We start from the raw sequence: 70544 nt of genomic DNA on the forward strand, positions 1-70544 counted from the left end.
TCCTTCTCGGCTCTCTGATGGGGTTGAAGGTTGTATAGTTATAGTCTTACACTTAAGCCCAAGCTGTTTAGTATCTAAGAAAATTATTTATGTCCAGGAAGATATTTCAGGTTGATAATTGCAAGTTAGAATAGAATACAATAGAAATAGAAATGAATTGCAAGTTAGGTACAGAACTTTGGACTCAGCAAGGTAGGCTACATAGCAGAGCACTTTCCTCAAGGCTGCCAACTACAGATGGACTAGACGTCGTGAATGTGATTATTACCTGATGGTTTTCATGTTTGTTCTTATTGCATAATATGTTTATTGTTATTAGAGACTTTTATTGGCTAAAGGGGGGAGATATAGGGATAATCTTTTGTGCTCTGTGTAAAAACTATCCTTATATTATTTAAATACTGATTTCTGTGCCAGCAGAGATCTCGTTACAGGCTGGACTTTTTTGTCATTATTGTCAATAATTGTCATTATTGTGAAGCATATCCCGCCTTAGTGTTTTGTGAACATTATTGGCCATCACCTTCTGATTGGTCAAATAAAGAGCTGACTGGGCTGGAGAGTTAAGGTGGAAGTTCCAGGCTGCAGAAGCAGGTCCCAGGACAAAACTAAGGTAGACAGGTAATAGGTTATGTGGTGGTACATAGGCCATGCCAGGATTGTCAGGTGAGAACAGCTTAGAATCTGCCTGGCTAAAGTGCTCAAAGCTCATATATATATATATTCTCCATATCCTTAAAGTCTCCATGCCCTTAATTGGGAGCTAGCTCAGGCATAGAAAGGCCAAGCTGCTACAGAGAATTGCTTGCTCACTCAGCCTAACCTGACAGTAAACCAGGAGCACCAAGGCCTGCCTTCATGTACACGTGTAGCATGAACTCATACAGCCTAGTCACACATGTACCTACTTGTGCATCTATGCATGTGCACCTGTACATGGATATGTGCTCAGATAGGGATGTTCTGTACATTTGACCATGCGTGAACCCACTCATGCTCATCATGTGCACATACAACTAGATAATACAAGAAAGTCATTTTTTTCATCCTCCTCTAACGTCTCTAATCTGACTTTAGGCACCATTAGCTTTGCTTGGGCTATTGGTCATGGTGGAGTGAATTCGGAGCACAGCCTGAGGGCAGGTCCCAGGTCTGTACTTGGTAGTGTGAAGGATGAACTAGCATGGTTGGGGCTGGAGGTGTGGGCTCAATGGAGCTTTGGCTTGTTAGTGGTTCCCGGGTCCCTTCTTTGTGCCAGAGAGTTCATTACACGTTCTCCTAACAAAGCTGAGGGATGGGCATTTCTTGTCCTTAATTCTTAGGTGAGATTAAGAGATTCATTAGGACGAGGCCTCTGGCACCTCTTCCATTGCAGCTGGTTCTGTGGCCTGATCTACCACGACTTTATCCACCCCTGCATGGTCCCTATCCCTCGCCTTCCGCTCTGTGGGTCTCCTCGCCTTCCGCTCTGTGGGTCTCCTCGCCTTCCGCTCTGTGGGTCTCCTCGCCTTCCGCTCTGTGGGTCTCCTCGCCTTCCGCTCTGTGGGTCCCCTCGCCTTCCGCTCTGTGGGTCCCCTCGCCTTCCGCTCTGTGGGTCCCCTCGCCTTCCGCTCTGTGGGTCCCCTCGCCTTCCGCTCTGTGGGTCCCCTCGCCTTCCGCTCTGTGGGTCCCCTCGCCTTCCGCTCTGTGGGTCCCCTCGCCTTCCGCTCTGTGGGTCCCCTCGCCTTCCGCTCTGTGGGTCCCCTCGCCTTCCGCTCTGTGGGTCCCCTCGCCTTCCGCTCTGTGGGTCCCCTCGCCTTCCGCTCTGTGGGTCTCCTCGCCTTCCGCTCTGTGGGTCCCCTCGCCTTCCGCTCTGTGGGTCTCCTTGCCACTCCTACATCCTTGTCCCACTCTTCTTCAAGCCTAACTCTGTCTCTTCACCTTAGCCTCTGTTTATGTCCTTGGACTCTGGCCTTTTCCCCGCCCCTTTGCTATAAGACATGATAAACATATATTTGGTCTTGTTCCCAGTACTTGGCACACAACAATCACCGTTCTTGAACTCTATGGTGACAAGTGTCTTTTGGATGCTAGTGAGAGGGTCATCTGGGCCTTGAGCTCTTGAAAGCTTGTCAGAAAAGACTGAGCCTTTTTTAGGTTAGTCTCAACTCGACCTTTGAGGACAGAGGAAAAGCTGGGAACTGAGTTGATCACTGAAGCCAGGTGGTTTACTTGTCCACTTCAGAAAGGCCTCAAACCACTCCTGAGTGAGGCTATTGGGTTCCTACCTCCCAATGCCTGTCTAAGTACCCTGTCAGATCCTAAAAGGCAGAAAGCCCTGGGTATGAAGCCAGGTTCACTTGCAGCACTTGAGTCTTGGTGATAGGGGCTATACCTCTGAGGGACTGGATGAGTAGTGTGCTGGGGCCTCTCTTGTGATAAATCACCTTTGGGCTGCACGAAACATGGCCACATGACTCCCACTGAAGACGTTTTTGTTTAGTGTGAGACATCCCTGCTGCTGTGGAAGAAGAGGGACATTTGGAGGTCAGAATTTCTAGGTTAGTAGTGACGACATTGAAGGCCTGGGCTGCAGAGGGACTATAAGAACTGAAGGCAGGGAAGCACCATGGCAGCCCTTATCAGGCCAAGGGCTCTTCTCTGTCTTGCTTGCCCCACCCATGCTGGTGGCCTGTGAGCGGTGGGCAGGAAGCCCATGGGAGTGGCCTTTGCTTACCAGGGAGCCCCTCCGCTACTGAGGACAGTGACAGATGTGGGCCATACTTCCTGGTTATGTCTGGTCCAGGGCTGTGGTGATAAGGATTTGTCCCAGCTCAGGTCACCAGCTGGGACAAACTTCACATGCCAGAAGGAGGTCCTTTGGGATCTCCAGGAGTCTCTGTGTTCCACATTAGGCACATGTGAACACATGTATGTGTTTGGTGCATGCATGTGTTCAGTTGAGTGTGTGTACATGTTCAGTAGGTGCCTGTATCCATGTCGTTGCATGTGCTGTGTGTACATGTGCCTTGATCCATTATATAAAATGTGTCTCCCTGGGTTTGTGGCCACAAAGGAACCCCATCTTTGCAAATTGTCATGACAGTTTCTCTATCTTCCCATTAAATTCTAGTTTCATTTCCATTTCTATCCACTGAGGTTTAAATACCATAGCAGGACTAGGCCCTCATCAAAGTGGCAAGTGGGTCTGTGAGGGGAGCTAGCGCCCTGAGGACTCAGCCTCTCTGTACTTCCTCCAGGAAGCTTTGGCTGCACAGCATGGAGGATGTTGCGGACAGACGGGCTGGTTGCTGAGATTCAGGTAAGCTGGGGACGTACCTGGAGTAGGGACTGTGGAGAGGAATGCACGTAGCCTCACCTGGATCTTTTTGATTCTCCTGTGCATCTGCAGACAGGCATATCACATATCACATGTGTACCAAATGCTCTTCTGACTCTGGACAGAAGGTATTTTATTTGCAGTTTCCTTTGTCACTGTAGCAGCGGTAGTGGTGGCTGATGTTTTTATTTGTAACTGTTATTTTAATGGAGAAAGAGATGTGCTTTTCTGTCAGAAAGACTCACTGCCCACTTAGTTCTTTGTAACCTGTGGTATTGTAGAGGATGGGGGGGACAAAATATACTTTAGCTTGGCTCTAAGTTGCTTAAGAAAATAATGACTTCGCCGGGCCTGGTGGCGCACGCCTTTAATCCCAGCACTTGGGAAGCAGAGGCAGGTGGAGCGCTGTGAGTTCTAAGCCAGCCTGGTCTACAAAGCAAGTCCAGGACAGCTAAGGCTACACAGAGAAACCTTGTCTGGGGGGCGGGGGAGAAAGAAAAAAGAAAATAGTGACTTTGTTGACGCGTTGCTGAACAGCTTCTCTTGGGGCTTTCATTATTTAAAATTTTTTTTATTGATTCTTTGTGAGTTTTACATCATGCACTTCAACCCCACCCATTTCCCTGTTCCTTTGTATCTACCCTCCATGCTTGCAAGCTCCCCCTGAAAACAAAAATAAAAAACAAAAAACAAAATGTAATACATATCTTGTCATGGAAGCTGTAGTGTGTCACAGTGTGTCCCACAGCACACCCTTTTGTCTACACATCTTTACTTGCAAATGTTCATTGCAATGAGTCGTTGGCATCTGCTAACACCATCAATGCTGGACCCACACTCCTCTCGGACATCCTACTGCTGCCCTTTGTCATGGAGATGCTGCTGCTTTGAACCTGCAGGACCAGCCCTTCCCCACACACCAGTAGTTCACAGATGAGGTAGATGTTGTGGTGGACCCACACAGCACCCTGGACCGACAGCCGGGTCGGTCAGCTCTCCAGCACCCATACCTCCAGGGCTAGCTCATCCAGCACTTCAGCCAGCAGGGACAGCTCCCCTACTCTATGACCTCAGGCTGGCTTGCACCCACACCACCAGAGCCAGCTTCGCTGTGCTGCCCAGTTGAGGTACAGGTTCTGCTCTTCCAAGTTCTACAGCCAGTGAAGGGCTCTGTTGTTTTGCCTGTGATTGTCTGATTGTCTCTCAGCTCTACCTTGACAGGCCACAGCTCCCAGCACATCTGTGCCAGGTTTGGATGTATTTGGGACATGTTTGTGTCCTATATGCATGGTTTTATAGATGAGCACAATATTTTGTTTGGTTTGGTTTTGGTTTTGGTTTTGGTTTTGTTTGTTTGTTTTTGAGACAGGATCTCTCTGTGTAGCCTTGGCTGTCCTGGACTCACTTTGTAGACCAGGCTGGCCTTGAACTCACAGCGATCTGCCTGCCTCTGCCTCCCAAGTGCTGGGATTAAAGGCGTGCGCCATCGCCACCCCCACCCCCCTGGCCAAGCACAATATTTTGTTTGTTCTTAAAAGAAAAATAAAAACAACAAAATGTACTAACTCTGCATGATTTGGGCCCCATGTGGCTTTGAACAGATGGAGGGTTATCTTCATTCCAGGCCAGGCTCAAAGAACAGGTACTGAAGTTTTCCTACTGGGAAGGCCTGATGGATGGGCAGTGAATGTCTCTGAAATGCAGAAGCTGAAAGTGCCTCATCATAACTGGGCCAGTTTTTCCTGCCTCTCTTGTTGTGCCAGCCAAGGGATGAAGTCAGAGACCCAACACGTAGGAGAGGAAGAACAGGCCGGGGGCAATATGTGGCAAGGAGGTCGTTAGCAGGGGTCTGGCAGAGGGAGGGAGGATGGGCAGAGGGACGTAGGAGGCTCGGGCCTGATCGTGACAGGGTCTGACTCCCTGAGACAGAACCATCATTCCTCCCTCGGGCGTGGGAAGCAGAGATCAGCTGAGAGGAGCAGACAGAAGAGCTATAGCTCTGGTGCTTGGAGCTGAACCCAGCCTAGTCTGCAGAGGGTTCCTCGTGGCCCTGGGTGCTGCACATCCCCACTCTTCTACCTCTGCACACTGGGGTGTTTGAAGATCATCTTCTTAGAAGGTCTGTCCAAACAACATGGACTCCTTTGCTGGTTCTAATCTTTCTCCACCTGGATGTCTAAGTAACCTCACATGTGTTACGTCCAAAGCGGAGCAAACCCCCCCCCCCCAAAGTAAACCCCTCAGTCTTCCTGGCTAATTTATGTCTTTCTCAACTGGGCTCTTCTTCTGAGCCTCACATCCATCCTTCATTTCCTAAGGCTCCAAATCTACAGTACATTCTAAGTCCCTGATTCGTCAGGCCCCCAGCCCTATACCATTCCCTGAGCATCTTACCTGGCTTAGACTCTTGTGAAGCCTCCCAGTGTCTTGCTGCCATTTTCCCTGCCCACCAAGTAGCCAAAGAATTAGTTTAAAAAGAAACTTGGGTCATGACAGTCTTCCTTTGTTTCATTTTTAAAGAAACCCATAGTCTTTATCACACCAGGAGGCCTTTAATGGGGGCCCCTGCTGACTCTTTGGCACCTTGTCCTTCAGCCTCACTCAGTAAGGAACCTCTCCTTCTAGGCCTGACCATTTTGTTCACTCACTAGAAAGCACTCCCTGTAGGGTTATGCAAGCCCAGCCTTCTCACAAAATGAAGGTGCCCAAGAAAATAAGATCACATTTTATCTTCTCACTTCTTGGCACACAATGAACAAACACCAAAGACTCAGTAAGAGTAGCTACCTGATCTACAAAGCAAAGAGTGGCTACCTGGTCCAGAAAGCGAGTCCAGGACAGCCAAGGCTAACACAGAGAGACCCTGTCTCAAAAACAAAAAAAGAAACAAAAGAGTGGCTGGGATGTCAGTAGGATATTGATGTACCCAGAATCAAAAGCCTGTGTTCCAACTGAGGGGTCTGTCCTGAGATCATAGTATCTTGACAGATCCCTCACCCAGGCTCATCTCTGTTCTGCTGCCTGCAGGAATCATATCTTCACATGCAGCCCCCCTCCAGACCCCTCACAGACTCCATTTTCTTCCCTTCCATCTCCTAGTAAATCCATCAATAAAGCCTGTCTCAGAGGATCTTGGGTTAGGTTTTCCAAACGGGTCTCATTTATCAGGCCTTGGCGAAGCAAGAGCCAAACTTTAGACTTAGTTCAGGAAGAATCTTCGTGTTGTACCCCTTTCTTGTGTGTTAGTGTTGGTAATATCACTATCTATAGCCATACATGCTGAAGGGAGACATGATCAGGCAGCACCAACTCTGCCATCGTGTACCTCCCTAGGAATATGTGTGTCTTTTCCTCTGGCTGCCCCACTTGTCTCCTTGTGACATACTCAGTCTGCAGGATCTTAGCGGGCAGGCAGGTCTGTATTCTTGTCTCTGCTCTGATCTAAAAGACCTGAAAATCCCAGTGTGACAGATCTTTGTTTAGCACAAATAGTGCCATTAGATCCCAGCACAGTCAGGTGTGTCACCATTTTGTAATGTGTGCTTTGGGATCTTCTATGTCATTGTGCCCAAGAGCTTGTTTTTCCTGCTATGTGCCTGGTACGGGTGAGGGGAAGAGTGTGTAGGCTTAAGGCTATTGTGTGATTCAAATGCTGATTTCTGTGCCCCTCCCTTATCTGGTTGCAATCCTGTTCTGAGAATTTCCTGACTCAAAGTTGTATAAACTCTGCTCCCCATTCCCTAATATGCTAATAAAGCATCTTACAATCACTGAGCAGGGGAGAGAATAGGGCGGGACTTCCTGCCAGCCAGGGGAGGAGGAGCCAGAGGAGGAAGGAGGGGATTCAGCCACAGGGAGGTGTCCTGGAGAGACCAGGAGAGGGAGCTCAGCAAGGGGAGTCACAAAGTGCGCACATCTTTGGGATTTACGCTGAGAGGAAGCCAGATTAATTTAGAGGATTAAGAATAGAATTAATACTGCTCAGGATTGTGTTGTGAAGCTTATTAAAATACTATCACAGAGTCTCAATTGTTTTGGTGATATCTGGGTAACAGAGAAACTAAGAGAAACAAACACAATTATATAAAAACAACCCTAACAGGAGCAGGTGTCCCAGGAATATGGTTCCTGACTCAACTGTTTACTTCCCAGGAGCTCTTGCTTCCCCGGGATTACAGTTCCAGGGGGCAAGCATCTTGAGGATATTTGGTAGGTTCTCAGAATCTCCCAGCCAGAAGTCTCTCTATAAACACTCTGTGTCTAGTTTCCTCTCTCAGAGCACCAAACATAGCTGCTCAGAAAGGTCAAATCTTTTCCCCCCAAAACAAAAACAAAAACAAAAAATTAAAAAAAAAACCACAGCTGGATAAACAATCCACACCTAACACAACAACCAAACAAAAGAAAAATTTAAGTTGCAGTTACACTGGTAGCTGTGAGTCGGAGCTCAGTCTTGCTCTTCATTCTGCTGGTACCAGTGATTGTGCAGAGGAACTGACACAAACTATAACTTCTTCAGCCACATAGCAGTAACCTTTTCAGAATTTGTTTAATGTGAAAAAAAAACTTTCCTTTCAAAAAAATAAACACACTTTTTGAAGGACCCTGAAGGTGCTCCAATGATCCTAGACAAAGAACCCCCTTTCTAGAATATTCAAAAATCATACCTTCACGTTGGAACTTCAAGTCAAAGTCTGGACAGTCCCAGAAGACTGAACACAGAAAGGAGAGATAATAAGCCGGGAGTACCCTTGTGTTGAGAGAAATTCATCTGTGGCCGGGCAGAACCAGATTACTGTAGGTGGGCTACTTCTAACACAAGTCTGCTTTCTGGAACTTTCTTTACCTCTTTCCTCGATGCCAGCCTGTCCACTCTGAATTCTCATTTTACTGTTTATATAGGGCAGATTCCGTTGTTTATAACTTGGCTATTTCTGAAATAGTAATGAATAAAGGCAATGAGGTACTAGGGTGTGGGCAGATCTGAGTGGAGCGTGGCACTGTCTCCTATGGGGTTCCTTACAGGATGTTTGCATTGTGATGTTTATTCTAAGTATCTCCTGTCTCAAGTTTGTGTAAACATGCCACCATTTGTTCTCTGTGTTGCCAATAAAAGCCAACTAGCCAATACTGAGCAATAGAGAATAGGGTGGGACAGCACCGGCCAGTGAGGGGAGGAGAAAGAGCAGGATGGACAGGATGGATGCACACGCAGAGGACCAGGTAGCACCAGGAGGAAAGAGCTGGACCTAGGAGATGAATGAAAAGCAAGTATAGTGTGGGAAGTCTGAGTGGGAGGGAGCTGTTCCAGCCTGGAGGGTTAGGATGGAGCAATTATTGTGCATCATTGGTCTCCAGGCTAATTCAATAGATCCTGGTCTCTCTGCATGGTTATGTGGGTATAAAGCTGGATAAAGAGTAACTGCTCATTTGTTAAAAAAATAATAATAAATCAGTATTAAATATTAATAATCATGCAACAAAGAACTGACCCCTGTCCCTACCAGATGGCCACAGATAGTGACAAGGTGGCACAAATGCAGCTATGACAGCACCCCAGGGACCTATAGGACAGAGGTAAGTTCAGTTCACATGCCACACTTGCCCTGACCTGCCTGATGCCTCAGATGCTGATACAGAGGAGAGTGACCACGAAGATGCAGTCACCCAACTACTGTCAAGGTTGAACACTGAGTCTGAGCCTCTGTGAGATTTAAGGGGAGGTAAACACACACTTTACAGAAAGTCTTGTTAAGGGCATGAGATTTGGAGGAATACATGAATGACTCTAGTTGTTTTCCTGTTTTAGCTACTCGATCCATGAAATGCAGATCAAAGGGTGGAGGAGGGAGCACCTGGTGTTGGAGAATAAGCTCCGTTTCTGATTATTATGTCCATGCAGCTAAGTCCAGTTAGGGGAGAAGTCTACTAGACCTATGTTTTATATATGCCTGTATGTTGCTAGGGAGAGGAGGCTCTGGTTAGCCAAACAGCTTGAAAATTGTTCAGGTAGCTTCAGTGATGCAGCTTTCATCCCAATTGTCATGGATGCTGAAGTGTACTTTCTGGTGATATAGCTACTCTAGAGTTGTCCATGCTCTTCCAAGTACCCCGCCCCTGACACACACACCAGTCATGCTCCTGTAAGTAATTCCTCGCTCATGCTCCTTTAAGTGGCCACATGGTGTCTTCTGTTCCTCAAGGCTCGTACTTTGCTTGTTCTACAATCTCTATTTCTTTTCTATGACACCGGGAATTAAACTGGAATCCCTCTTTAGCAAGTTCTGTCTTTCTAGTCTGGCTATAGCATATAAGTACATTTTTCCCTTTAAAAAAGAGATCTTTTAAAAATGAAACAAATGGGAAAAAAGTCTTAAAGCTTTCTTCTTAATTTCTGCCCTAAATGACGTAGATATTATCTAATGTTTGGACTGTTGTACTTACTGTGTTCATTTTCTCTTCTGTACTGATTGACTTTGGACATTACTGTTAGGTGTGTTTGCCTGAACATCACTTTCATTCTATCTCTGACCTGGCAGAACAGATCAACAGTTAGTCCATGTATTATTAGCATTTTTCCAGCTGAATTTTTTTTGTGTGGTGCTGAGGATTAAGTCCTGGATCTTGTACACATTAGGCAAACAATACAACACTGAGCCACAGCCCAATTCTTCAGGGTCAATATTTTTTTTTTTGAGACAAGGTCCTGCTACATTGTCCAGACTGGTCTTGAACTTACAATATCTATGTTCCAATCTCCTGAAGAGTTAGGGCTACTAGTGCAGACTGGTCCATGTGGCTTCAGCTGCAATTGTTGACCAACTGCTGACATGTGGCAAAATGGCTGTGGTAACCCACAGGACACCTCAGCCTGCAGTTACGGCAACAAAAGCAACAGAAATATGCAGCAGATAGCTTGGCCTGTAGGAACTGGGCTGTTAACAGAATCTCTCTGAGAGAAGTTCACAAGACCGTCCCCTGAATCTCCCCTGGTATTCCAACCCCCATTCTACCCTTTCCTCGTGTAAGGTAGGCAAGGGCTGACTTTATGACTGAAGGTGCAGCTGTCTGTGGGTGCCCCTGCTCCTGTAAGTAATCCTAATACTCATTGATCTGATAAAAGGGAGGGGGGGGCAGACTCATTTATCTGTTTAGGCCTTTCCTTTATGGGGCTTAATAAACATTGGAAATTCACACAGTTACATACCACAGTTCCAGGATGGGCACAGTAACTCAGCAAATGACCAAAGACTCTATCTTCTGCTGTGGTGAAAGCAATTGGTTCTGTTTCACAGAACCCTGCAAAGCACACAAAGATACAACAAATTTAGGGGAAACTTTGTTGAGTGATCTTAACCAACTTCCATTAAACGTTATCTTGTTGCAGGCTTTTTAACTTGGTTATAAACTGTCTTGGTAAAATTTTGTTTAGTTTGGGAACGGTGTAAACATTAGATAAGTTTATAATTAGTATAAGCAGACTTTCCTCTAAGAAACTCCTACTTTCCTTTGGTTGGCATTTAAGTTTGTTAACAAAACTAGATACAATTCTCACTCTGGCAGTCTAGTAGGGAAGAGAAGCTAACGCATGACAAGTAAGTGTGAAGTTGTCCCAGCCACTAAGCCACCAAACTGGAAGGGTTCCGCTTAGGCTCCTACTGAGGGCTTTGGTAAGTACAGGGATGGAGGGGTGGAGAATGGTACTAACCCCCACCCTGGAACACACCCGGACGGGCGGGCGGGAAGATCGCCTTGGACACGCGCTCCCAACCGTTGCCTCCAGCATCCGGGAACCTGAGCACCAACGGTCCCCGGGGTCCTGGACCGTTGAGGTGAAAGCAGCTCCGCAGTAGCTTTTGTGAACAGCCATAGGCGACATGATCTCCTCCAAGGTGGTGCCCAGAGAGGCGGTGCAGCGGGAGGCCATCTCGGAAGGCCGGCTGGAGGCGATGCCACCTGCCGAGGCGGGCCATCGCTGGACCACCGGGCCGCCTCTGGAGCGCTTGCCGCCGCTGGGTCAGGAGGCCCCTCCGCCACGTCGCTGCCACACCGACTGCTTGGAGGCGCCGCTGTCCCGCCACTTCCAGCGCCTCGGCGCCGCGGTGGGCACGCACCCCTGGCTGTTCCTGCTCGGGCCTGCGCTGCTGACGGCCGCGCTGGGCACCGGCCTCATCTTCCTACCCAAGGAAAAAGAGAACTTGGAGGAGCAGTACACACCAATTGGCAGCCCGGCCAAGGCCGAGCGTCGCTTCGTGCAGGGCCACTTCAGCACTAACGACACCTACCGCTTCTCCGCCTCCAGGACCAGCTCTGAAGCCAACTTCGCGTCCATCTTGGTGGTGTCCAACGCCGACTCACTGCTGGAGCAGGAAGTATTCGAGGAGGTGAGCAAGCTGGACCAAGCGGTGCAGGCGCTGAAGGTAGTCTTCGAAAACGGAACACAGATTCGGTACACAGAAGTGTGCGCGAAGTACAAGACGCTGTGCGTGCCACCGAACCCTCTGCTGTATACTTGGCAAATTAACTCGTCTTCGGTGGACCTGTCGAACATCACTTTTCCCATCCACAACTTGTCCAGCCACCTCATCTACTTGGCGGGCTTCTTTGGAGGAAACGTCTTGGGTCAAGCGATGGAAAGAAGTCAACAACTTTTGGAGTCCCGAGCAATGAGGCTGCTGTACTACCTCAAAACCGAGGACCCCGAGGACAGTGAGCGTAGCAAGGCATGGCTGACTCACTTTCTTGACCATTTTAACGACATGAAGAGCGATCTGGCTCTAAAAACGATAAAGGTACTCTGGAGGTTGGGGTTTGCAAGGGAGGCCAATAAAGGTGGGGGGTTTGGAGACGAAGTGGGCCTTGAACTATAAAGCAGGGTGTGCTCTACTGCGCTTAGAGTGAAAACCCATTGCAACTTGGACTGATGACGCTATAGGTCATAAAGCATGGGCACTATTCTGGTCTATACACAAATCCTGTATCAGTCCATTTACTACAGAGGCTGGTTTTCACAGTTGGTGGTGACTTGGTGTGGGGTTTGGTATTCTAATTAAGTCACTTAAAATTATTTCTTTTAGTGAGCCTTCTCTTGTTCCTAGGAGTCACCAAAGCCTGTTTGTGCCAAGTGGAATTAAAAATTTCAAGTTCTGTTATGCTATTTTAGAAGACAACTAGGTCAGCCTTTTTTAGGGCTGTTATAGATAAGGCTTAGTGTTGAAGTACATGTTGTCTGATAACTTTCTGAGCCAGCAATTCCACTATATAACCCTAGTGAAAGTGGATGCTTATTGGAAAGCCAAGTGTTTCATAAAGTGCTACTAATGCAATTAAAATATGAAAAGATAGCAATCTGTGACCAGAGAGGTGGCTCAGAGGTTAAGTGCGCTGGCTGCTCTTTCAGAGGTCCTGAGTTGAATTCCCAGCAACCGCATGGTGACTCACAAACATCTAAGATGTAATCTGGTGTCCTCTTCTGGCCTACAGATGTACATGCAGGCAGAGCACTGTATACATAATAAATAAATCTTTTTTTTTTAATTTTTTAAAAAAGATGGCAATCTAATAAGATCTGGAAAATACCACAATTTTCCACAGTTGTTAATGAGGATAAGGTTTCATAGTTGTACATAAAACTCAGTTTTGGTTTGTTTAGACTTACGGCTAGGTTTTTCACTTGATCTTAGCCAAAAAGGAAGAGAAATGATTAAACTTTACATTTTGAAGGAAACTTTGGAAAGTACATTGCAGATTTTATATGAAGAAGCCAATCTTTCACATTTTACAGTGTGCCCATCAACAAGCTGATGTGTCCAGTAGTGTTTGTTACTTTTGACAGACTCTGGACTGTGAATTTATTTTCTGGGCATGCTTTTTGTTTCAGGTGGTCTACTTTACATCCCTTTCCAGACAGTTGGAGTTTGAGGCAACCTCCAAGACTGTGATCCCTCTGTTCCACTTGGCCTATATTTTAATCATATTGTTTTCAGTTGTATCATGCTTCAGGTAAAACTTTCACTAATTCTTACTCTTTAATATATTATGATAAAACATACATAGTTTAAAATATTGCATTTTAAGTGTTAATTATACCGTACTAGTTATCCATTACAACTATCTGCTTCCCAAGTTTTTCCCATCATTGTTAGCAGATGCTCTATTTTCATTACTCTCTAGACACCCAAGCTTCCTACCCCTGAAGGACCCTATTCTTTCTGCTCTGTAGGTTGCTTGGTCTAAGGCATGTTGTTGTAGAAAGCAGAACAGACTAAGACATTTGTCAGCTTTGGTTTTCTTTCCTAGTTTTACAGATTTAAAATTACTGACTTTTTTTTTAAGATTTGTATCTATTGCCGTATAATTGTTTTGTCATTTCATTCCCTAAGTTACAGTGTTGTATTAGTTACTTTTATGTCACTGTGATAGAAACCCTGACTAGAAGAAACTTAAGAAAGAGTTCATGTTGGCTTCTGTTTCTTGAGGGATACAGTTCACTATGAAGCATGGAGCTGACTGATCACATTTCATCCACACATAGGAAACAAAGACAACAGGAAATGGGGTGTGGCTGTGTTCCCTCAAAGCTGGTTCTCAGTGATGTACTATCTTTACCATAGTTTCCTCAAACCGTACCAAGTGCTGAGGGACCCGAGAACCAAGTATTCAAATACATAAGCCCACGGGGGACATTTCTCATCCAAACTAACCCTTCCTGTCCCCATAGGTTCATGGCCATTTTATGATGCAAAATGTGTTTAGTCTAACATGAAAGTTCCCACAGTAGTGACCAAACAAATGGCTTAGCAGTTGAGTACATGTTGCTCTTGCAGAATACCTGAGTTCAGTTCCTAGCACCCCACATGGTGGCCAACAACTGCCTGTAGACCCAGTTCTAGTTGGCCTGACCCTTCTTTCTCACCACCACAAATTTACAAGACATCATATACACATAAAAGTATAAATCTTTTTAAAAGTCCCAATAGTTTTAACTTTTAGCACTGTTCAAAAGTCCAAAGCCTCTTCTGAGACTCAAGTCAATTTCTTAACTCTGATTGCCTGTTTAAAAAAACAAACAAACATGATTTCTCTTATAAAATTGACCTGAATACACATTCCTCCCCTTAGGAGAGGCGTGGGTGCATAGTGTGGAAATATTAGAGGGAAGCAAGGTGGGAGCCAACATGGCAAACACGAAATGTCTCAGCTGGGACAGTCAGGAAGCTGGGACTTCAGGCTCAATGGCTTAGATACCTCTGCCATTCCTGCAGAGTCAGAGTCAGTCTCTCTCTCTCTCTCTCTCTCTCTCTCTCTCTCTCTCTCTCTCTCTCTCTCTCTCTCTCTCTTCCTGTATGCAGTTGTCCCTGATACATGTCAGTTTTGACACCTCCAATGTCTTGAGGCATCAACCACAATCTAGTCTTCACCTTCACAGCTTCACACATTGGCCTTTCATGGACTCTGACTGTGGCGCACATTGCTTGGCCTCGGTGGCTCTTTGCTACTGTGGAGGAAGAATCAATGACTTTCTCAGTCTTGCATTTTTCTTGTCTTCAAACTAGTACTATGTGGGCAATAGTGCAAAGTTCAGTTGTCAGTATGGGTCCAAACATGTTTGCTTAGTTTCTTTTTTCTAGTTGCTGGTTTGCTTGTTATTCTATCTCAAAAACTTTAGTTTTAGGTTTTATGTTTTTTAATCTAATCTTTTCTTTTAAATAATATTTCTTGTATATGGGTGTTTTGCTGCATGTATACCAACGTGCTTTATACATTCCTTGTGCCCAATGAGGACAGATTATGGGGGTGGATCACCTATGTGGGTGCCTGAAACCAAACCCTGGACCCTTGGAAGAGCAGCCAGTGCTCTTAATTGCTGAGACATTTCTCCATCCCCCTTTTAAGGAGTTTTTTGAGCTCTGAAAAGCTACTGAGCCCTTCACTATGAGTTTTCTTGAAGATTATTTTATGGCATTTTCCATTTTCCTTCATATTTACCTACACATTCATTAGGTGACATGGTTCCAGGCCTGTTTAATCTCCTGGAGCCCTGTTGATTATGCATTTTATACTGCCCCAAACCACGTTATTAACTGAAACATTTGTGGCTGTTTTCTTGGGAAAACAACACACACACACACACACACACACACACACACACACACACAATCTATTCACCCCAGAAAAGGAGCTCACAACAGACCAAAGTAATGATTGCAACAGAGATCAATGTGCTGAATGGTGGGTGTTTAAAAATGGGGTTACTAAAAGGAGTGTGGGTAAAGGGCACTTGCAGGAGCAGCTGCAGCATCAGAAAGCACAACTTACTATGTGTGATGACTCACAGAAGCCGCATCCATCAAGCTCTCTGCACAGCTGGGGAGACTGGGGGTCTTTCTGTGGCGTGGCTACCAGTCTGCTCTCCTAGCAGGTCTATGAGAATCTTGCAAGGTTTTGCTTTCCCAGAGTCTCTGGAGCTGCCTCCTCCTTCCTGGAAGGAGGACAGTGGAGAGATCTTTACCTGTTTGAATGTAATCTTTCCTTCTGTCATTGTCCTCACATCTAGAGCCCTGTTTTCTTTCCCCTGTGGTGTATTTGTAAGTATGGGTATCAGTCATTGTTCTGAAGTGATTTCTAGTAAGTAAAGTCTAAAACCCGGAGTGTATTGCCAAGAGTTAATGATGTACTACTGGGGACAGAGAGATGGTTTGAGAAAGAACGCACTCAGGTCCCAGTACTCACTGGGTGGTGTGTAGTAAAACCCTCTGCTGACTTCTGTGGGGCTAGGCATAAATGTTATGCACATACATATATGCAGGCAAAATGAACACGCACACAGAAGAAAAGAAATGTTAAAATGTAATAAGTGTGCTGCGGCCGGTGGGGTGGTAACGTGCAGTATCACAGACATGTATTTATCTTGCGTCCTGTGTCCTGACAAGGGCAAGGGCTGGTCATTCAAAATGTGTTGTGTTCCGGTTGCTTTCTTTCTTTTTTTCAAATTATCAACCTCTGTATAAAGCCTACATCATTAAGTAGATAAGAATCATGAAAATTATTTAAAACAGTGTTTCTATACTTTTAGTCACAGCACTCAGACTATTTCATGCTGTGGTTATGCCTGGCTGAAGTCAGGGTTGGGTGGACAGAGAGCTGGGTATGTGCTCCATTTCAAACACGGTTGCCCCTGGCTGTGGTTTGAGTCCTGACTCCTGTGTTGGGAACTTTGTTTTCAGTTTTGTGGTTTTAGGAGATATCTTTAAGAAGAGGATCTATGCAAAGTGACAGGTCACGGGGCGCTGACCTCAGAAGGCACTGGCATGGTTCTCATGGGACCCCCTGTTGTTTCCTGTAACAGAAAGTCGTTATGGCAACAGCAAGCCTGGAACCTAACTCTGTTTGCCAACATTTTCTGTTGCTTTCTCTTTCTCGTATGCGTTCCACCGTAATGACATGTACCATGTTATAACACAGTGACAGGAGACCTTTTAAAGATGCTGCCTCATCCTATTGGGCCTTCAGAATTGTGAACTAAGTAAATGCTTTTTATTTTATAAAGTGACCAGCCTTAAGTATTTTGCCATAACAACATAAGATGAACCAGGCTACCACCTACTACACTCTGTGTTTCATCCATGCCCTTCTGAAAATGAGAGTAGAGTTAATCATTTTTAGTGCTTAGCAAATTTCTATTCTGTCAGCGGGCTCGTGCTCAAATACGTAAGAATCACTCAAGAATGTTTACGGATTCCCAACCTTGTTGTCCCCTCTATTTTTTTGTGAGTTGTTAGTGTAATGGTGTCTGTTAGTTTAAGGTCTCCAGAAGACAGATGTGGAAATTATTAGCCCAGAGGCTTCTGCGTAGGTATCTAAGTCAACTACCAGCTGGTAAGATTTCAATATGGAAGCCACCATCACAAGTTATTTTTCCCCCCTCTAAATTTACAGATTAGACTGTGTAAGAAACAAAATGTGGGTTGCAGTCTGTGGAGTGTTTTCTGTTGCCATGTCCGTGGTGAGTGGCTTTGGCCTGATGCTGCACATCGGGGTCCCATTTGTGATCATAGTTGCAAATTCACCATTTCTTATTCTTGGTGAGTAAAACAAATTAGAGACTGAAGATATGTTGAGCGCATTAGGGAATGCATTTTGTTTATGTGGTTCAAACAACAGAAAGAACAAATTATCATCAGTTTAAAAACTATATGGGCACTAGTTCACATAGAAATCAAAATTGGAGTCCTTGAAAATACAAAAAAATTCTATCAAGTTATACACATTAATCAGAAGGAAAAAATGTTTTTTCCCTAGATTAACCAGTACTAGTGAGATCATTTTGGAATGTTGTGTGTAAATATTGTGTGAGCACTCCAAGATTCTGCTTTAGGAAAAGTATAAATGGTTTGCATTCCCCAAGCTTGTAGCAACTTTAAAAGGGAGAACTATAGACAAACAATTTCACTTTTATTATATTTATCTGGTAAATGTAATTGATAAGTAGAATAAATTGTTTATTTTGGTGTGTTTTAGAATAAGAAATTACAGAAAGCAACCTTATCCCATGTCAATATGGCATTTGTGAAATCAAATATATTAAAATATCAAAGCCATATTTAGCCTTTTAAAATCAACAAGTAAGATAAATTAAATGAAAAATGTTCATTACAAAATAAGATAATCCCCCCTGGCAATGGGGAAAGAGACACCTTGTTGTTGGTGTTGCTCTTTTATCAGTCAGGGTAGAGCAGATGGCAGTCCTTGTTTGTCCTAGCTTGATGCCTGGCCTGGTGTGCAAAGCTGACTTATGCCTAGAACACACAAAAATCAAATCAAAACCAAAAAACGAAAAAGAAAAAAAATCAACCCTGGTAGCAGGGGTGTGGATGAGCTGGCCCCAGGAGTGTGAGTGTGGAAGAACTGATCCTACCACAAGTCTGCTGTAGGGTGAGGTGATTCCCTCCTCAACCTCACCCCTACCCCTGGCAACCTGTGGCACTTGGGAAAGCTACTCACAGGGTCATAAGCATGGGATAGTTACCTCTGTCCCTTACCAGCTGCAGCACTTGGGAGAGCAGACCCTGAATATCACCTGAGCAGCACAATAGAGCTGGCCCTAGTGCCAAGGACACAGCTGAGCTAGTCCTGAGGGCAATAGCACAGGAGAGGTGGCCCTGCTGCTCATCTGCTGTGAGGTGGCACTAGCAGGGGTGGCAAAGAGGGAGGGATTGCTTTCCCGCTGGCCACCTGTGGTAGTTTGGAGAGCTGGCCTAGCATGAGTGGAAGAGCTAGCCCTGCTCCCTGCTCCTTGCCCCTTGCTCCCTTACTGGCTGTAGCACTTGGGAGAGTGGGCCCTGCACCTCACCAGGGCAACACAGTGGAGCACGCCCTGATAGCAAAGGCACGGATAAGCCAGCCCTGAGGGTGTGAGAGCAGGAGAGCGGACCCATGCCCTGGCAGGCTGCAGCATTTGGGGGAATAGGTCCTGTGCCTTAACAGAGCAGCACAGTGGAACAAGGGGATGAGAGCAGGAGAGCTGACCCTGCCTCTGCTGATGGCTGCATTGGGTGACCTTTCTGGAGCAGTGCTGGAGAACTCACCTCGGTGGTGCAGTAAGGAGGTCCAGCACCTGCCCAGCTCAGCTGCCACCCAGACCCAGATCCATCTGCAAATAGTTGGGACATGTGAAGGGGCCAGTCCTACTGATCCAAAGCTGCAGGCTCTCCATGACGCAGGGCAACAACAGGATAGCTGGGAGGAGGCCCTAAATGGATCCAGTATTGATGGTGTCACAGAAGCCAGAGAACTTGAACCAGATGACTCATTGCCATGAACGTTCACAAGTGAAGGTGTATGGACAAAACACCTCTCTCATCTCAGGACCAATGAAACACTGTGGCCGCCACGTGCTAAATGACAAATAGAGATGAGCAGGGACATTAGATTTGTGTGTGTGCCTGGGTGTGTTTGTATAGAGCAGGCACTATAGTACAGGCACTGGGTGGCCTTATACCTGTAAACACACTTGCCAATTTGCATTTCAAGTCACAGAATGTTTGCTAGATGTGTTTGTAGATTAGTTGAAATGACTCATGGGATCAAAGATAGATTGCTGACACTGCTTCCACTGGTGTGCAACTAGTGTGCAACTGGTGCCCTCATTTTATCATGAAGATGCCCTGGGTCAGCAGGAGAGAGCATGCAGTGCACAAGCACCATAGTCTGTACAGAGCTAAGATTTACTACAGAGGAAGAGTGACAGATTCTGTTACAAACTCAGAGACAGCCTAAGAAAACAGTGTTTAAGCAGAGATTCACAAGACAAGCAATAGAAAATGCTTGGTTATTTTAATGTTTAATAGGCATGACCAATATATTTGAATATGTGTTCTTTTGTTGCAGGTGTTGGGGTTGATGACATGTTTATCATGATTTCTGCCTGGCAGAAGACCAGCCTCAGGGACAGAACAAAACAACGGCTCTCCAGCTCATACTCAAAGGTGGCAGTGTCCATAACAATCACCACCATCACCAATGTCCTTGCTTTCTATACAGGAATCACCAGCTCTTTTAGATCTGTGCAGTATTTTTGCATCTATACAGGAACAACCCTGCTCTTTTGCTATTTTTATAGTATCACCTGTTTTGGAGCAATTATGGCTCTGGATGGTAAGAGAGAAATTGCATGCTTCCGCTGGCTGAAGAAGCCAGACCGAAAGTACTCCTCATTCAAAAAGTCCTGCTGCTTCCCGTTTGGTTCCTTCCCAGACGAGCATGGAGAAGACAAACACCCTATGAATCTGTTCTTTAGAGACTGCTTCGGCCCTTTCCTCACATCCAGCAAGGCCAAGCGCGTCGTGGTGCTGATATACATCCTGTACATCTCAAGCAGTGTGTACGGCTGCTTCCAAGTGCAGGAGGGCTTAGACCTTCGGAACCTGGCCAGTGACGACTCCTACATCAGACCCTATTTTAATGTTGAGGAAGATCATTTTTCGGATTATGGTCCGAGGGTTATGGTCATTGTTACGGAAAGTGTTAACTACTGGGATGATGACATAAGACAGAAACTGGACAAATGTATGATAAAATTTGAAGAAAATACGTTTGTAGATAGAAATCTCACAGAGTTTTGGTTGGCAGCATATATTCAATACATGAATAACATTGGAAAGGATATTAATGACAAAAATACGTTTATAGACAATATTGCAGGCTTTTTAAGATTTTCCCCCATTTTTACATATGATCTTAATGTTTCCTTATCAAATGAAATCACTTCTTCCCGAGGCTTTATCCAGGTTGTAGATGTTTCATCCTCAAGCAATAAGAAGAAAATGTTACTAGAGTTACGAGGCATAGCTGAAAATTGTGAAGTCCCCCTGATGGTGTATAACCAGGCATTCATATATTTTGATCAGTATGCTGCAATAATAGAAAACACTGTTCGAAACGTCATGATCGCATCATCAGCTATGCTCATCGTCTCCTTGTTGTTGATCCCTCACCCAGTGTGCTCCCTGTGGGTGACGTTTGCTATTGCATCTGTGATTGTGGGGGTGACAGGCTTCATGGCATTCTGGAATGTTAACCTTGACTCCATCTCCATGATTAATCTTGTTATTTGTATAGGGTTTTCTTTTGATTTTTCTGCACACATCTCTTATGCATTTGTTTCCAGTTCTGAGCCCTCAGTAAACAAAAAGTTAATTGAGGCGTTATATTTGCTAGGCTATCCAGTGCTGCAAAGTGCAATTTCAACAATCATAGGAGTGTGTGTTTTATCTGCAGCTAAAGCTTACATCTTCAGGACATTTTTTAAAATTATGTTTCTTGTTATGTTTTTTGGGGCTGCTCATGGCCTAGTTTTTATTCCAGTATTCTTAACTTTTTTCTGAAAGTGTATTTGAATGCACAGTAATAATCCTAACTAGTTATATAATTCCTGATGGCCTGAATCCAGTCTGATTACAAAATGCACTAATTAAGATTTAGTCAATAGAAAAAGAGATGGAATTAGAAAATAAAAAGATAAATTAGAAGATTATAAGATAAAAAGAACCAGGCATAGGGGTGAGTGGGAAGGGAGGGTAAAGTGGGACATAAAGTACATTGTATACATGTATGAAAATGTCTCATTGAAACCCATTAGTTTGTCCAATTAGTATACACTAATAAAATAGAAATTATTAATATGAAACTGAAACAGATATAAAGTGTTAAAAATAGTGAATCTACTTTAAAGACAGTTCCTGATTTGGAAGTCCCATATTACATTGTTCTTTACTGTATTCTGAGAAAAATTAAAATTTCTTTACCAAATTAAGGAAAGTGTTATCCTCATAGTATTGTTTATAATAAGTCTTAGTTTTTTTTTTTTTAAGTGCTACAATAAAGACCATGGTCAACATCAACTTTGGAAGGAAAGAGTTTATTTCAGTTTATAGCTTACAGTATAGCACGAATGGAAGTCATGTGGCATGATTTATTTTGTGTGCCTGTCTCTTTAAAAGACCCGATGCTCTTCAGGGTCTGTTGCCTTTTGGAATTCTTGGAACAGAAGAGGATATTTTAAAAATCGAGCAGAGGCTGATAGAAGGGTAGGAGGTTCCAGGAGACAGAAGCGTCAGGGCAGAGAAGACAACTGGGGACAAGAAGCCGAGCTGAGCCAGGGATGGTATTGTTAGGAGGCAGTTAGGATAAGAACCCATGAAGAGCCCACAGAAAGTAGCTAAGAGGAAAAATAAAGCTGCAGTTGGTGCCCAATGTGGGGCAGGCTGTTTGTAGGGGGAAAACATTACAAATGCCACCAGTGTGACTAGGCAGAGTGGGAGGCATGGTTTCAAATACAATAGAGCAAAAGTCAGGAGAAGGATGGGTAATACTTTGTTTCAGAAAGCTGACATGGAATTTGCTGAGGCTGTTGTTAGGACATGCTTCCCATGGTTTGCAGTGGCACTTTTGTTTGTTCTCTTTTTTCTCATTTTGGGATATTTTGTTTATGGAGCACTGGGTGAGCAACTGGGGAAAGTGCTGATAGAATTAGAGAAGCTTGGGAATCGAAAAATGGAAGAAAAACATCAAGAAATAGGAGAATAAATGGGTTCGTTCCAATGACTAAGCCAGAGAGGGGGTTTCCTCCAGGCTGAAAGAGGAGCAGGAATGGTGTCAAGTCAAAGAAATGGAAAAGCGGGAGCATGGTCAGACAAGACAGCCCTTTTCAGGAGACAGGGCTAAATCCACAGCACTGCATGAGGACAGGCAGACCTGGGTCACAAAACCAACAGCATTCCCAGCAAGTTATACAGCATGTGCCTGCTAATGCGGATAATCCACAAGGTTATGATGAAATAGGATGGCATCCTATAGAAATTACAGACCTAAGGCATTTTAAGAGGCAGTGATGTCTTATGGTATACACTCATCACCCTATGTGAAATAAACTCTAAATAATTGGGCTACTCAAAATAGGCTTATTCCTCAAGACTAGGGGATGGTCTTCAAATGCAATGGTGGTCATGGTAGTGGGAAGAAGCCAGGGATTTAGAACAGTGCAATAGTGTGAGGGGAATTAATATAGTGAGGGACTAGTTGATAGGCAAAGTCACTAAGCTGATATACAGGATCAGGTTCTGACCAGTCCAGCTGGTCGAGTTATTGGGGGGCCGAGGGGGGGTCGCAACCTGTGGATAAAGAAATGGGCGAGAGAGACGCAGGGCTCAGGGAAACCGTAGCTTGTCAAGAGCCGTTTATTGGAGGTAAGGGCAGGCTTTTTAAAACCTGCTTTAGGGAGGGCGGAGGTAAGCGAGGAGGGTAAATGGAAAAGTACAGAATCTTCTGGGGTTGAGCCCCGGGAACATCTGCAGGGGGAGGGGTTTTCCTGGTTGAGGCAAAGCAGGATGTCTCTGTGGTTATCTCAGGATCGGACTGCTCTCTTCTCAGGGCTAAGCCGGATGCCTTGCATGCCTAATGAGTGGCCCAGCAGGATGTTTGCTGCAGATGCTGAATGGGTGGGGGTCGGCCACGGGCCGTTTGGTCCCTGGCAAGGTTCAACTTGAAGACACCATTTAGGCTCAGTTTCCTTAACATTTACACTTTATTATGAACTTACTAAGTGAATGTACCCCCTTACAACCCGACTACCCTAAACAGGAGGGAAAGGAGATTAAGGAAGACAAGAGTGCAACCTTCTGGGCATCAGTTCCTGGGAACGATTCTCCTGGTGTAGTGAGCAGGATTTCAGCAGACCAGCAATTCCACCAAAGTTGCTGCTGGAACCTGGAGCAACTGGAACCCAGAGCCTTGAAGCCTTCCCTGGAGCTGTTCTCTCTAGGAGCACCTTGAAGTGGAGCGGTGAACAGCCAAACAATACCAAGACCCAAAAAAGCCCAGCCTCCTATTTTGGGCTCCTATATATGTCTCATCTCAGAGAGTCTGTAGGAGGATGTTTTTCAGCTGGCAAAAACAAAGCCCCCCTCCCCCCCCCCTGCCGCCCACGAGGTGGTTAGACTTCTAAGTGGATAAACATCTCCTGCTCTCTCACAAGTCTGTTCCCTAGCCCACAATTGGGATCTAAACAGAAGCATGTTTCCATCCAATACCCATCCCATGCTCGGGATCTAAGCAAAAACATGTTTATCTCCACCGCACACCTGAAAGGTGAAACTAGCACCTATGGAAGAGTAAATCAGGGAGGCAGACAAGCGACCGATAGTGATTGTAGCATGTATAATGCCACAGTAACTGGGAAAGCTATAGCTAGCTAAAGGTTTTCGACCTCAAACTGTGGAAAATATCATTTGCCAAGAGATAGTTACCAAGACACTAAAGGTTTCAGATATCAAAGGCACAGTGCCTTGTGGGAAATATGGACATTTGAAGCAAAATTGTGAACAAGATCTCTCTAACAAAACTGTTTTTCTAAATACAAGCCAAAAGGGTCTACGCTTCCAGGGGTGTACAGGCGATGTGGCAAGGTCTGCCGTCGGACCAGCGGGTGTAAGGTTCAAGAGAGAGAGATCCAAGGCAATGTCTTGCCTTTGGGAAATGAAACATTGGGGGGTGGGTAGCTCAAGGCACTGCAGCAAAAGTATGAGCCGTTTGCCTCCCGTCAGGCAGAAAATAAGAAGCAAACAGAAAAAAACTCAATTAAGTATCGCAGATCTAAAGCATTGTACTCTAAGCAGAGCTGCCCTCGACTATAGATAAACATCTTACACTATCCCTAAAAATTTAATGCTATAAAGTATCTACTAGAGTTTAGGGTCCTTTGCCTTCAGGGACAGTAGGAACGGTCTTGGGAAAGAGCAGTTTAATTTCCAAAGGATTCATTGTGCATCCAGAAATTACAGATGAATATTTCAAAAGAGAAATTAAAATAATAGCTTATGTAAAAAGAGAGATGTGATTTAACACAGGTGATAAGACTGCTCAGTTGTTACTGTTTCCTTACATCAAGGCAAAGTCCTTCTCAGTAGGAAGAACAAGAGGGTTTGGAAGTACAGAAAAATGTGTTCTGGTCAACAGTTGTGAATGATCAGAGGCCAAAATTAAAGTTTCAAGTAAATCACACTGAAATAGAAGGTTTAGTGGATACAGGAGCTAATGTAATATTTCATAAAAATCTTGGAATTCAGAATGGCCACTTGAAAATGGTTTATACCCATTTTCTGGGAATTAGAAAGTTATCTTAGATAAAACAAACTGTGTGATGGCTTCCATGTGTGAGACCAGAAGGTCAATCAGGAAAGTTAACGTCTATGTGGCTGACATAGGCATAAATGTATGGGGATGAGATCTACTTCAGCAGTGAATTGTGCCAATTAACATTCCTTCAGTCCACAAAACAATCCCTAAAGTAAGGGGCTAAGTGAAAGATGCTTCGGGGAAGCTTTTGAAAAATGTCATCCAGAACAAGCACAGACAGTGCAGGTGGTATAAAAACAGGACACCACAGGGCTTGAGTTTTCAAATTTATCGGGGGAGGGGCACTGCTGAAATGATACAAATGGCCCTACCCTTAAAATGGTTGACTAACAAGCCTGTGTGTGTGGAACAATAGCCCGCGCCAAAAGAAAAATTACAGGCCCTTGAGCAGCAGCTGGAGGAGCAGCATGGAGAAGAGTCGACCAGACCATGGATTTTCCTGTATTTGTTATAAAGAAAGGCATCAGGGAAATGGAGGACCATGAACTGAGTAATCCAACCAATGAACCGTTACAGCCTCTAATTCCTTTACCTTTATTACCTACAGCATTGCTTAAAGACTGCTTTTTTTTACAGGTATACCACACAATCTTACAGGACAAGCTGTCGTCCTGTAAAGATCTAATTGCACCTTAAAAGAAATGCTTATAAAACAAAAAGGAAGAATAAAGACCCAAGGGACAGACTAAATAGTGCTCTGTTAACTTTAAATTTTCTGACCTTTAATGAGAAAGGAGCCACAACAGCTGAGAGAATCTGAGTTATAGAAAAAACAACAAAACAAAACCCTGGATTAAATCAGCCTATACACTATAAGGTATGTTAAAACCAGAATGGAAGACCGTGAATGTTTTGTGTTGGAGACCTTGATTTGTTTGTATTTCCACAGGAAATGAAAAGCTGTAACATCAAAAATAATAAAGCTCAGAGTTGAGCAGGAGAGGTCTTTTGAAAACCCGTTAGTGTCCAGGGCTGGAAAAACTGAGTCAGGTGAATATAGGGTTAATGATTGGGGCTAGTCTGTCAACTAAGGTTTCTCTTTATACATAAACAATATGTTTAGGGTCAGAACAAGGAATTCTACTTGGGTTTTAACCCCAGACCTCTAGACTTAAGGCTCAGTGTCTTACTAACTAAACCACCTGAGTTCTCTAGTCTTCCTGCTGCCAAAGCAGGGCCTGAGGAGTGTCTTTTGTTGCTTAACAACAGGTGGTCTTAATTACAAAGCTAGTTCAGGACAGCCAAGGCTACATAGAGAACCCCTATCTTGGAAAAAAAAACGCAACAACAAAACAAACAAAGAGGGCTAGAGAAATAGCAGCTGAGAACAGTGGGTGTGGTCACTGAGGACCCAGGTTCCATCCCCAGAAGCAGCACGGAAGCTAACCGTTTGCCGGAACTCCAGGCCCGGGCATCTCCTGCCTTCTTCTGGCCTCTGCTGGTATGGACACAGTCACATGCAGGCAAACACTCACATATAAAAATTAAAAATAAAGCTTAAAATATAGAATCCTATACAGTGATGTCACAGCCTTGAGACAGACCATAGTCAGGGTTAGCGAACATTAACTCCTGGTCCTGCATGGCCTTCCTCTGAGCCAGCCTGCTGAGAGGCTAAAGCAGCCTTCTGTAGGGTTAGAATACACCAGCCAAGCTGTTCCTCTACCTGCAGTGTCCACAGTCCTGATAGGAGACTTTCCTTTGATGTTTACTGAGTTTGTGTTCTCTGTCCTTTGTATATGTGAGAATTGTGGCACTGACACATCTATCTGTTAGGTCACATACATCATGATTGACAGGGTTGACTTTCAGCTAAGACCTTGTGGTACATGATGAACATCCCAGAGGCGTTTCTGTCCATCAGCCTTATAATTTACATCTGTTTCTGCATGACTCCAAGCCAAGAATGCTCCTGAATATCTCTGCTTTCACACTGTGACGACATTCAGAAGAGGCTTTAACTTAGCTTAGGATAGGGACACCTGTATGTCCCATCCAGACTCCCTGAGCCAAGGCCCAGTGCTTCCTGTGTGGAAGAAAATCATTGTTTTTGGACACAATTCCCATGTTCTCCTCTCCTGCCACAGAAGGAAAATCCTCCTCAGCTCTTCTGTCTCAGCTGCTGTGATGGCTGCTCCTGGTAGTCAACCTGACTGCATACGGAATAGAATAAAACCCAGAGTTGGGTAGTGTGTGTGGGGGGGGTTTCTTAATTATAGCTTTTGAAGTGGGAAAAGCCCTTCTTTAATTTGAATCGTTTGAGGTGCTAAGATCCACCTCTAATCTAGGCCACAGCTTCTGGTGGCAGCCTACATATAAAAAGAACACCGAAGGTGGTAGCTCTTTCTCTTTGTCTGCTTGCCCTACCTCTGGTTAGCGAGTTCATTTTTTCCTGGCATCAGAGCCTCTTTTTTTGGAATTCTGAAGACCAGTTGAGATATCCAGCCGCAGGGACCGAGCCACTCACTACTGGCTTCTTCAACTTTGCCCTCAGTAGTCAGCCACTGCTGGACCGGTTGGTTGGACCTCAGCCGGTGAGCTATGCTAAGAAATCCACTTTCTGTGTATATAGAGATTCATTTCCTCAGGTCTGCTCATCTAGAGCACCGTGACTCATACAGCTATGTTTGTTTTCTTGCTTTCCACCTCCCCACTGAGGCAGATGTGCCGGCTAACAACAGTTCTCCACAGTGTTTGTCATCTGTTCCCTGCTTTTTGTCCCAGGCATGTCCCATGCCTCCCAGGTAAAAAGTAGCTGCAGTTTACCTAAACCCAGCATGAAGCCAAAAAACTTGGGGACCTCTGGAAAAGTAGGCAGCGCTCTTTACCGCTGAGCCATCTCTCCTTAATATTCTGAGAACCCTTCCATTCGTGAGACAGACTGATAACTCCAATACAAGTTGAATAATGTGGTCACGCAAGCTATCCACCTTGATTCCAGGAGGAAGAAGAGGAAGTGCCTACCCAGCGCTACAAGGCAGATGGGTAGGCTATTGTGGGCCAAGCACACGTGCTACTGGAGTGCAAATCTCTGCACATCTGGAAACGGTCTGGCCCTGGACTAGAAGCCTGGTCCTGGAAACACTGTGCTGGGTCCCTTCAGCGCACGCTAAGGCTGTGGGAGGTGCTCATGTCACTCAAGACTCACTGGCCAATCAGGGCCTCCAGGCTGACCGGCCAGTAAAAGAGGAGGCGGGTTCTTCCGGGAGCAAAGCTGCAGGTTCAGCTGCGTTGCTGAGCGGGCTTGAATCATTGTTTTCATGTGCTGTGATCAATGCTGCTGGGTGCTGTTAGGGGCGCTCAGGCAAGCCCCTAAGTCGCGACATGGTGAGCATGTGGCCGCTGCCCACAACAGGGAGGAACAGCTGGGCGAGCAGCCCGGGCTGGGTGGGAACCGGTGGCCTCCTGTGAGGTCCGTTGTGGTCCTAGTCACTTCCTGGTCCAGGCGGTGGCCTCCGAACCACTTCACTATGGGGGCTGCATCCGCGCAGAGCATTTGCGGCACGGGCCTGTGTGGGGAAACGTCCTGGCGGGATGCCAAACTTATTCAGGCCTTGATTCTCTAGTATCTGCTACTAGTTCCGCCCTTAGCATTTAATATTTAGGTGTAAGATCCTTTTGGAGTTAATCGCATGGAGGTTGTAAGCAGCATCTCACGTGTTGGGTAACACTTTAGTATTAAGCTGTGATGCAGAAGAGTAGAATTGATGGTGTGAAGGATTTACCGATGCTTAGGCGATAGTAAGTCACATCAAGTGGAATTCAGCTGAGGGAGGACGGCCTCTGACACGCCCCACAGATAAGTCGCGTTTTAACCAGGCCTGTTAGAGATTAGGATGCTAAAATACACAGGTTAGTTCACCAGGATTGTCCAGAAACATGGCTCCAAACCACAGCAAAGGAAACCCTGATTTACAACCAGCCACCAGGCCGGTCCCCATATCAAAGAGCGGGCCTCTAACAAGCTGCTCAAGGGGGCATTGCAGGGTCACAACGGACATTAAGGCCTGGTGTGCGTTTAAGGTCCAGTTTTCTTCTTGAGAAAAGCACAGTTCTGCCATAGGGGCAAGACTACACCAGATGACGACTCTTTGGACTGGCCTGACCAAGGCTTTCTCTGAAGCCCTTAGGTATGGAGAAGGAACATAAATCCTTCTCAATCCCAGGAACATGCTTGGCCAGTAACAGCCTCGGGCCTAGGCCGTAGGAGCTTTCATTGAGGCCACGATGTACTGAGAATACTGAGTCTGCTGTAGGGTTGGTCAGTAGTGTTCTGAAGATCCCCTGTGTTCCCCTGGTGCAACATTGTTTGTCCCATTGTGTGATAGTTCCTGCTGAGTTCATAGATGTCTCCCATTTCTCCCTGTAAGTAGCAGACAAGATGCTATTCTTAAAAAGTTTACTTGGTCTAAGACAGAGCTTGGGCAAGACCTCCCTGCCTCAGCTTCTGTACTTTCTACCTTCTACTTTTCCTGTCTTCACATTGGGGCCTCCAACTCAGGACCCTGCTGCTAACGAAGGGCCTGCTGATTCAGGGCACCGGTGTACCTAAGAAATAATTCTGGGAATATCTTTGCTGTGTAAATCTGTCGTAGTGGCCAGAGTTGCAGTCTCCAGTCCATGCTTAGATTGTTCAAAATGTAACCAAGGGCCTGAACCTAAAAGAGACTTAAGGGGGACAGCACATGTGGGGTGTAAAGCCTGTTCTCTGGCCAGAGCTGAATTCATGCTGTCATTAAAGAGATTTTTCTTAATTAATCTTCTAATCGTGTGCGTAGTGATGTCTTGCTGGGACAGCTTATTAATTCTAGGACAGCTGAATTTTCAGCCTTTTAGAAAAATGTTTCTGGGACAAGCTATGTTGACAAGGTCGCTTTGATCCCAGTCTATTGCTCCCCAGAGCAATGACTTTACTTTCCACTGATGAAAAGTCCTAAATTCTTTAGTTAAAGGGCACGACAGTTTTAAAATTACTCATTTGAGTCATGCAATGAACTGTCCATTTCAGTAAGAGGAAAAGGATGTGCACGTGGCTCATGGAATCTGCCATCAGACCAGAGCAGGAGAAACAGTTCGCTGTGTACACTACAGGGTGACGCGGGTTAGGCAGTAGCTAGATCACAGATTGAAGTTTAGCTGAGGAGTCACCATTAAGTGTCAGGACCTGATTGAGGCAGGGTGAGTGATTTTGTAATTTCCCAGCATGTATGATCTCATGCATGTGAATGAAAGCAGACCAGATCAGATTAGTGGGTATAGAGTTTGGGGAGGTAGTTTGAGACCGTGAATACTGAATTTCCAGTTATGGGAGTGTCCTATTGGGGTATGTGCAGTCCTCACTGACGCAGTTAAGTCAGATGAGAAATTTGAGATAGGCCTTTGGCTATATTTGTGTGTGCCAAGTTGCAGATCTCAGCAGCTAACTTTGCTCACAGGGGCAAGGTCAGACATTATCTTCTTAATGCTGATTCCTCTACAAGGGAATGGCCTGATCTTTTTCACAGTCAGTATAGTTATACATTTTTCAATTACATTTATCTTTTTTAAAAAGTATTTTTTATCTTTTTAAAAATATTACCTTTTAAATTTCATTTTTTTATGCATCACTGCTCTAATCTCTTATTTGTTTCTATTCTCCAATGTTTCCCAGTCATTAAGAATCCCATTCCTTTTTCTCAAGGGCTTTCTGTTAGGATTTTGCTTCAGTCGGCCTACCTGTGATGTTATTGCCTACCTGTGATGTCATTGCCTACCTGTGATGTCATTGCCTACCTGCCTTGGGGGCGTGGCCCTGCCCAGGGCTATATAAAAGGGCAGACCCTCCTAGAGGCTCCTGGCTCCCTCTCTCTCTGCTCTCTCTTACCTCTGACCCCTTACTCTCTCTTCCCTTCTCTCTCTCTCTCTCTCTCTCTCTCTCTCTCTCTCTCTCTCTCTCCTCTCTGGGGCACCCCTCCCCCCTTTCCTTCTCTCCCCATGCTTATTTAATAAACCTCATATAATATCTGGCATCTGGTATCTTATTATCTTATCATCTTAAATAATCATACAACTTTCTCACTTGTTTCTGTTTAGAGCAACGTTTCCTGTAGCTCAGGCTTGCCTTATCCTGTGTAATTAAGAATTGCTTTGAACACCTAATCCTGCTTCCGTTGCCCTGTGCCTGGAAGACAGTCCTGCAGCTCCTTTCAGGCTATGCCCTGAGTGGTCAGTGAGAAAGAAAAGACACCAGTGAATGGATGTCCTCCAACCTCCCTGTTTTTTTTCTTTTGGTTTGTTGTGGGTTTTTTTGTAGGAATTGCAAATAAAGAGGGGCCTGTGTAAGAATTCAGTTCACTGACCAACTTTGAAGCTCCTGTAGTCACAGCACAGAAAGAACGGGGAGTAAGGGAGGTGAGAGCTTTCCTGCTTTGACAGTAGTTGGCATTAGCAACAGGTGGGTAGTCAGGTGATCAATTTTCTGTGGCCTTTCTGGGCTGTCACAGACCAGGGCAATCACGAATCATGATAAGGAACTGAGCTTATTCCTAGGAACCAAATATCTTCTCAGTGTATTTTCCATGCACTTGAAAGTAGATTTAAAAGATGTATCTGAATTCTCGTGCACTCTGCAGTTGTATTTGTGGTGGCCTAGATTTTAAAATAGCTAAATTCTCATTTGCTGAGGACTAACAGGGCACCTCAGGAGGACAGTGTGCTAAATGAGTGAAGACAACAGCAAAGGTTAAAGGGTCATACACCTTCAGGGACTCTCACAGTCAGTGCTCATTGGTCACAAAGTAGCCTGGGAAGTGCCAGTCAATGGCTTCTTTCTTCCATCTGAGTTTAATCTTTCATGCACCCTCATTTGTCAGATGGATATGAGAGCCTCAGCCATCTTGTCTACACTACACAGAATCTAGCTGAAGCAATCACCTTCAAAAGGTTTTACTAACATTTTTTAGTTGGTATGTGGGGAAGAAAAATGAAACAAGCGTTTGTAGCAAGGGTTGTTCTAGAGATGATAGGCAAATGTGCTATTATACTGTCCTGTAAAAACGCAGGAAGTCACTTTATTTGGATGGTAAGAGAGCCTTCTGCCAGTAAGTCACACTGCATGAAAAAAGTAAAACTGGGGTCAAAAACCCGACTGGTATGTTTTGTTTGAATTTAAATAATGACAATAAATTATAGTTGAATAAAAATGTAATAATCGTAAATGAGTGGCGCATCTCTTTGTCTTCTGATCAAATAACCCTCCTTAGATGGTGATACTTTTATTTTTGCCTTGGAGAATGTATGTAAACATTTAGCATTTAATATATCTGTCTAGGGCTGGAGAGATGGCTCAGCAGTTAAGAGCACTGACTGCGCTTCCAGGGGTCCTGAGTTTAATTCCCAGCAACCACATGGTGGTTCACAGCCATCTATAATGTGATCTGATGTACACTGTAAACATAATAAATAAATCTCATATATATGTGTATATATATATATATCCATCTATACATTTAAGGTATTATATGATTAATGTAGCAATACTGTATAGCATTACATATCTATTTCTGTTATTTGAATAGTTATTCAAATATTAGTTTTCCTTAAAGGGAAGTAGCAGAGTTCTCTTTGGGAATTAAATGATCAGGAATTACAGAGATAATCCCAAAATCCACAACAGTGAACGCTAACACAAGAAAATGACCGGTGTTTGTTTCTTGCATGATGTATATTTGACATTGTTGAAAGCAAAACTTCTTGGTATCCTCTGGTCCTCTGAGCCCCCAAGGAGCTTGCACAGCGACGGAGCCTGGAGGGCTGGATGAGCACGGTGGGTGGGGGTCGCCCCATAGCCTCCCCTCCCCCACCCCACCTGCGCTCTCAAGCAGACAGGACCCAGGTTCTCACCCTGTCTTCAGGAAGAGGCAGCAGGAAGGGAAGCCAGGGCTTGGAAAGTGCAGGAAGCAGCTGCGGGAATCACCACAAAAAGACAGGAGCCAAACTACGGTGTTCTAATCCTAGTGAAAAGGGGAGTCTAAGCTAACCCAAAAGCTAAAAGACAAAAAGGGACCAAAGGGTAAGAAGGAAGGACCAGAAGGGACCAGAAGGGACCAGAAGGAGGCAAAAGGAAGCATGAAGAAGGCAAATGAGAATCTGGGGTTTTTAAGACCTGATAGTTGTAAAAATATCCCAGGATGTGGCTTCTGTTTACAGTAAATATCTGTCTTGAGATCCTTATCTCTGGAAGGGGAAATAGCCCTTGGTAATCTGGAGGCGGCTATGAAGTTTTTTGTTTGCTTGTATTTTGTTATTGTTGTTATTGTTTTGTATTTCGGAGACAAGGTTTCTCTGTGCAGCCCTGCCTGTCCTGGACTTGCTTTGCAGACCAGGCTGGCCTCAAACTCACAGAGATCCACCTGCCTCTGCCTCCCGAGTGCTGGGGGATTATAAGCATGTGCCACCACGCCCGTCTTCCATTAAAAAAAAAAAGACTTATTTTTTGTGTATACAGTGTTGTGTCCACATGTGCACCTGCAGGCCAGAAGAGGGCACCAGATCTCATCATCTTTAACCTCTGAGCCATCTCTCCAGTCATGTATCCAATTTTTTAATGGAATATTTTGCTTTTTGAGCTTCTAGTTTCTAGAGTTCGTTTTTGTTTTTGTTTTGTCTTTTTGAGACAGGATTTCCCTGTGTAGCCTTGGCTGTCCTGAACTCTCTTTGTAGACCAGGCTGGCCTGGAACTCACAGAGATCCACCTGCCTCTGCCTCCAAGTGCTGGGAATAAAGGCATGAGCTACCACGCCTGGTTCTAGGGTTCTTTATATATTTTGTATATTAGGCCTCTAGTGGTTATGGACTTCCTCAGGCTCTCTCTTTGTCTGATATGCTGTGTCTTTTGCCTTACAGAAGCTTTCCAGTTTCGTGAGGTCCCATTTATTAGTTGTCGGTCTTAGTGTGTGCGCTATGGGTGTTGTGTCCATATGGTTGTCTCCTCCTGTGCCAGTGCATTTGGGGCTGTTCCCCACTTTTTCTTCTGTCATCTTCAGTATGTCTGGTTTTATGTTGAGGTTTTTGATCCACTTGGACTAGAGTTTTGTGTAGGGTGATGAATATGGGCCTATTTGCAATTTGTTAAAGCTGCTATCTTTTCCGCATTGTGTATTTCTGGATTCCTTTTTTAAAAATCACCCATCCATCCATGGTTGAAATTATGTCTAGGTCTTTAATTTAATTCCATTGATCAACATGTCTGTTTTTATGCCAATATCATGCAACTTTTTTATTCTCCCTGATTGTTTTGGCTATCCTGGGTTTGTTCGTTTGTTTGTTTTTTTCCCTCCGTATAAAGAATCATCATTTGAGTATCTGTAAACCATCTTGTTGAATTTTGATGGGACTGTGTTGAATCCGCAGGTTGGTTTTAGTGGGATGGCCATGTTTACTGTGTTAATGCTGCATGAACATGATAGATTTTTACGTTTTCTGACATACTCTTCATTCTCTTCCTTCAAAGACTTGACACTTCCATCATAAAAGTCGACTTGCTTTTGTAGAGTTACTCCAACATATTTCATATTACTTGAAGGTATTGTGAAGGGTGTTATTTGCCCAATTTCTTTCTCAGGCCATTTGTCATTTTTATACAGGAGTTACAGAGGAGGGCTGCTGTTTGTGTGTTTGTTTGTTTGTTTGTTTGTTTTGTGTGTGTGTTGTTTTGTCTTGTTTTGTTATTGGAGTTAATCTTGGATTCAGCCATTTTCCTGAAAGTGTTTATCAGCTGTAGGAGTTTAGAGGTGGAATTTTTTGGGACCATTTATGTACACAATTGTATCAACCATCTACCAATTAGGATTTTTGACTTCTTCCTTTCTGATTTATATCCCCTTGGTCTCCTTTAGTTGTCTTTTTGCTCTAGCTCGAACTTCAAGGACTATATGGAAGAGAGACAGAGAGAATGGACAGCCTTGTCTTAGTCCTGATTTTAGTGGAATTGTTTTGAGTTTTTCTCCATTTAATATGATGTTGGCTATAGGCTTGCTGCAAATTTCCTCTTTAATGTTTAGATATGTCCCTTGTATCTCCAAGACTTTTATCATGAATGGGTGTTGGATTTTGTCAAAGGCTTGGTAGGTGCCAAAGGAGATGATCCTGTGTGTTTTTCTTTTTTCTGTCAGTTTATTTAAATGGTGGGTTACATTTACTGATTTTTGTATGTTGATCCATCCCTGCATCTCTGGGGTGAAGCCTACTTGAACATTGTGTGTGATCTTTTTTGTTTGTTTATTTATTTATTTTGGTTTTTCGAGACAGGGTTTCTCTATGTAGCCTTGGCTGACCTAAAACTCATTCTGCAGACCAGGCTGGCCTCAGTAGCCTTGGCTGTTCTAGACTTGTTTTGTAGATCAGGCTGGGCTAGAACTCACAGTGATCCACCTGCCTCTGCCTCCCAAGTGCTGAGATTACAGGCGTGAACCACCATGCCTGGCTTGGTTGGCAGTCTTATAATTCGTTTTTCTTTTTCACTAGGGGTTATAGGTTTGTTTAAATTGATTGTCTAATCTTGCTTCTCTTCCTCGGTGATGCAGATTTAGGCCAGATTAAACTAGATTAAAAGTAGATGAAGGCAGGTTTATTAGGAGGCAGCTCTCTAGTGGGTTCACGAAACTCACAGGTGAAGGTCAGTGCGGTCTCACATCTAGGCTACAGCAAAGGGGTTTTAGTTGTTCCAGTGAGGAGTGATGATGTCAGCTAGGAGCTGGGATTGTGTCCATACATGGTCAAAATCTGAACCCCTGGGCAGGCACTCCTACTCCAAGGGGGTGGGGGAGACATTTTTCTGTGCTGTCAGGGTTGAGGTAAGGAGGGAAGAGCATGGGTTCCAGTCTAACCTGCCAGCCTCTTTGGGTGTAAGGTTCAGATTTGGCTGCCTCCTGCTGCAGAGGGTGCTGTGGGGTGGGAGAGTCAGGGCTTGGTGAGTTTGTGCTCAGCAGGAGGTTTGGTTGATGGTTACTCAGGAAACTTTGCAAATCTGTTCTTGGAGAAAGAAAGTGGAAGATTCAAGGTGCTAGGAGAAAAAATAGATTAGTATCATTGGCCCAAAGAACGGGGCTAGCCTCGTGAAGAATAAGTCAAAAGGATGGAATGGGGATGTGTCCTGCTTTTATTGGCTGAGCTTTTTGTTTGTTTGTTTGTTTGTTTGTTTGTTTGACAATTTGTGGAATCACTTGATCCTGTGGTCCACCAGGCCAGACTTGGCGACACAGTAGTGGCACCTCCCCCCCCCCCCCCCCCCCCCCGTAACATGGAGGTGTCACCTTTACCAGTTGCAAGAAGGTCAAGGTCTCTCTAGTTTTGTAGGACCATTGAAGCATATAATGATATTACTAACTTTACACAAAGAAATATGTTTAGACTGTTAGCATTATCATTGTTTGTAATCTGTATTGAAACCCATATTGTAGAAAAGGCAATAGATTTATACCTTTGTGCCTAGTAGAGTGATTTTAGGTGCAGAGCACAAATAGTCTTAATATAACAGCAGCGCATCAAGGGGAAGGAATCAGAAGGTTTTTTTTTTTATCTTTTTTTTTTTTGGTGACCCTCCCTGCCCCTGGGGATCATTTGCTGATATCAGTCAGTCCTCAAGGGGAAATGAGAGCAGGGCTGACAGACCAGAGGTTCAGAAGCCCCGAAAGTACAGACAGAAATGATGACACTCTAACTGTAGAGTAGGGAGGGGTGGGACATCCATGGTGGCAAAGGCCAGGGCCTGTAGGGCTAAGGTACTGAGATGCCTCATTAGCATGGATGCACTCCAGGGATCCCAGGAGCTTGCTGAACTGGTTCTTTTCCAGAGAAGGGGATTTGGACCTATGATTTCCCTGCAAGAAAAATGAAAAATGTAAGGTCATGGACTCTTCCTCTCTGGTTTCAGCTCAGTGCTGTTCCAGCCATCTCTGTCTGGCAGAGTCAGAGCCCCAGTGAGAAATTGTGAGAGTCCACTGCATAAAGCTGTGAGGATGGAGCCGAGTTGCATTTTGAGACCATGAGACGTTGAGATACCTAAGCTGTGAGACACCTGCCCTGGAGAGCTGCATACAGACAGTGGAAGTATGCAAAGTTGCATGGGTGCGGCCATCTGAGCCCCGTGTGTCTGCGACAGAGTCAGAGATGCAGGGCCTAGGGAGTCGTAAGCATGACGGAGATCACGCACTCTGTAACCACTTCAGCAGCGAGTTCACCTTTACTCAGGGAGAACAAAGGCTACACCCTTTGTGGGATGGATGGGTGGCTTCCAGGATAGGTGTACATAACTGGTTGGAACTGGGCACTTTAAGGATGCTTGCTTTGCCTTAGGCAGCATGTGGCTCTCATACGCACAGGAACACTGTACCTGATTATCCTATAAGTGCAGGGAGGGGAGAGCTAGCAGGGAGCTGGGTCAGGGGCCTTATATCAAATGTGGCTAGGAGCGTATAGTGTATAATACTGGGTGAATAAGATGACCCCTAACTTTTCCAGTTAAAATATAGAGTTTAGAATATACTCACCATAAAAGACTACCCATCTTCCAACACACACCCTGTGCAGCAGACTCGGGCATGTGTCTATTTGCAGGCAGGGCACGGACAGCCGGTCGCTTTATTAAATGCCGGCAGACAGCCAGTGCCAGCCTACACTGCCCCATTATGGTGCACTGCACACTCAAGCTGAAGATCCTCAGCCCTCTGAGTTGAATAGGTGGCTTCTGGTGGAGAGCCAATCCACGCTCACGTTCTCTTCCCCGCGGTACAGGAAGCTGTGTGCAGCTCCCTCCCTCCCTGATTCCTCCTTCCTGCACAGAGTGGGGAGTCAGTGGCAGCAACCCCCACTCTATGCGATGGACATATAAAGCAAGCTGCAGGTAAGTACCTGGCGTATAAGACAACCCCCAACTTTGGTGCTGATTTTCTGGGGTTAAAAAGTCATCTCATATGCTGAAAAATACTCTCCAGATGGAGTCAGGAAGACAGCTGGAGGGCCTGCTGGGGAGAGGGAGTCCTTACAACATTCCCTCACTCTGTACACAGGCCTCTCTATTGGAACGGAAGGGGAAGGGGTATCTGTTACAGTATTTTGTATCCGTTCAGCCTACAAAGCAAATAACTGACACAGGGAGACTGAAACGTACTTTAAAGCTGCCAGCACTTCGCCAGGCAGAGTCTGAACTGATTCTAATCTACTCGTAAACTAAACAAACTGCTCTAAACCTTATACATATATTCCAAGCACTTGCCACTCTGACCCCTGGCCTGGTCCTCGTCAAGTGCCCAGCGTCCTCCTCCAACCGTCAAAAAACCTCATCCCTCCCTCAACCATCAAACTTTCTCCTCCCCTCTAGGAAGTCCCGCCTTCCACTTCCTGTCCTTCTGCCCAGCTGATTGGCTAAACAGCTCTTTATTGACGGTTGATACATTCACTCAGCATTCCTCCATAGGTATCCCGCAGGATTGTATGTTGGAAAGATGTAACTTGTTTGCTGACCTTACACGTTGTGGCAGACAAGAGACTGCCTTGAAGGTCAAGAGAGTCTTTGGATATTTGAACAGTGTAGGGGCTCTTACAGACTATTAAGATCATTAAAGTTAGAATGAATGCATTTTCATCATTGGATGACCATGTGTCTACAGTGGCCAAGGTCAGAATGTAGTTGGTTTAATTTAATTAAAAAAAAACAAAACCCTTCCAGATAGGATGACGTCTTTGAACACCTGCCTCTCCTTGGTGGCTTTCTTTGGGGGAACTGTGGAAGGTTTTGTAGCAACCTATCTAGATTCCTTAGTGGAGATGGGGTTTGAGTGTCTGGAGACTCTACCTATTTCCTGTTCGCTATGTATACTACCTTGTGGTTGAAGCTGATCAGTCAGTTCAGTTTCCTTCCTGTGCTGTCATGCCCTCACCATGATAGACTTGTTGTTATTGCTGGCTGGTTGTTTGTTTTTTCAAAACAGGGTTTCTCTGTGTAGCCTTGGCTGTCCTGGACTCAATTTTTAGACCAGGCTGGCCTTGAACTCAGAGAGATCTGCCTGCCTCTGCCTCCCCGAGTGCTGGGATTACAGGCATGTGCCACCATGCCTAGCTCTATTATAGACTCTTAATCACATGAGATACAGTAGAGGCAATTGTTATTCAATGGCAAGCTATTTTTTAAAAAAGATTTATGTATACAATGCTCTGCATGCATGTACACCTGCAGGCAAGAAGCAGGCATCAGATGTCATTACAGATTGCTGTGAGCCACCATGTGGTTGCTGGGAATTAAACTCAGGACCTATGGAAGAGCAGCCAGTGCTCTTAACTGCTGAGCCATCTCTCCAGCCCCCCAATGGTAAGCTATCTTGCTAGGCTGACACTTTTATATTTTTAATTTTTTTTTTTTCACTTTGAAGACAAAGTCTCTCTGTGTGGTCCTGGCTGTCCTGAAAACAGGTATGTAGACCAGGCAGGCCTTCAATTTAGAGGTCCACTGACTCTGGCTCCAGAGTGCTGGGATTAGATGGGGGCCAACATGCCTGACTTGTATTGTTTTTATATTGTTAGTTAGTGGGCCTGGGATGTAGGTTTTTGTTGATATCAAGCATATGCTGTTGTGCTGTTCTTCATCCACATCTTGAATTTTGAAACGTGGAAGTGAGTGCATTCTGCTTCTCAGGGTGGCGTGACTTTCATACTGCCTGAGCTTCTTGAGTCATTGCAGATGTGTGACAGTCCTACCTGTTGAGTTTTTTCTGAATATTTTTGAATAAATATGTGTATTTTGCCTGTATACATGAATATGTGTATCATGTGTTCCTGGTCTTCACAGTTGTCAGAAAATGGCCTCAGAACCCCTGAACTTGGAATAATGAGTCGTTGTGAGCCCCCATGTAAATACTGGCAATTAACCCCAATTATTTTCAAGACCAGCAAGAGCTCTTAACTGTGAACCATCTCTCCTGCCCTGTGTTGTTTATTTATTATCAACATTTATATCACTAATATTTTCATCTGTCCATTTATAACCATTTAAACATGCATTCTTTTCAAATAAAATCTTATTAATGTTTCAGTTTAACTTGGGGCACTTCAAGATACAGAACGGGAATGAATGCATAATTCTTTGTAGGAACTTCAGTAATGATTTCTGAGTTCTTTCTATCTTTTTTGTTTGTTAGACTGATTTTTGTAGGGGAGTCAGAGTCTTAATATATACCCTTGCTGTCCTGGAAGTTGTTACATAGGCCAGGCTGGCGTTCAAGACAAGGAGATACATCTGCCTCTGCCTCCTAGGTGCTGGGATTAAAGGTGTGAGCAAATACACTTTCTGTTTGCTTATCTCTCTTCTCTTCTTCTTCTTCTTCTTCTTCTTCTTCTTCTTCTTCTTCTTCTTCTTCTTCTTCTTCTTCTTCTTCTTCTTCTTCTTCTTCTTCCCCCCCCCCTCTCTCTCTCTCGGCTCTTGCAAGCCTGTATCTTATTCAAAGGAGTAAAGATGACAGAAGTGAGCCTCATTATTCAGTTTCCTTCCAAAACGATCTGTTGATTACATGAGAACTTCTGTGCCAGGAAATTAGTGGAGGAAGCAGCAGAATCATATGAATATGTTGTCATAGAAGTATACATTTACAGTGATATCATTGTCCTGCTTTCTGTTGTACACATGTACGGCATATTTTAGGATGCAGTGACCTATGCTGATGTGCATGTGAACTTCACTTGGGAAGAGTGGGCTTTGCTGGATCCTTCCCAGAAGAGTCTCTACAAAGATGTGATGCTGGAGACCTACAGGAACCTGATGGCTATAGGTAAGACTGCGAATTTTCTTTCACTTTTTAAAATAAGGGGAAATGTTTCTTTGTTATCATGCTCTTCTGTAATTTCAATTGAAAATGAGGAAGAATGAGGTGAATAAATCAGGCATGGTTCTAAGATTTGCTGAATATAGTAACTTAACTTTTCCATAATTTCCAATAACATATTATACACCTTCTGGTCCTGTATTTTAGGCTACAATTGGGAAAACCACACTATTGAAGAACAGTGTCAAAGATCTAGAAGACATAAAAGGTAATTTTCATGTGCAAACTGACACAGTTATGCCTCTAAAGACATTTTAATGTGCCCTGGAAGTTTAAGGAAAAGCAGCAATGTAACAAAGTCCTGCTTTGGGGCCTGGCATGGTGGCCCACGCCTTTAATCCCAGCACTCAGGAGGCAGAGCCTAGTCTACAAAGCAAGTCCAGGACAGCCAAAGCTAACACAGAGAAACCCTGTCACAAACAAACAAACAAACAAACAAAAAACAACAACAAAAAACAAAGTTCTGCTTTAAGTGCAGCGATAATTGTTACATTCTCAGCAGACCAGGTAGCTCAATGTCAGGATTCTGACTTGTTTTTGTAAAACACTCCTCTAAAAAAGAAGACGAGGACATTACTGTTGCCGTACTTTTAACACTATTTTTATTTTTCCCTACTTCATTCTAATTCCTTCCAACACCCCAACACCAGGTAGGGGAGAAAGAAGGTTAGTGGGGAGGGGGTGTAGTTTTCCTTAGCTGCTTCCTGCTGTTCAGGGTCGTTGGGTTCCTTGGGGCGAGTCTAACCTTCCTTTCAGATATCTTCACTGTCTCGTCAGACTGCCTCAATAGCAGCTAGGAGCAGCATAGGGGAAGCCCAGCAGCCTTCTTTCTCATAGTCTCCAGTCTGTCTTTGGGTCTAGCTTTTATCCTCACTCACAAAGATCATGCCTCCACACATGTCACCTGCCCTTCCACAACAGATAACTCCTTAACAGTTGTCACCATTTGAACCTCAAACTCACAGTGATCTGCCTGCCTCTGCCTCCCAAGTGCTGGAATTAAAGGCTTGCATCACCATGCCCGGTGTGATAAATGGGTTATTTTAAGTTATGTGCTAATCAGGGAATGAGGCTGACTATATCACCTAGGTATTTGTAAGCATATTTTGAGTTTCATGAGTCCTTACTCCAGGAGCTCAGGGACAGGAAGGAAATCGCAGCAATGTAATAGTGCCCAACACGGATGCCATCTGTTAAATGATTATTAATATTGGTTCATAAAATTAGTAAGGCCACAGTTATTTTTTAACTGGTTGTTTCTCCAAATAATCACACAGAGAGACTATAATTCATTTGAATAGGCTGAGCACAGTGCTGGGCATAAAATATAATCAAATGCCCCTAGCCTATCTTCTTCCCAGCCTGTAGCTGTATATTCTTCCCAGTCAAAATTCTCTGAGACTTGCATTTATATTTTTTTTCTGGAATTGGCTCTTTTCTCATCATGCCTCTTGGACCTCCCCTCCTCATGGCCAGAATTCTCCTTTCTCTGTCTTTATCCTCTTCCTACTGAAAAGAGATGTCCCACCCTGTTCTCTCTAATGCCCACCTACTGGCTGGGCAGTTTTATTGGCAAAGCAGAGAACAAATGGTGAGCATGTTTACACAAACTTTAGACAGGAGATTTTTAGAATAAACATCACAATGCTATGTCCAGACTGAAACCAGACAGTGGGTTAGAGAAGTCAGCATTTGAATAAGCAAGAGTAAACTCCACACAGTGCATATTAACATGCCAAAATAGAGAAAGGAAAGTATGAGCCATGTAATAAATGCTTTTACCATCACAGATATTGTCAAAGACAAAAGGACCCAATAATGAAGAACACCAGGAATGTAAACAAAGTGGTAAATTCTTGAGATCTGTTTTCCATTAAACTAAAGTGTAAACTTACTTTGTACAAATAAAAAGATTCAGTATAATGAAGGTTGTAAAGCTTTCACATGTGCCAATTATCTTTGCAGGCATGAAAGATGTCATACAGGAGAGAAACCCTATGAATGTAACCAATGTGGTAAAGCGTTTGCACGTCAGAGTCATCTTTATAGTCATGAAAGAATTCATACAGGAGAGAAACCCTATGAATGTAGTCAGTGTGGTAAAGCCTTTGCACAACCCGGTAATCTCCAAATGCATATAAGAACACATACTGGAGAGAAACCCTATGAGTGTAACCAGTGTGGTAAAGTCTTTGCAAGTCATGGTCATCTTTATAGTCATGAAAGAATTCATACAGGAGAGAAGCCCTATGAATGTAGTCAGTGTGGTAAAGCCTTTGCACGTCACAGTGGTCTTCAGTATCATAAAAGAACACATACAGGAGAGAAACCCTATGAATGTAACCTATGTGGTAAAGCCTTTTCAAGTCACAATGGTCTCCAATATCATAAAAGAACACACACTGGAGAGAGACCCTATGAGTGTAACCAATGTGGTAAAGCCTTTGGAAGTCAGAGTCACCTTTATAGTCATGAAAGAAGTCATACTGGAGAGAAACCCTATAAATGTAATCAGTGTGGTAAAGCCTTTGCAAGTCACGGTCATCTTTATAGTCATGAAAGAATTCATACAGGAGAGAAACCTTATGAATGTAATCAATGTGGTAAAGCCTTTGCACAACACGGTAATCTCCAAATGCATACAAGAACACATACTGGAGAGAAACCCTATGAGTGTAACCAGTGTGGTAAAGCCTTTGCAAGTCTCAATCATCTTTATAGTCATCAAAGAAATCATATAGGGAAGAAACCCTATGAATGTAATCGTTGTGGTAAAGCCTTCACAAGTCTCAGTCATCTTTATAGTCATGAAAGAAGTCATACAGGAGAGAAACCCTATGAATGTAACCAATGTGGTAAAGCCTTTGCATGTCAGAGTCATCTTTATAGTCATGAAAGAATTCATACAGGAGAGAAACCTTATGAATGTAATGAATGTGGTAAAGCTTTTGCACAACATGGTAATCTCCAAATTCATATAAGAACACATACTGGAGAGAAACCCTATGAGTGTAACCAGTGTGGTAAAGCCTTTGCAAGTCATGGTCATCTTTATAGTCATGAAAGAATTCATACAGGAGAGAAGCCCTATGAATGTAGTCAGTGTGGTAAAGCCTTTGCACGTCACAGTGGTCTTCAGTATCATAAAAGAACACATACAGGAGAGAAACCCTATGAATGTAACCTATGTGGTAAAGCCTTTTCAAGTCACAATGGTCTCCAATATCATAAAAGAACACACACTGGAGAGAGACCCTATGAGTGTACCCAATGTGGTAAAGCCTTTGGAAGTCAGAGTCACCTTTATAGTCATGAAAGAAGTCATACTGGAGAGAAACCCTATAAATGTAATCAGTGTGGTAAAGCCTTTGCAAGTCACGGTCATCTTTATAGGCATGAAAGAATTCATACAGGAGAGAAACCTTATGAATGTAATCATTGTGTTAAAGCCTTTGCACAACACGGTAATCTCCAAATGCATATAAGAACACATACTGGAGAGAAACCCTATGAGTGTAACCAGTGTGGTAAAGCCTTTGCAAGTCTCAATCGTCTTTATAGTCATCAAAGAAATCATATAGGAGAGAAACCTTATGAATGTGATCAGTGTGGTAAAGCCTTTGCAGAACAAGATAATCTCCAAATGCATATAAGAACACATACTGGAGAGAAACCCTATGAGTGTAACCAGTGTGGTAAAGCCTTTGCAAGTCATGGTCATCTTCATAGTCATGAAAGAAATCATACAGGAGAGAAACCCTATGAATGTAACCAATGTGGTAAAGCCTTTTCAAGTCACAGTGGTCTCCAATATCATAAAAGAACACATACAGGAGAGAAACCCTATGAATGTAACCAATGTGGTAAAGCCTTTTCAAGTCACAGTGGTCTCCAATATCATAAAAGAACACATACTGGAGAGAAAGTCTTATGAGTGTAGCCAATGTGGTAAAACCTTTGCAAATCAGTCTTCAAAGACATAAAAGAATTCATACTGGAGAGACCTTATGAATATATTTACTATGGTGTTGCCATTGCACATTTTTATAGTCTTCATCATCATGAGAGACTTCATGATGGAGAGAAATTCTATGAATGTAAGGAATGTGGTAAGGCCTTTGTGTTATGGGTCTACTGAAATCCAACACAGCTCAAACACCAGGTTAATGCAAATGACAAGAATTTATTGTAATGAAGCCACTATGAATTGATTAGAGCCACATAACACACTCAGGAGCTGAACTGCGACACACATACGCCTCTACCCCTTAGACAGAATGTTACATAGCTTTTAAGCTTGAAAACCGTAAACATCTATACTCTAACTTGTAACAGCTACATTTTCCCACCAATCAGGATTTAGGAATAGGGGCTTTTCTTATGTATGTTAACTGGTACAAAATGTAGGTTGTACAGTCTAACCAAACATATCCATTTGTTCTTTTATGGCTAGGAACAGGCATTATGTTTGTGGAGCAAAAGATGAATAATAGAAGTCATGTTTTGGGGACAAATGATGAATAAGAGAAGCTGGGATTATGTTTGGGGGACAAAAGATGAACAGAAGCTGGCAAGCTATTGAGAAGTCCCCGGCTCCCCTAGGGCCTGGGAACTTGAACTTATTTTCAAACTATGAATAAATGGAGGTTGTATTGGTTGGTTTTGTGTGTCCATGACGCAAGCTAGAGTTGTCAGAGAGGAAGAAGCCTCACTTGAGAAAATGCTTCCATGAGGACCAGCTTAAGGCATTTTCTCAATTAGTGATCAATGAGGGAGGGTCCTGGCCACTGTGGGTGGTGCCATCCCTGGTCTGGTAGTTCTATAAGAAGGCAGGCTGGTCAACCCACAGGAAGCAAGCCGATAAACAGCGCTCCTCCATGGCCTCTGCATCAGCTCCTGCCTTCAGGTTCCATCCCTGCTTGAGTTCCTGTCTTGACTTCCCCAATGATTGACTATGGTCTGGAAGTGTAAGTTGAATAAACCCTTTGCTCCCAACTTGCTTTTTCATCACGTTATTTCATTGCAGCAATAGAAACCCTAGCTAAGACAGAGGCTGATAACAAAAAAGCAGTACTTAAGACAATATTTTTGTTTTTGCTTGTTCCGAACATTTGCACATCACAGTCATCTTTGAATATATGAAAGAACACATGTTGGAGAGAAACTCTACAGATGTAATCAATGTGATAAATCCTAGTGGTAGGTTTCTGTTTTCATATTTTCACAAATTGCATTGAGATGTTGTTTGTTATCCAGCCTGGCTTGGATGTCAGTAATTAGTCAAGGCTACATTTGAACTCTTGGCTCTCATGTGTCTTCCTCCTGAGTACAAGTCCAAGGGTAGAAGATGTACCCCAATGTGTCCTGTTTTGTCAATACATTTTAACAATGTGAATGTTAAAATGCTTAATAAGAGAGACTATAAGAAACATTAAGTACCTCATATGTGTAATCAAAGCAGCATTTTCATCTCTCTGGTAGAAATGTAATGAAGTAGGATAACGAGCAATCGAATGTATACCTCACAACATAGCTCGATTGGTGTGGACATGGATATATTGTTTGCTATTCCATGCTTCATGTTCCCATTAGTTAGCATTTGGTGCTTCATCTTTTTTGGGGTGGGGGTGGGGGTTCAGACAGGGTTTCTCTGTGTGGCCTTGGCTGCCCTGGAACTCACTCTGTAGACTAGGCTGGCCTTGAACTCACAGCGATCCACCTGCCTCCCGAGTGCTGAGATTAAAGGCGTGCGCCACCATGCCTGGCTTGGTGCTTCATCTTGATGTATGTCTTTAAGAGAATTATCTAGAGATATCAGATAATGTAACAGCAATGAGATTTATTCATTTTTAATTCTGTTGTATGTGTGTGTAATGTAATTATAGGTTTTTAGGCAATGACATATGTGGAGACTAGAAGACAACTTTGTGGTGCTTGATTTTGGCCATCTTTATATGATTATCAAGGTCAGGTTGCCAGCTTTGCACATCACAGACATTTCCTACTGAGCCATCTCACTGATGCTCAAATATGATTAGCTGCAACATTACACCAGTAAAATATTGTCTTATTTCTTATTGTAAACATATTGTCATTGATGGATGGCATAAAGCAGGACAATTTAAATAATAAACCATATTTGCAAATGAAAATGATATACTGCTATCTTTTGGGGGGGGGTGTTAATTTATTCGTAGCAGTAGAGATTTGCTCTTACACTTTCTCAGAACCACAAATGGATGCCAGAGAATTGTCTCAGTGGTAAAGTTGATCACTACTGAGCCTGATGACCTGAGTTCAATCTCTGAGAGATCCAGATCACTTGGGCCATGGCATATGCAGCACAGGAATGTTACAGTTGCCCTGGAGGGAAGCAGCGTCACACCAACTTCATTTAACTTCCCGAAAGCACTTTCAGTTCCAATGCAGAAATGTGGCTCCCCCCCCCCCCAAAGCCTGCACTGGAGAAAGTCAAGGTGGAGGCAAAGAAGTTTGTGAAGATTGACCGCCCTGGCTACAAAGTGACCAAGCAGAGGGACGCAGAGATGGGCCAGCAGAGCCTGCTGTTCCAGATTGACTACCCTGAGATTGCAGTGGGCGTCGTGCTTCCTGTCTGCCTATCAGCAGAGGATTGAGCCCCCAGTGCACTGCTGGCAGTGCCTCTTCATGGCCGCCTATGACCTGTCACACACACTCAGCCTCCTTCACCTACACTCTGGCTCTCCAGCCTCTGACCTGTCTGACACACACTTAGCCTCCCACCCGGGAGTGCTGTGCCAAACGAGGGCATCTCTGCCATCCCAAGTCTCCGCTTAGCCCAGATCTCATTCTCAGCCTCAGTCCCATGGCTCCCTTCCATGTACCTACTGCTTCAGCCCTCTCCGTTCCTCCAGCTCCTGCTGGCTGGACTGTCTCTGCACACTCTGCCCTCCTCCAGGCCTCAAATCACGACTTCCGACCTCTGCCCCAGCCTTTTCCTCATCCCAATTCCTCCAGCACTATAGAACACTTGTAATCCTTCCATGCTCAGCTGCCACGCCACCTCCTGTAGAGTCCGAGTGACACTGCTGTTCTGCGGGCCTGAGGTGATGACCCCAAATGGGAGTCTCCTGGAAAAAGCCGTGGTGTTCTTTCCCTCCGAGTATTGATGGCAACCTGCTTCCTGGTATTCCTTCTTGTTTGCTCTAGTATTCTTCTCATTCATGGTCAAGGCAACAACAAGATGACCAGGGACACGGTGCCAGAAGATGAACTGGACAAAGTGCCAGTCTAGAAACCACAGAATGAGATGCCTCCTCCAAATGTGCCTAATTTATTATTAGTCATCCTGAAAGTTCTTAAGAATAATAAAACAATGGAGAACTTTTTCAATGAATTACAGGAAAAGGAGGCAGTTAAAAAAAAAAAAACCAACCCAATTAAAGGAAGGGTCTTTACCAAAGGCAGAGCCCATTCAAGGAAAAAGTAACTCAGACAAGAGTGAAAGTAAAAGTGGAATTTTAATTCCTACAATACAAAACTCCATTTGGCGTGGCCTATGTATTGAGAGGCAGTCTCTGGTGTTCTCCTAGATATAGAGGACCCTATAGATAGGCTACCACACCTCATCCACCTCTCCCCTATACAGGAGTGTGTGAGGGAGGGGATGGATGGGTAGTCATCAATGGGGAAAGGGTGTCAGACGTTGACAAACAGCAAAAAATTAATTTTACAGAGGACTGTCTTCGGCTCCTGGCTCAACCTGAGCACGTAGTGCCTGCCTGTGCCAAGTTAGTGACTTAGAGACAATGATGTTCTTACTGTGTACTTTGTACTGTGTATTCTATATGCCTGAATCTACTCCATGGAAAATATAACCATAATGAGTTCCAGAAAAATTTGAGATACAGAGATAAACAGATCTCAGGAAAACAATAGGTGAGTAGAGAAAACATGCAGAGGTAGCAGAGGATGGGCAGGAGAACAGCAGTCAAATGATGAAAGGGGGACCTGTGCAGCCAGCCTCCCTTCGTTCGTTCTGCTACTTGCTTCTAAGGGCAGAAGCTTGCATGTGCAAGATGAAGTGAGGGCCACTGGGTCTGGTTGTTCTCAGTCACAGCACATACTCGTGTAAGGATACAGGGCACGCTGGCCCAAGCACCAAAGTCTACAAAAGAAGGATGAAAACAGAATAAGGAAATTGTCATCTCAGTCACCAGCCCAGCTTGAAAGAGTCACGTCAGCCAGTGCTGCTCTGGGCCATTGTTCTTGCTTCACCAACCTCAAAAAGTCCCCAGCTTTACTATTAAGAGTGTACTTTCCCTTAACTTCAATTGTCCCCTAAGATTTCCTATAGCAGGGCCAACAGCAAAAACATCTTTACCTTACTTTGCTAAACAATCTATTTTTCCCTAAGACTTTCTACATCAGAGCCACTAGCAAAAACATCTTTACCTAACCATGTTGAACAATCTATCTTTCCAAATCCTTTCTAAGGATAACGATCATTGTTAGCAAGCTACATCTGCAGGTTGTTTTCAGAGATGGTGTTTTAATCATTAATCTGATCCAGCAATAAAGACTGAGAGAGATCAAGCATTATTACTGAGTATGCCAATGGTACTGCCCAGTGAGGGGCTGGAATCCCCCTGTGTAATACTCACACAATTCACATATTAAGGGGATTATAAGGACCACAAAGGTAACAAGCAGAGCTGTGCTCCATAACAGCATGGAGTCCTCAGGACACAGTTCTCGGGGTTATGCCTCGCCGAGACACACCCATCGTGGTTTGCTAACCAGTGGGCTGCATTCCATGAGTTCTAAGAGCTGTTTTGCTGTTCCTCTTGCACGGACCCTAACAGCCCTCTCAGCCAATCAGCAACTGATAGAATCTGGAGGTTTCCATGGCGCCGAGTAAACAAATTTGCCTCTGTCCAGTATCTCTGATCCTGAACACACGTGACTATCTTGTGAGACCCAACAAGCCTTTATCTCATTCCTCCCGCCCGCTGCTTTCTCGCGGGCCCCAATCCTACCAGGCACTCTGTGGGAACCCACAGACCACTCAGATTGGGGAAATAAGTAGGCTAATGGCAGATCTTCATCTTTCCCACAGAGTCCAATCCCTCAGTCTCATCTCTAGCTCTCTATCAGACCTTCTGCGGTGGCCTCCTGCCATCACTGTAACCCCGCCCGCCCCCTGCCTGTATTCCTAGGGTACTAAAGAAGCAAATCCTGGTGAAATCCTGCTTTCTTCCGCCCTGTGAGCACCCTCAGCTCCCTCCATCCCATGCCTGTCAATGTCTGTCTTTGCTCTGGCAAGGTCCAGGGTGGAATCTGGTGCTGATGTGGAATCTTCCCACCGAGCCGCTGGCTCAGGCAGCTCTGAAAGAAGAAAGAGGGAAGGGAGCCTAGGATTCCTTCTCTAGTCACTGGCTGTAGTGCATCTAAGGAGGAAAACTTAAACTGACCACAATTTTCCTAGAGCCAGGGCTGTAAAAGCAGCTTCTAGTAAAAAAACTGCAGGTGGTGGTGGTGGCTCAAAAAGGATGCTCTTTGATCTGTAGGTAGGCCTCTTTGCAGATCTTCAGAAGGTTAAAGTATGCCTGCTTGTCTGAGGGAGCTAATGGGGAGCCCCGAGTCTGTAAATTTACTTGTGAATCTACAGCATATGAGGCCCTCAGCAAGACCAGCAGCTTCCAGAAGACGCAGTCCAGAAAGAGATGCCTGGATGTCCATAGCTCCTGCTCATAGCAGGCACACTGGTTCACAGACTAGAGTCTGGGAGTTGGGGAGCGGGCTCTCCTCTTGTACAGCAGGCATCACGTACTCATATGCACTTTGTTATGGCTGTAAGACCTGTACAGTGTCACCAAATGGTATGAATTTTAATTTCCTCTGTGATTCTATGATTCTGCCTAAGACATGGGAGGGCGTCCATCCTTAACGAGAATGTGCTGAAGTGGCAGGTGGCTACACTTCAAACTCTGTGTCTAGTGTACGGTGTCAGTGTGTTATGACAGAAACATCTTTTACATTTGAAGAGACTGGAACTGAAACTTTTGCTGGACCTCACAGCCAGAGCTAATAAGGTGCACTGATGTCATCTAAGACTGCTATTCTACTGGGTACTCAGCCTATTTATTTAATCTGCCTTTAAGAAAAGGGGCTGGCGGGGCTGGAGAGATGGCTCAGCGGTTAAGAGCACTGACTACTCTACTCTTCCAAAGGTCCTGAGTTCAATTCTCAGCAACCACATGGTGGCTCACAACCATCTATAATGTGATCTGATGCATACTGTATACATAATAAATAAATCTTTTTTTTAAAAGGGGGGGCTGGGTAGATGGCTCAGCAGTTAAGAGCACTGTCTGCTCTTCCAGAGGTTCTGAGTTCAATTTCCAGCAACCACATGGTGGCTCATGACCATCTACACTGGGATCTGATGCCCTTTTCTGGCCTGCAGGTGCACATGGATAGAGCACTCATATACATAAAAAAATAATCATTTAAAAATGAGAGAAAGAGAACAGTGTAACAAGCAAACTTACTTGCCTTGGCTTTTCTATGTAATAAGCATCTATGACCCTAGCTAACACACAGCTATATTATTAGATCATGTACTTGATTTAGATACTCTTCTCCTGCTGTGAAAAGGCACCATGACCAAGGCAGCTCAGAGAAGAAAGCATGTAATGGAGGCTTTTTACAGTTCAGAGGTTGAGCCCGTGACCATTTTACTGGATAGTTTCATGTCAACACAGCTAAAGTCGTCTGAGAGGAGGTAAATAATTGGTGATTGCTGGGGAGGGCCCAGCCCATTTGGGGGTGTCGTGCCTGGGCTGGTGGTTCTGGGGTCTATAAGAAAGCAGGCTGAGCCAGCCACGAGGGAGAAGTCAGTAAGCAGCATCCTCCGTGGCCTCTGCACCAGCTCCTGCCTCAGGATTCCAGCCCTGCTAGAGTTCCTGCCCTGACTTCCTTTGATGATGAACAGTGATGTGGAAGTGTAAGCCAAATAAACCCTTTCCTCGCCAACTTTCTCTTTGATCGTGGTGTTTCATTAGAAACAATAGAAACACTAAAACAACCCTCATGGCATGGAGCATAGCTGCAGTCGGGTAGGCATGATGCTGGAGCAGTAGCTGAGAGCACACGGGGCGTAGGCAGGGGGGGTGGGCAGGGGGGGGATGGGCAAGGGGAGGCGGTGGGGGGTGGCGAGGGGTGGGTGGCGGTGTGGAATGTGGCCTTTTGAAACCTTAAAGCCCACCCATGGTAACACATCTCCTGGGGAGTGGGGGAGAAGGAGACCACACCTCCAAATCTTTTTTTTTTAAAGGTTTATTTATTTCTATGTATACAGTGTTTTGCCTGCATGTTCACCTGCAGGCCAGGAGAGGGCACCAGATCTCATTATAGATGGTTGTGAGCCACCATGTGGCTGCTGGGAATTGAACTCAGGACCTTTGGAAGAGCAGCCAGTGCTCTTAACCTCTGAGCCATCTCTCCAGCTCCTCACCTCCAAATCTTTTCCCAATAGTTCCACCAACTAGGGACCAAACTTTCAATTATATGAGCATATAGGAGCCCAACTTTATTCAAACTACAGTACTTTTCCATGCCCTGTCAAAGAATAATGCGTATGTGTTTTAATAATAATTTGCTGGATACAGAAAAAAATAGATGTAGAAAAATTTATAAATGAATATTCATCATAATTGCATTCAGATATTACTTGATAAACAATGGTGTTTTAAGTAATTTTTCATTTCTGAGTCAGTAGGAATCAATTGGTGACAGTGACTTAATATCTTGTAAAACTCTGTTAAAGATTTTGGTAAAGTATTTCTTATTCCTTCCCCCATGTGATGCTTTCTATGATGTTCAATAAATACAAAGCATGGGGCTGGAAAGATGGCTCAGTGGTTAAGAGCACTTGACTGCTCTTCCAAAGATTCTGAGTTCAATTCCCAGCAACCACATGGTGGCTCACAACCATCTGCAGTGGGATCTGATTGCGTCTTCTGGTGTGCATGAAGACAGAACACTCATACATAAAATGCAAGAATAAATAAATATTAAAAAATAAATAAATAAATAAATACAAAGCCAGGCATGGTGGCACACGCCTTTAATGCCAGCACTTGAGAGGCAGAGGCAGGCAATCACTGTCTTATATTAGTAATACCAACAAAAACCTTCAACATAATATTGTATGAAAGAATAGGACCCCTTGTCAACTCGTAATTCATACTAGTGACAGGAATTAAAACACTACTTTTCTCATTCTAACCAGAACTATGTTCTGTGGTCTTCACTTTGTATGGAGTGGTAGTGGACAGAAAAGAGTGGCGTTGCTCTGACCTCTTCTGGCCAAAGGTCAGATCTGACCTGAAGTAACGAGGATGTGCATCACCAGGTATGGGGCGCCGCCTTGTGGAAGAAAGATTTTAGTGCATCTGATCTGTGCCTTGTCCAATGCCTTGGTTTGCAGCTACTTGATGACTTGAGTCATCCTCACCACAAGCACCTCTTCTCTCTCAAAAAGAACCCAACCTTGAAGCCGGGCACACGCCTTTAATCCTAGCACTGGGGAGGCAGAGGCAGGCAAATTGATATGAGTTCAAGGCCAGCCTGGTCTACAAAGCGAGTCTAGGACAGCCAAGGCTACACAGAGAAACCCTGTCTCTAAAAAACAACCACCAACAACAAAAAAACAAAAAAAAACCCAACCTTAGTCATAAAGGAAAGGCACAGAACTGGAGAGAAGGCTCAGAGGTTGGGAACATCGCCTGCTCTCCCAGAAGTCCCGAGTTAAATTCCAAGCAACCACATGGTGGCTCACAACCATCCACAATGTGATCTAATGTCTTTACTGGTGGGCAGTATTCATGCAGACATAGCCCTGCATACACAGTAAGATAAATCTAAAAACAAAAAAACAAACTAACAAAAAAACCAAAAAACAAAAAACTGAAAAGTCACAATTGATCTCCATTGAGATTCATGCTCCTATAATTAATTATATTGTATAATGAGCCAATTCTTAATTGTTTGTGGACACCAGGAAGAAACTGCCACAGGGCCAGGCACGGTGGCATGTGCCTGTGATCTCACCACTTTGGAGGCAGAGACAGGCAGATCTATGAGGCCAGCCAGGTCTGAAAAAGAAAAAAAATAAAAATAAAAAAGAAGAGGAAGAAGAAGAAGAAGAAGAAGAAGAAGAAGAAGAAGAAGAAGAAGGGAAAGAAAGAAAGAAAGAAAGAAAGAAAGAAAGAAAGAAAGAAAGAAAGATAGAAAGAAAGAAAGAAAGAAAGAAAGAAAGAAAGAAAGAGTCTGCCAAGGCGGTAGCTCACTATTAGTCCAACTGAGGGCAGGGGTAGATATCAGGGTGAGCATCCTGCTCTACGTAAATAGCTCCAGGCTAAATATAAATAGAAAGAAAGCTTCTGTTCCAAAATGTCAGTAACTGACCACCAAAATAAACACGTCTTTGCAGATGTATGTCCCTTACTTTTTACATAAATCTTTTTAGTATAAAAAATTGAAAATAACATGAGATGTAACTGTAACAAATACATTTACCATTTGTGTAAAAATGTTTTTTGAAAGGGGTGTTGGACAATATCTGATGCCTTTACACAGTATATATAAAGGCTTTCCCTTTATATATTTTGATATTAGCCTTTTTTTTTCTTTTTTTTTTTACTTTATTAATTTATTCTTGTTACATCTCAATGGTTATCCCATCCCTTGTATCCTCCCATTCTTCCCTCCCTCCCATTTTCCCCTTATTCCCCTCCCCTATGACTGTTCCTGAGGGGGATTACCTCCCCCTGTATATGTTCATAGGGTATCAAGTCTCTTCTTGGTAACCTGCTGTCCTTCCTCTGAGTGCCACCAGGTCTCCCCCTCCAGGGGACATGGTCAAAGGTGAGGCACCAGAGTATGTGAGAAAGTAATATCCCACTCTCCACTCTACTGTGGGGAGTGTTCTGTCCATTGGCTAGATCTGGGTAGGGGCTTAAGGTTTACCGCCTGTATTGTCCTTGGCTGGTGCCTTAGTTTGAGCGGGACCCCTGGGCCCAAATCTGCCTATCATAATGTTCTACTTGTAGGCTTCTAGGACCCTCTGGGTCCTTCTACTTTGCCATTCTCCCATGCTTCTCTCATCTAGAGTCCCACTAGAATGTCCTCCCCTCTGTCTCAGTTTCCTGGTAAGTGAAGGCTTTCATGGGACATGCCCCTTGGGCTAATATGCAGATATAAGTGAGTATATACCATTTGAGTCTTTCTGCTTCTGGGTTAACTCACTCATTATGATCATTTCTAGCTCAATCCATTTATCCACAAATTTTGGGAATTCCTTGTTTTTAATAGCTGAATAGTATTCCATAGTGTATATGTACCATAGTTTCTTTATCCATTCTTCTACTGATGGACACTTAGGCTGTTTCCATGTTCTGGTTATTATGAATAAGGCTGCTATGAACATGGTTGAGCAAATTTTCTTGTTGTGTGCTGCAGCATCTTCTGAGTATTTTCCAAGGAGTGGAATAGCTGGGTCTTGAGGAAGCCCTATTCCCATTTTTCTGAGATAGCACCAGATAGATTTCCAAAGTGGTTGCACTAGTTTGCATTCCCACCAGCAATGAAGGAGTGTTCCTCTCTCCCCACATCCTCGCCAGTATGTGGTGTCACTTGAATTTTTGATCTTAGCCATTCTGATGGGTGTGCCTTTTTTTTTTTTTCAAGACAGGGTTTCTCTATATTATCTTGACTGTCCCGGACTCACTTTGTAGACCAGGCTGGCCTTGAACTCACTGCGATCCACCTGCCTCTGCCTTGGAGTTCTGGGATTAAAGGTGTGTGCCACCATGCCTGGCAATTTTCTTATCTTACATTGTACTCAATTCCTTTGTCCATTTCATCACATTTCCATACCATCCACCATTTTCCTTGTGCTTATCTTCATGACATTGTGTTTTGAATGTTGGATATTATTTAAATTGCTCTTTTTAGGGAATACAGTTATGGTTGTGATTGGTGCTTAGTACTTTTTTTTTTTTTTTTTGGTAAATAATTTGTTTTGTGAATGAGACCAAAAGAAATTGGAATTAGGGCGTTGGATGCCTTTTGCCCTGCATATTTTAGCCTAGGAGGCTTGTGAATACCATGTGGTTGCTGGGAATTGAACTCAGGACCTTTATGAAGAATAGACATATGCTCTTAACCTCTGAGCCACCTCTCCAGCTCTAGCCTAGGAGGCTTGTATTCCCAGCTAACAAGTTAGGCTGCCTATCTTTTATGTGAAGGGTTCAGAATTCACTATAGGGCCCAGTTATTGGGGTGCAGCATCTTACTAGACCCAGTTCTGGTCTAGGCTGGCAGCAAGAATGCTGGGAGGCTTGCAGAGCAGAGCCATGGCAGCCTGACAGTAAGGAGAGAGAAAACTGTTTTTATGATCCCAAGTGTGGGATCGGAACAGTCTTGTGAGAGAACAGGTGAGGTTAATCCACTAGAAGACCAACCACCTCCTGCGTGAGCTTCATTATTTCCAGCTGAAAAGATCCCGTGAACGGACTCTGGGAGGAGATCTATAAATGAGCCCAGAACTGGAGGCGGGGCCTTTGGAGACTACAGATAGTTTTGCCTGTTGCTCGCTCGAGGGAAGGCTTCGGGGCTCCAGCTCCTGCTGAGGTTCCGGGTTCTTGTTACTCCAGGTTCCAGCAGAAGAAATCCTGCTGACGCCAGGAGAACCGTTCCTCAGAACTGATATCCTTAAGGTTTTGTTATGGTCTTTAATCCTCTTTTCCTATTGTTTTGGTTAGTCGGGTTATAAGTGATGTAGGTTCGGTTAATAAGTTGTAATAAAATATATTGGTTAAGAGAACTGAGCCTACAGAGCTGTGTGGCCTGCAACTTGAGAAGGAGTGGGAGGGACCAGTCTCTGCAGGGCAGGGACACTAAAAACCAGGAGAGTGACTAGGAAGAGAAAAAGTCAGAGTGGCCCTTGAAAAGGTTTAGGGGAACCATGTGCCTGGAACTGAGGGATAGTGGGCGGGTCTTTATGAATATGCACCATTTCCTTCTGTGGATGGGGGTCATGTGGGGGCAGGTTGTTTATAGAAACCCAACAACCCTCCATAGATGCAGTTTCCTGGCTGCTGGCAGGGACAGTCACCAGTCAGCAGCACAGCGCTGGGAACAGCAGCCCAGCAGAGCAGCGGCGGCCCTGGATCCTCCCAAGTCAGAGCGTGATTTCCTCAGCTGCTCTTTCTTTCTTTCTTTTTTCTTTTCTTTTCTTTCTTTCTTTCTTTCTTTCTTTTTTTTTTTTTTTTTTTTTTTTGAGACAGGATTTCTCTGTGTATCCTTGGCTGTCCTAGTCTCGCTTTGTAGATCAGGCTGGCCTTGAATCCGCCTGCCTCTGCCTCCTGCTCTTGTTTTTCCCCCCTTGCCTCGTGCGGATTAGGTCCTGACCCGAAGAGAGCGTGAGAGCACCACATTGATGCCTCCTGCTCTTAAGAACGCCACTATCACAATTATGTTGAGGATATCTTACCATTGTCGGGTAGGGGGTTTATTGTGAGCTTTTTTAAAAATTTCTTTTATGGTTGCCAGAGTAATTTTCTTTTCTTTTCTTTTTTCTTTCTTTTCTTTTCTTTCTTTCTTTTCTTTTTTTTTTTTTTTTTTTTTGGTTTTTTGAGACAGGGTTTCTCTGTATAATCTTGACTGTCCTGGACTCACTTTGTAGACCAGGCTGGCCTCAAACTCACAGCGATCCCTGTGCCTCTGCCTCCCGAGTGCTGGGATTAAAGGCGTGCACCACCACGCCCGGCTGCCAGAGTAATTTTCATAAAATCATCTCATGGAGCACTTGCAGAATGTGTATTTGCACACCGAGTTCACTGCTACAGCAGTTACAAATCTCCTTGACTTCAAATTCACCCATGCTTTCTTAACCCCACTGTTCCTCTGTTTGCCTATTCAAGAGCGTGTCCTTTGTCCCAGGGAATAGGCATCCACAGAAAGCTTTGCACATGTTGGTCATATGTGGAACCAGTGCAGATTTGATTGAATCAGAGAATATATTTTATAAAGCACCATAGTTATGGATGGAAACATTAACATCTTAGATGTGAGTACAGTATTCATAAATGTGTCTTCAATGCTTAGTTATTAATGTTATACCTTGGGTCTGATGAAAACTGAAGATCTGACTGCTCCAGGGTATGGTTGAGGTTTATTCTATGTTGTGTTCATCCTGAGATTCCCGGGAGAAAAATCAATTTCACCACTTGAGCAGGAACTATTATAAATAGTAAATATTGACCAAGAAATGGACTTTGGTCAAGAGCTACAGGGGCTTATGAATACAAACCTATATGCCACCATACTTTCCCATGTGGCCTTGTTATTTTTGAAGAACTACAACTCCCAGCATTCCAGGGAGCTAATCTGGTTCTTGGGCAGGTGGTATTTGCAGATCAATTTTGGGCTTTACAGTATGAGGGAGAAAACAGCCAGATGTATCTAGAAGGGTCCAGACTGAACCAGCTCATGAGAAGACTGAGAGGGGAGGAGATGGGGGACAGAAAGAGAAGGGAGGAGAGACTAGGGTTTAGAGAGGAACCAGGCAGCAAGAAATCACCTCTCCAAAAATGTCTCCTTTAATATGTTAATCTCAGGTAGCCCTGTGTCCTTAGTCTCTTTGAGAGCCCAGCCCACTATGCATGCTGTGAGATCATGACATCAGGCCACACTGTTATTATAGATAGAAAACTCACTATATATTACAACAAAATTAGAATTCACCTTTTGGGTGATTATGATTGCTGACTTAAATCAGAAAAATGTCTCCTTGGTTCAAGGAAATCACTTTACCTGTGTACATGTGGCCAAACTCTTGTTTTTAAATTCACGGCTTGTTAACACTGAGTTTTTTCACTGTAGACTTCTTGCAGGAGTGGGAATGCCTTGACCCTGGCCTCAGAGCTTTTTTTCCGAGACCTCCTGTTATAGAAGCACAGCAGTCTGGATTCTGTGGGTCAGAACCCAGTTTTCTTGCAGTCTTCCTTCCCCAGGCTACCTGAGAAAATGGCTCTGCATGTGTGTAAACTGTGTGTGAATGAATCTCACATCTCATAGACTAAATGAAATCCTCATTGAAGAAGAGACATTTTTATGATACTTTCTCTTTCCTTCATGGTCATCCTTTTGGCAGGTGTTAGCATCTTTCAGTTTTGTTCCATGAAAGTGCTTTGCACCTCTTTCCCATGGGCAGGTCTCCCACTGCTCAGCCAGATCTGCTCACCTGAGAATGACAACTAAGAGCCCTAGATAGTGAGGACAGAGGTTGTAGCAAAGGACCCAGGTATGTTAGACAGATTGAGCATGGTGTGGGTGGCTCTGAAGTGACAATAGAAGCAGGACATGAAATTGATTCTGCAAGATTCTATTTCATTAATGATTCTGAAAATTTTCACTGAGAATAATGTTAGATGTGGTAAAATGAATTTCCCATTATAGGCAGTTCATTAAGCATTCAGTAGTTGCCTGTATTTGATTAGTTTCAAGTCTCTGAAATAACTGTTGCCCATTGACAGCAAAGTCTCTGGGGCTGGAGAGATGGCTCAGTGGTTAAGCACACTGTCTGCTCTCCCAGAGGTCATGAGTTCAATTCCCAGCAACCATTTGGTGCCTCACAACCATCTTTAATGTGATCTGATGTCCTCCTCTGCCTGAAGATGTACATGCAGGCAGAGCACTGTATACATAATAATAAATAAACAAATCTTAAAAAAAAAAAAAAGAAAGAAAGAAAGAAAAGAAAACAAAGTCTCTGACCCAGACTGAAAGCGGCACCTGGTCTTGGGTGTGAACTGAGTGATTTGTGTATGTAGCAAATGTCATAGTGGATTCCTTTTTATGGCCTGTGACCTTCCTTATCATTTGCTTTGGTCAGGTTCCAAGTGTAATCTATGTATTTTCCATGTATTCACTGATGCACTGTGTTGAGTTAGTCCTGGTTAGAGTGGAATTATTCCAGTGTCCTTTTTCACACTGTTGCTTTAGCTTTGTGTCTGTTTTATTCTGAGGTTTGTTCCTTCTGTCCTCATACCTTGAGAGGTTTTATACTGAGAAAATGTCATATTTTACTATAGGGCTTTAATGTATCTATTGACATAGCCATTTTCCTTCTCTCACTGAGTCTACATATTTGTGTCTTATATAGATTCATCTGTAGGTGTTGAAACAGCCTCGCACTCTTGGTGTGAACTCAAAATTTCCATTTCTGTGTTATTTAGAGATGATGTCTGTGTCTGTGTAGATTCTGGCAACTGCTCTATGATTTTTTTATTTTTTGCATATATTTATTTGGGCTCACCTGCTTTGTGCTTTGAGGTAAAAGCCAGCTTTGCATGAGGACTTTCTATTGTTCCTTTGTGTGTGTGTGTGTGTGTGTGTTTTATGCAGTGCTCTCCTTTTGGCGTTAGTATAATGTTTGGATGGAAAGGAGAATTCCGTGTTAATCTGTCCAGTCCTCAGACACTGTTGGCGGAAACTCTTACTGCTTCAGTCTCAGCAGCTGCTTGCTGTGTGTTGTAGTTGTATCATGTAGGAGGCTGATTTAGTCACTTGTTTCTAGGAACTCATCATGTCTTCTTCAGTTGTGGTTTATGTGTGTATGACTTTCCACAGCACTGCACAAGGTAGCACTGAAGTCCTTGTCAAATCTTGCAGCATCCCCATGTTATCTCTACTTCTAATACATATAAATTCACTTTTCCAGTTTGAATTAGGTGAACGATGCTTTGCTAGTACTTTAGTTTCTGCACCAAACAGTTCTGTTATGTTGAATCATTGTGATTGTCTTTCCTGAGCTGTCACTCCTCGTATGCTCTAAGAAAGCGTCCTTGGAGCTCCATCATGTCTGACTCACTGTTCATTGATTTAAGAGTCCACAGTAGCAGCCGGGCACAGTGGCGCACGCCTATAATCCCAGCACTCGGGAGACAGAGGCAGGTGGATCGCTGTGAGTTCGAGGCCAGCCTGGTCTACAAAACAGGTCCAGGACAGTCAAGGCTACACAGAGAAACCCTGTCTCGAAAAACAAAAACAAAAACAACAACAACAACAACAAAAAAAAAAGAGTCCACGGTAGCTACTTAAGGGACCATTACAGGGCAGGAGATGTGACTCAGCAGTCAAGGGCAGTGGTTGTTCTTGCAGTTTCCAGGTTCAGTTTCCAGTGTCTGCCTGGGAACTTGACATCTTTCCAGAACTCAAGCTCCCTAGGGTCTGTTACTCTCTTGATCTCTTTCAGTTGTCTTATTGCTCTAGCTAGAACTTCAAATAAAACATTGAATAGATGTGGGGGGAATGGACAGCCTTGTGTTGTCCCTGATTTTAGTGGAATTGTTTTGAGTTTCTCTCCATTTAATTTGATGTTGGCTACAGGCTTGCTGCAGATTCCCTTTATTATGTTTGGGTATGTGTTGGAGTTGGGTCTGGTGTATTCTGATGCTAATTACTGCTTGCCGGCTTGTATCTAACCTGTTTGACCAATAAAAGGCCATCACCCCTGGGCAGGGCAAATGGGATGGGCGTGGCTAAGGTTCCCGGGCTTTGGGAGACACAGAAAATCTTGGGAGGAGAGGAGAGGCTGAAGAAAGCTGCGCCGTGGATTGGATGAAGGAGAAAGATATGGTCAGCATGATGCAGATTTGGTCCAGATGATGAAAATCCAGCCTCAGGATGCCCTGAACTCGTGTCCCAGATCTCCATCTTTATCATAGAACATGGAGCCGGGCACATGAATAGAAAGGGAGGCCAGGGCTCCAGACTGCACCAAAGACTGCTCAGTGTCCTGTCTCAGGTGCTGCTGCTGCTCCCCAATTCTTTGTATTCTTCTCTTTGGTATCTATTTACTTGATTTTGAGTGTGTTATGAGTTCCTTTAGTGTTTGTTACTTTGTGAACTCTCTGTGGAGAAGCAGTGTTACTTGTCTCTTGATCCTAAATGTTTGCCTCTCATTTCTTGGCAAGTCTGTGTTCTCCAGTTGAGTGATTGATGTGGTTAACATATTGATTTGGGGTTTTTCAAACTTTCTCATATATTAACTTCTCTGTGTCCTAATTAACTTCAGCTTTCAACATTTCAGCCCCCTCAGCCACGTGAGGGAGCTTCAATTGACAGCATGCTCTCATCATAATGTTTGCTATGTCTGTGAGAGATTGTGTGACTGACAATTTATCTGAGAAGGCTCTTCCAGTGAGGAATATCCCTAAGCAAATGGGCCTGGGGCAGCCGAACGTGACATGGTGACCTTGCAAGAGAGCAAGCCACAAACAATGTTTGTCCATGGTGTTTGCCTTGACTTTCTAGCTTGACTTTCTATCCTGAGCTCTCAAAATGATGGAATGTGATCTGACAGAACCGTCCCAAACTCCCACTTACTACCTGAGATGCTTTTGATTAGAGGATAGAGCAAGTTAAAACAAAAAATGGTACTCAAAAAATGATTTTGCTCTTGGGAAGTTCTCTTTGGGAGGAATGTGGAAAATATCAGAAATTGAGCTTAATCGGCTGTTCTTGTAGGACCTGGAAGGTCAGAGTGTTTTGAGTAGTGCAGAAAGAGGAAGTTAAGGTCATAGGGATTCAGCAGAAAATAGACCCTGGGAAAAATTTAGCTAGAGGACATTTGTGTGATATTTCCCAAAATGTTTCTTATTCTGCTCATGCCCTGAGACAGAATTGAAAATCAGTGGGCTGATTCTTAGATGGAATATTGAACCTTTTGAATGGTTAAAACCTGTGACTCACTCAGGACTACATTAAAAAAAAGTGAAACGTGGGCCAGAAGTAAACACAAAGTCTGCGGTTTGTGGAGAAAAACAGCACTAGGCAGTTTCAGATGGCAGTCAGATGCTGAAACAGGCAGGACTTTTCAAGGAGAAAAGAAAGAGGGCCCTTGATCTGGATTGGAAGCCTAACAAGGTGCCTTAAGGACAGTACTTCCTCCTGCTCAGCCTTAAATTAATCGAAAGAGTATGCAAAGTGAGTCTTAACCCAGGAAGAAACTTCATATAAAACCTGCTGCTACTGTGGTCCACGTGTGGCAGGGTCCATCCCAACATAGAAGCCAATCTGACAGGATGGCCTTATTGTGCTGCTTCTGGAAACAAGAAAGATGCAAGATTCAAAGAATCTTCCTCTGTGGTTTCAGTTCAGCAAATGTGCCAGCTGTTTATGTTTGGCAGCTTCATAGTCCCAGTGAGGAGAGTGTGAGAGTTCATTGCATTGAAGCTGTGAGGATGAAGCCTGAGTTGCATTTTGAGACCACAAACAAGATGTTGAGACGCCTAAGCCATTGAGAAATCTGCATGGAGAGACGCAGATAGGGAGAGGAAGTAGCCAAACTGAGGGATGCATGAAAAGGTACAGGAGTAGGGCATCTAAGCCCTTTGACATGAAGATCCATGTGTGTGAGACAGAGAGGCATGGTTTGGTGTTTGCCCTGCTGAGTTTCTTGCCTTGGGCTAATCTCCCCTCACTGTGTACACATTCCTGTTTACTGGAATGAGAAGGACTATTCTGTGCCATTGTGTGTTGGAAAGATAGAACTTTTGTAATGATTTTATAAGATATGTGAATCAAGAGGTTGTTGTAATCGTCAGAAGCGACTTTGGGCATTTGCACAGTGTAGAGGCTGTTTGCTTTGGGCATTTGCACAGTGTAGAGGCTGTTGCTTTGGGCATTTGAACAGTGAACACGCTGTTGCTTTGGGCATTTGCACAGTGTACAGACTGTTGCTTTGGGCATTTGCACAGTGTACAGGCTGTTGCTTTTGGCATTTGCACAGTGTAGAGGCTGTTGCTTTGGGCATTTGGACAGTGTAGAGGCTGTTGCTTTTGGCATTTGCATAGTGTAGAGGCTGTTGCTTGGGGCATTTGCACAGTGTAGAGGCTGTTGCTTTGGGCATTTGGACAGTGTACAGGCTGTTGCTTGGGGCATTTGGACAGTGTAGAGGCTGTTGCTTGGGGCATTTGGACAGTGTAGAGGCTGTTGCTTGGGGCATTTGGACAGTGAACAGGCTGTTGGGTTGGGCATTTGGACAGTGTAGAGGCTGTTGCTTTGGGCACTTGCACAGAGTACAGGCTGTTGCAGATTATTAGGATCATTACCGTTATACTAAATGCATTTGCATCACAGGATGACCATAAACCTATAGTAACCAGGGTGAGAATGCAGTTGTTTCTAGCTTCTAGCAAGCCACTGTTGAACACCTAAGTCAGCCACTAAGCTTAAAAGCAGACTAAGGTTTTTCTTTTACAACCTCCTGTTGTTTACAGCAGGAAACTGTCACAGCCACCTGCTGTTAAACAATAGACTCCTTAGCTAAGGAGTGTCTTTGGCAGCAGAAGAGCCAGAAAAACCAACTAGCTCAATTGATAAAGCATCAGATGGTTCTTTGGAATTCACCAACACTGTGTCCTGTGCAAATACTAACATGTGTGTCAAGGCTGGCATTTGATGGAGATGAACCTCATTATTCAGTTTCCTTCTAAAATGACTTGGTGGTTACAGTAGAACTTTTGTGTCTGGAAATGAGTAGAGGAAACCAGAGTTACATGACTATGTTGTCAATGGCGCAGACATGTACAGTGATGTCAGTGTCCTGCTTTCTGTGTACACATGTACAGCATACTTTAGGATGCAGTGACTTATGATGATGAGCATGTGATCTTCACTCGGGAAGAGTGGGCTTTGCTTGATCCTTCCCAGAAGAGTCTTTACAAGGATGTGATGCTAGAGACCTACACGAACAAAGCTGCTGTAGGTAGGACTGGATTATCTCTTGCTTTTTAAAGTCAGGGGACAAATGTTTCTCTGTTACTGATGTTCTTCTGCAATTTCAGTTGAGAATGAGGGAGAATGAGGTGAATAAATCAGGCATGATTCTTAGAGACTCTGGATATAATAACTTCAATATTCATAATTTCCAATAATATATAATATATTTTCTGGTACTATATTTTAAGCTACAATTTGGGAGACCATAATATTGAAGAACGTTGTCAAGGTCTAGAAGACATGGAGGATCATTTTCATGTGCAAGCTGATACATGTCTTGCAGAAGAAATTTTAATGTGCCCTGCAAGTTTTAAAGAAAAGCAACAGTGCTAAAAAACTGAACCCCCTCTTTGTCCTGTCTCTGTGGGTCAGGGGGACCTAGGGGAGGGTGGCAGGTTGCAGCAACCCCCCCTGTAAACCAGCGGTGGGAGTGGTTTGAGCCCCAGAAATGGTTGGGAGCCCGGATCTTTCCCTGGACAGCTAGACAATTGGAGCTGGGAAGGGGCCAGTTAAGGGTTGGGGGCCTTTGGGGAGAGGTGGGGGTGGGGAGCTGAGACTGGTACCGGGACTGAGTGGTATCTGGGCAGAAGCTGAGCATCCTATGCCCAAGTAGCGCCTCCCCCCGTTGGCCTTGAGTGGCTGAGTGACTGAGACCCCCAGAGCAGGACCTTCCCTTGGAAGGGCCTTGCAGCATCCGGTGGGAGGGCCTGGCCCCCGGTGCTCCCGACCTCCACTCGCTGTTGTTCCGCCCTCCGCTGGAGGGAGGGGCCGAGCGCCCTCAGGAGGCGTGGACCTAGGCATTCCGAGCGTTTCCCGCCCTGCGCCGCCTCTGGTCATCGACCCGCGAGGAGATGGCTCCCGGGACACGTGAGAGTCTTCGGTCGTGTTGACACCCCCAATGCCGTCGCGTAGCCAGGGCCCTGGGGCTGGAGGGCACCAACGCGGAACCCGCTGCCGCCGCTGCCAGGCCTGTGTGCGAACTGAGTGCGGGGACTGCCATTTCTGAGGAGACATTAAGAAGCTGTGGGCGTCGGCGGGGCGGGCGCATGAATCAGTCCTGCCTGCTTTGGCAGTGCGCTGCACCCATGCTCCCACACACAGCTGTGTGCGTGTGCAAACTGAGTGCGGGGACTGCCATTTCTGAAGAGACCTGAAGAAACTGGGGGCGTCGGTGGGGCAGGCGCATGAATCAGTCCTGTCTGCTTCGGCAGTGCACTGCGCCCGTGCTGTGTGCCTTCTGTGTGGGGAAGCTGGGAAGGAGGAAGGTGGATGGAGAGGAAGAGAAGTTTGGTTTGAGCCTCATGGAGTGCACAGTCGGCAATGAGAGCATCCACCCTGGCTGCCTGAAGATGGGAAAGGCTCAGGGTGCTATCAATTCAGAGATCCCTAATTGCTGGGAGTGCCCCCAAGGTACCCAGGAAGGATGGACAAGGATGCAGGTGAGGGTCCAGGGCACCACAGGGTTGACAGTGGTGAGGGGTGGATGGAAGCTGACAGAGGAGCCACCTCCTCCACCTCTGCCCAGAAGAAAAGGACCCTTACCTGCTGGCCCTCCCCCTGAACATGTGTCTGGGCCCCCAAACAGAAGGAGTGGGAGGCAGGGAATGAGACCCCCTGACCCCAAGGAAAAAGGTGAAAGGAGGCCAAGAGAGGCACTTGAAGAAGGTGAGTGGAGATGCCTGCCTCCTCCGAGGAGCAGACCCAGGCAGCCCTGGCCGCCGCCCCCCCCCCGCCCCCAGGGTTCTGAATCCCAGCCAGGCATTCTCATCCTGTCACCCTGGCCTGGGCTCCCTCCCGAGAACTGGGAGAAACTCAAGCCACCTATAGCTTCTGCTGAGGGCCCGGCAGTGCCATTCCCATCACCACAGAGGGAGAAACTTGAGTGTTTCAAGCATATGTGCCAGCTGCTGGAGCGGGTGCCTGATACCTCTTCTTACTCCTAGGACTCAGACACAGACTCAGACTCCTAGGGCACATCGCTTAGTGAGGACAAAGCTCCTGGGGAGGCCTGGAATTGCCTTTGGCCAGCCTGGGGCAACTCTGGCGATAAGGAAAACCACAGGGTGGCGGTGGGCTAAATGCCCTGGCATTGGGGGACCACTGTTCTATTGGCCCCTGGGCCCTGCCCCACCACCATAGCCTCCACATTTATGTGCCCCTCCCCCAAGCCCTGAGCCTGACACTCTGCCTTTGGCTGCTGCCTTGGGCTGCATGGCTCCATGTCTTCTAGCACCTTATACCCCGAGTGCGATGTGTCTGCATGCGAGTCTGCCAGACTTGGAGCCACTGGTGCTACAACAAGCATCTGTGGCCTCGGATGGACCTAAGCCGGAGGAAGTCAATGACCCCACCCATGCTTAATGGGGTGGTTTGCCGCCAGCCATGTGCTCTGGACCTCACCTGGACAGGTATCTCCACAAAAAGCAGCTTATGGGCTTCTGACCAACTGCAAGGCTTGCAGGAGTTGGTGCTTTCTGGGTGGTCTTGGCTCTGCCCTGGGCTCCACCCCACTGCCTGCACCATGCCTCTTAAGGATGTTAAAGACTCCCAGCTTCTGGACATCTTGCCCTCATTTCACCCCCTAACGTGAGGCCAGGTTATTTTCTTCATGACTTGACACTCCTCAGTTTAATATCTTGGGATTTCTGCCCAGGGACTTGAGCCAGCCTTCCCCTTTCCCACCTGCACTGATATCTTTGGTGATCTTTGCTTCCCATCTCTTCCTTCCACCTGCTTCATTGTCCATCCCCTTGGGGGCGTGGGTCAAGAGGTACAGGGGAGGTGCTGAGCCAAAGGGATGGTGGGAGAGGAGGTGAAGGTGCAAGTCTTTAGTAGAGAGGAGTGAGGGGGCAGGATACTGGGAGCCACGGGGCTGTGGGAGGTGATGGATGGGTGCGGGGAGGGCAGAGAGCAGACCAACAAGGGTTCAGGGAACAAAGGCCACTGGGGTGGGATGGGAGTCCAAAAAGGGGAAGCCAGAGCAGCAGTTGGGGATCCAGGAGTCACATAGGGGGCTCTACAAACCAGGAAATGCCAGGACCGGTGGCTGGGAGAGGAGCAGATGTGGGGCTCGTTCCCTCTCTGTGGGGTTACCCCTCTCCCTTCCCTCTGCCCAGATTTCAGTTCTTTCCCTGACCCTGACTCCTTGAACGTCACTGAAAATGGCAGCTATCGCAAGGAGTGGGGGCCACGGGTCAACCTGCTGTTCAGCTCGTGGCCCAGGGGAGTGGTGAAGGGTAGCCCAGACCCCTGCCTAGCTTTCTACACAATACTTGAACATTCGTCTGTGCTGAACCAGGGGAGTCTCTGATCTGGGACCTGGGGGACTGTGATGTGAGGGGACCAGCTTGACCTAAACTGGGCTAATGGGCACCCCGTTTGGTCTGTCCCACCCCCCAGCTCTCTTGCATTACTGTCTCTAACAGCTCCACCACTCTGACCTGGTGGGGGATGTCAGCTTAAAGATGGGTGAGATGGGACTCCTCCAGCTTGGCTCATCCCATTCTTTCATTGTCATGGACACTTGTGTCCCATTTGCCCAGGGAACTGCCACTCCTGGTTGCCATGGAAACAGCAGCCAATGGACCCTTCCGGAAATCAGCACTAAGACTGGAAACAGTCCCTCTTAGTTGCTGTGGGAACTTAGTTAATAGACTCTTGGCACCTCCCCTCTCCCCACCCCTTTCCTTCTTCCAGTGCGGGAGTGGAGTCTCAAGAGCCTGAGGGAGGAGTTGGGTCCAGGTCCCACTCAATTTAGTCCAGGGGAACTGGATTGTACCACATGGGGGTGTGGGAGGGGAATCGATCCACACACCTCAGGTAACAGGAAGGTGGTGGGTTGTGAGTGTGGGCTGGGCAGACCAAAGGCAGATGTGGGGGGCCTGGGGTTGGAGAAAGGCTTTACCATGGGGGCGCTTGAGGGAGTGAAGAAAGCACCCCGTCAAGGGGCAAGTGTGGGACCCAGCCGGTCTGGACCCCTAAACCCCCAAGTCTGTACAATATGGTTTGCTATAAAACTCAGAATCGTCAAAACAACAAACAAAAACAAAACCTAAACCAAAAAAACAAATGAACAAAAACACCTGAAAACAACCAAAACCCCACTGCTTTAAGTCCAGTGATGAATATTATATTCTCACAAAACCACGCACCTCAGTGTCAGAAATCTGATTTGTGGTATTTTTTTTTTCCCTCCTCGATTTATTTATTATTATGTATACAGTGCTCTGCCTGCATGTACACCTGCAGGCCACAAGAGGGCGCCAGATCACACTATAGATGGTTGTGAACCACCATGTGTTTGCTGGGAATTGAACTCAGGACCTCGGGAAGAACCTCTGAGCCATCTCTCCAGCGCTGATTTGTGTTCTTAAGGCGTTCATCTAAGAACTGAAACAAGGAAACAGTGACTTAACAGATGTCACTATTTGAATCGTAGCCCGATTAGAGCTGTGCTGTAGAACTGGCAGTCGGTTTAGTTTTACACCACTTAGATATTGCGAAAGGAATACACATTGAATATGTGACAGGCATATGTCCAAAATCATCTATAAGCAAAAAGTCCACAGCATTGATAGTGTTAGACATAGACTTGTAGTAATGTTGCTAATACCAGTGAGAGGGCAGTTTATGATAATCATGAATGTTGTGGTGGAGAAGCCCTAATCTCGTACCATGTCTGTGAGGAACAAGAATCAAACTGAATACAATGTGGAGACCTGTCATTTTTTATTCTTAATGGGTGTATCCTATGTCACAATGGATACAAGCCATGTGAGCATAGGGATATTGAAAGAAGCAACATACCTATCTCCAGAACAATGAGGAGATATGTAGGAGTTCCCACTTTGATTAGACTTTATGAATGTGATACAAGTTTACAGTTAATTGGTATTCCAACATCATCGTGAACATCCAAAAACACACTACAGAAAATATGAGTACTAAGAATGTGAAAATTCTGTTTGTCCTGGTTCACTTTTCAAATGTGTTATGACTCACACTATAGAAAAATTTGTGAATGCAGTCGGTGTGGTAAAGCTCTGAGTTCTTCCAGTTCTCTTCAAATATATGAAAAGCATCATATAGAAAAATGATGCTATAAATGTGAGCCATGTAATAAATGCTCTCACTACCATAGGTATCTTCACAGACTCAACACATGAAGAAGGGGAACACCATGAACGTAAACAAAGTGATAAAACCTTAAGATCTGGTTCCTCTTTACCATTAGACCCAACTGTAAAATTCACAGGAAAATTAATTCAGTGTAATGAATGTGGGAAAGCTTTCACATGCTCTGTCTTTGCAGGCATGAAAGAAGTCACATGGGAGAGGAACACTTTGAATATACTCAACATGGTAAAGCCTTCGCACATCAGAGCCATCCTCAAAGGTAAGAAATAATTCACTGTGGAGAGATACTCTAAAGGTATTTAATATGGTGAAACCTTTGCACATCACAGTAGTTTCCAATATCATAAAAGAACACATACTGGGGAGAAACCCTATAAATTTAATGAGTATAGTAAAGGCTTCACATGTCCCAGTCATCTTCGAAGGCATGAAAAAGTTCATACTGGATAGAAACCCTGTGAGTGTATTTAATAAGGTGAAGCCTCTGCACATTTCTGCTGAAGGCCAGCTTGAACACTACAGGGTAAATTGAGGCAGGACATAGAGTTGGTGACTGATCACCCACCAGACTTTTCTCTGATGGAATCTGGCTTGATTTACTGGAGCCAGTTCTCCCTTTGGCCAGCAGCTGGGGGCCAGTATTGCTTGTCACTAGCAAAGAAGAAAAATAAAAAAGGAGGGAGTATACACACACACACACACACACACAC

The 70544-nt window shown here is 44.7% G+C and overlaps 2 protein-coding genes, 1 long non-coding RNA gene and 1 pseudogene across 8 annotated transcripts; all 4 read left to right on the top strand.

The window, feature by feature from the left end:
• The first annotated feature begins 3257 nt into the window (after positions 1–3257).
• PTCHD3 (patched domain containing 3) lies at positions 3258–21720 on the top strand. Of its 3 annotated transcripts, none has more exons than XM_084748187.1 (5): positions 3258–3301; positions 3392–12111; positions 13200–13321; positions 17258–17403; positions 19709–21720. In XM_084748187.1, exons 2-5 carry the CDS (start codon positions 11197–11199, stop codon positions 21202–21204), a joined length of 2679 nt encoding a protein of 892 aa, XP_084604313.1. In that variant the 5' UTR covers positions 3258–3301; positions 3392–11196; the 3' UTR covers positions 21205–21720. The 3 variants fall into 3 exon arrangements, with proteins under 3 accessions (XP_084604313.1, XP_084604315.1, XP_084604314.1); XM_084748189.1 differs by having other exon boundaries at positions 3279–3301; positions 10883–12111; XM_084748188.1 differs by lacking the exon at positions 3258–3301 and having other exon boundaries at positions 3333–12111.
• Positions 21721–28201: 6481 nt separating this feature from the next.
• Positions 28202–45858, top strand: LOC311579586 (uncharacterized protein). 3 transcript variants are annotated; one of them, XM_084750302.1, is made up of 5 exons: positions 28211–28339; positions 37798–37892; positions 40683–40809; positions 41011–41071; positions 42829–45858. In XM_084750302.1, the coding sequence occupies exons 3-5, from the start codon at positions 40776–40778 to the stop codon at positions 44795–44797; spliced, it is 2064 nt and encodes a 687-aa protein (XP_084606428.1). In that variant the 5' UTR covers positions 28211–28339; positions 37798–37892; positions 40683–40775; the 3' UTR covers positions 44798–45858. The 3 variants fall into 3 exon arrangements, with proteins under 3 accessions (XP_084606427.1, XP_084606428.1, XP_084606429.1); XM_084750301.1 differs by lacking the exon at positions 37798–37892 and having other exon boundaries at positions 28202–28339; XM_084750303.1 differs by lacking the exon at positions 41011–41071.
• Positions 45859–51483: 5625 nt separating this feature from the next.
• Positions 51484–70185, top strand: LOC311578574. Its single transcript, XR_014772900.1, has 3 exons — positions 51484–51628; positions 53138–53260; positions 70010–70185. It is a non-coding gene; the product is annotated as an uncharacterized lncRNA (long non-coding RNA).
• LOC311609578 (F-box/LRR-repeat protein 19-like) lies at positions 65597–67449 on the top strand (annotated as a pseudogene). The gene is made up of 4 exons: positions 65597–65682; positions 65800–66137; positions 66331–66363; positions 66507–67449. The product of its transcript is annotated as an F-box/LRR-repeat protein 19-like (transcript).
• Positions 70186–70544: the final 359 nt, after the last annotated feature.

The sequence above is a fragment of the Acomys minous genome, assembly GCF_964271855.1.
Source record: "Acomys minous genome assembly, chromosome: 12".
Taxonomy (NCBI): Eukaryota; Metazoa; Chordata; class Mammalia; order Rodentia; family Muridae; genus Acomys; species Acomys minous.

Bases quoted from the DNA above. Each gene is read 5' to 3' on its own strand.
- PTCHD3 (XM_084748187.1), top strand. From the start codon at position 11,197: ATGATCTCCTCCAAGGTGGTGCCCAGAGAGGCGGTGCAGCGGGAGGCC. The intron at 12,112-13,199 runs GTACTCTGGAGG...TTTTTGTTTCAG, and splicing joins TGGCTCTAAAAACGATAAAG to GTGGTCTACTTTACATCCCT. The intron at 17,404-19,708 runs GTGAGTAAAACA...CTTTTGTTGCAG, and splicing joins TTCACCATTTCTTATTCTTG to GTGTTGGGGTTGATGACATG.
- LOC311579586 (XM_084750301.1), top strand. The intron at 40,810-41,010 runs GTAAGACTGCGA...CCTGTATTTTAG, and splicing joins CAGGAACCTGATGGCTATAG to GCTACAATTGGGAAAACCAC. The intron at 41,072-42,828 runs GTAATTTTCATG...TTATCTTTGCAG, and splicing joins AGATCTAGAAGACATAAAAG to GCATGAAAGATGTCATACAG.